Genomic DNA, 72089 nt, shown 5'->3' on the forward strand with positions numbered 1-72089 from the left:
AGCTGACTGCAACTCTGATCCTCCATTTTGAGCTAATTTATCGCTATGCCACGTAGATGTGTTTTTGGCTGGTGCAGCAACATGGCAGAAGGTGGATTTATTCTGCATTCATGGTCCAAGAATGTTCAAACTGCAAAGATTTGGACAAGTTTTTTTTGTCTGTAGTGTAAAAAATGAGGACAATAGAGAGAGTTAAAAACAAGTGACTTTTCTGATTTTGCAGTAAAAGCACTGCGACGTTTATAATGGGAGTCTATGGGGCAGCGTGCCTGTCCTCTCCTCACTTTCAGGCTTCTCATTCAAAAACTGTAAATCCTAATGTGCAGGTAGACACATTGTGTGAATCAGGACAAGTGTGACTTCTACTGTTGAGAAAATTATGGGTGTAGAGTGAAAGTTGTGGCTGAAAACACAGTTTAAATGAGAACGTTAGAGCTGTTTTTTCAAGCTGCCTACAGTGCACTCTAAATTCCAGAGCTCCACTAGTGTGTAACGCAATAGACACCCATTATAAAGTCTGAATTTCTCCAGATTTGATCATGGTGTTTGATCTGTGACTGATCAAAAAGTATAGAACCTAGCAAAAAACTTGAATGCCAGATCCACACAGGAGAAGTTTGTCAACGTTTTAAAGTTTGAATCATGTCTCTAGGTGAAAGCATGCCAGAGCAGCGGAGGTTTGAAAAACATTGAAAATGTGCGTGGTTTTTCAATTAATTCCATAGAAATGAATGGGAAACTTTGGGATCATAGAATGATGAACAAAGTAATAGCACACCGAGTCCGATCGAGCCGCACGTTTTGATATATTGCTTGTCTGTGTGTGATGTACGGTTATTGGGTTATTAAGAATCAAAATTTCTAGGGAGCCTAGGCTCTGCTTCACTAATAATAATAAGAAACACACAGAAGAACAATAGTTATGCATGCCTAGGCACTGCATCACTAATTAAAGAAAAAGAAAACGACAAGAAAAGGAAAGTATTTATTTATTTAATTAATTTTTTTTTAAAGGAAAGTGAGTTCAGCTGCACCAGTTCTCCCAGAGTGAACCGAGGGTTGTTGCTAAAACCCGGGATTGAATGGGACAGGACATATCGCTCGGGCAGAGACCTCCCCGCAGTTGTTGCTAAAACTGGTGACATCCCATTCCGTCCCGGGTTTTAGTAATTGCCTGAGCCCAGCAGTAATGGCGGAATACACAGTATGAAGAAAAGTGAATGAGTGGACCAGCCGTCTAATTTCTAAACTGGATATTGCTACCATCTCACCCTTACGTGGAAGAAGTGAATGAACGGAGAACTGAACGAACAACTGAAAGTCAGATTGTTTCGAAACAATCGGCTTTCAAGAAGTGAGAACACAAGATGGGTAAGCTCCGACTCTCATTTGGGTGAAAAATAAAAACCACATTGTTTACCTGCATTTAGATTAATACGTGTAACTTGTATTGTATGTTTAAGTTAGCTGTATAAGATTATTTAATTTGCTTCAGAATGTGATTGTCTCAGTTCATCTGATTATTTAATAAGCCTTTTACGTTTTATCAGTGAAAATGCATGCATGTACATATATGTTGCATAAGTTATAACACACCTACGGTCAATTTAGAGTCACCAGTTAACCTAACCTGCATGTCTTTGGACTGTGGGGGAAACCGGAGCACCCGGAGGAAACCCACGCGGACACGGGGAGAACATGCAAACTCCACACAGAAAGGCCCTCGCCGGCCACGGGGCTTGAACCCGGACCTTCTTGCTGTGAGGCAACAGCGCTAACCACTACACCACCGTGCCGCCCCAGTCTTAGTTGAGCAAGTCGGTAACGGTATTTCTTACTTTCACCATACATTTTTATTTATATGACTTTGGTCTATAGACCCTTTTCAGTCACGTGACCTTCGTAAATGCGACCACCATTTTGGACATGTAGCGGACTTCGGCTCGAATTGGTTTGAATGCGAGGAAGGCGACAAACAGAGAACATACAAGAAAAAGGAGCGAGATGCAGAAAACACCTTCGCTATCCAGCGACGTAGGGCATTTACAGGGGGAGCAGAGGGAGAAATAACAGTAACAACACATTAGCAACGCCGTCCAGAAATAATGGTTTATGGCACAGACCCTTTCGGTTCTTGCTCATCTAGCTGCTACAATGACTGCTTAGACTGCAACAATAATACCTAACACACATTTAAGTATCCGTCGTAAAGACGTGAAACTCGTCGAGTGACGAGTGTGTTCATTGATAAGCTAACACAATCTAAAAGTAGACATACCATCACACTGCCCTGGCGCTGTGTACAGTTTACCTTCTATGGTTTGTGCACTCACTATTTGCCATTACTTTCTCCAACCGTTGTTACAGATTACAGGGAACGGCCTGGATTTAAGAGACAAATACATGTTCCTCTTGTTTTGAGCACTTATTTGTAGGCAGTGCTTAATTTGTAAAGTGGGAGGTCCTGGAGCGCAGAGGATGAGTGGCTCCGATGCGGAAAAAAAGAGGGGGGTGCGGCGCTGCGCTTCTGGGCATGTTTTGTAATAACACTGCAAATTAAGTTCATCTGCAGATATTTTGTGGATGTCGTTTCATGAGAGAAATCACCAACAAGACATATCAAAATCAGACATTAACACTAAATAAACTTGCATTTTTTTAATTTAATTATTTGTTGTTGTTTTTTTTTTGTTACATAGTCAAAAGAGGTGTCGGATCACCGGATCCAGTGTAAATAGCTGCCGGAGCCAACGCCCGAGGTTCCGGAGCGCGCTCCGGCTTGCTCCCCCTCAAATTAAGCGCTGTTTGTAGGACACTGCCTCTGATCTGTCCTACAGTCTACCAACAGCAAAGGAACACAACGCTAGCTAATGTCGTTAGCTAATAGCTACTACAGAAGAACAAAGAGGTTACAATGGGTTATTTTAGCCTATTTGGTTACACACTTGCCGCCACAGAATGTTAACAACAATGTAATGCCTTTTCTGGCTAATTTTATTCGTCTTACCTCCAACAAAGTGGTCACTGCACAAGCGCTGGTATGCCGAGGGCTGCCAATCTTTCCTGTTTATGGCCGCTATCCATCTTCTCCGTCGGTCAGCATCTACCGGGATCGGATAAAATGATAACCCTTGCCTTGTTTGTTGATGGTTACTACATCCAGGTGCACAACAATATAGTGGCATGATGGAAGTCTTGCTGAAAATAAACACTTTCTTTGCTGCCGTTCCTCACTGCTGGCTGTGGTAAACTACTGGTAGTACATGTCCAAAATGGTGGCCGCGTTTGTCGTGATGTCACGTGAAAAGGGTCCATACCTGTCAAAGGCCTCGGACTTAAAACCGGTTACCGCTGTGACGTCACACACTCAAGGCTGGCTGGCTCAGCGGGGCAGCTCGAATGCCAACTCTGCGGTTGATTTTAACTCTCAAATATATATATTTTTATTCCCATTTATGCAGCATACAAGAGTCAAGGATGGAGAGACTATCCACTCAGAAATTTATTTAAAAATAAAGGCTCTGCATATCTCCTTTAATCACTGTGCCACTACTGTCCAAGTTAAATGCTTTACTATATACCTCTCTGGCTATTTTATTTATTTATTTTTTAATTATGTGATCAATGGAAAGGGCATAGAAACTCAGAAAGAGACCTGTTACAAGATGTAATTGCTTTAATTAGATTTTCAACATGAACAACAACAGACATCATCTTCAGTGTTATGATACAGAAAATGCAGACCACTGCATGAATGTAAACTAGCTCAGGACACAAAGGTTTTCAGACCTTATGCAGATTTTTCTGTAAATCAAATTACACCAAGATAATATGCTAATAAAGAAAAAAATCCAATTCATAGATTGTACATAGTATTGTAAATATCTGGTCATTTTTATTAAACCATCAGTAAGGTGTGCCTTTAAAACTGTCTGTAAATTTTAAGCTAAATTTTAGTGACATTTACAAATGATTTACAAAAAAAATAAATAAATGAGGGCGGCACGGTGGTGTAGTGGTTAGCGCTGTCGCCTCACAGCAAGAAAGTCCGGGTTTGAGCCCCGTGGCCGGCGAGGGCCTTTCTGTGCGGAGTTTGCATGTTCTCCCCATGTCCGCGTGGGTTTCCTCCGGGTGCTCCAGTTTCCCCCACAGTCCAAAGACATACAAGTTAGGTTAACTGGTGACTCTAAATTGACCGTAGGTGTGAATGTGAGTGTGAATGGTTGTCTGTGTCTATGTGTCAGCCCTGTGATGACCTGGCGACTTGTCCAGGGTGTACTCTGCCTTTCGCCCGTAGTCAGCTGGGATAGGCTCCAGCTTGCCTGCGACCCTGTAGAACAGGATAAAGTGGCTGGAGATAATGAGATGAGATAAATAAATGGAAGCGCATAAGCGACTGACGGACTCATAATCAAATAAACGATAATATTTTAAGATTTTTATCAATTTAATTTTTGTGTCATTATCCAAAATAATGTTCCAATATCTCTACTGAGTTAATAGTGGCATTCATAATATCATTGAGCACTATTTGGGTAATTGAACATCCTTTTTTTTAATTTAGGTCTTATAGTTAGCTTGATCATGTATAATTAGTTGCACAGTTGTAAAGAGCTGCACAATTGCATGCCGTCAAGAACCAAGAGAGTCTTGTTGATGTCGGGGGAACCAAACTAAAGAACGTCAGAAGTTTCCGATACCTGGGTTACACAATCACAAACTCAAGCGACAATACACAGAATCTTGGTACTAGAATCGGTTCCGCTTTTGAGAAATGGAACGAGCTCAAACATGTGTTAACAGATCATCGTATACACCTGTCTACTAGAGTAAAGTTCCTCACTGCCTGCGTGAGATCCCGACTCTTATACAGTGTTCAGACATGGGAGCTGACTGCAAAAGAATTAGCGAAGAGCGAGGTGGTCTGGAACGGTTTCTTAAGGAAGATGGTGAAAGGTGGATATAAGCGACAAAGTGATGAGGATGTGGGTAATATGAGCGATGATGGGAGACAGGAGTGGAGGTTCAAATATTCAAACGCGGATTTCCACCATATAACTGGGATTAAATCAATCAAGTCTGTCTGTATTGCTCATCAACTGAAATACCTGGCACACATCTGCAGGATGGACAATGCAGACATCAGAAAACAGATATTGGTTGACGAGCGGTCCTCAAAATGGACAAGGTTCGAAAGACTGTTGGGCATGGATGCCCAGCAGATCAGGTGACAAATGATGGACAGAGAGAACTTTATGCGCCTCATTGACATGGGCGCACCCCAAGGAGCTGAGTCTTCAGAAAGGGGAACATGATGATGATGATGAATTGCAGGCCAATTTTTTTTTTATGACACCACACTAAATATATGCCCTTTTAATAGCACATCAGCATACTTTTTTTTTTTTTACCAACTTTATTGGACTGTTACAAAATAAACATAAAAAAAAGAAATAAACATAATAAAGTAAGTCAGCCCAAAGGGGAGAACGCGAATGGGCAACCCATGCAAGGCGTTTCCCCGAAGGTATAAAAGAGAAAAATCATACAGTTAAAATTAGATCATCTAATTTTACATAATTTTACATTTTAGATCATCTAATTTTACATAATACATCTCCTGTAGTGTGTTACATTTATATAATGAAATATCTGAGACCACCGAAACCACTGGAAATGCTTCTCTGCTGTATTCTTTTCAGTTTTCAGGCAAAATGTTGAATTACTCATTACAAATGACATTATCAGCCACAACATCACTGAAAAGTAGGGTGATAATAGGATGAGTAAGATCTACATCCTGTAATTTCTAAATTTTTGGAACACTCCCATTGGCACACTTCAATGACCGCGTACAGTTGAACTTCATGGACTCCACAAGTTTGTGTAAGACCTGATGATCCCTGTTACATCAAATCCACTGGTATGGAAGGGTGAGACTCAAGGAAAACTGGACCAGTTATAAAAAGGAGTTAACACCACCAACATCACAAATTTCCTTATCATGATTTCAGACTAATTCACAATAGTTATTTTGCCTGTCTTAATTTATTTGCTAAATTGCAGAAAATAAAATACACACATGCTTGTAGTTTCATTAACTGTTATCTAGAAGCGATCTTTCTTTTGAAGAACTTAAATATAGTTTGTCGGATTTCCCTTGTTTTCAATCCATAAATAAGTGGGTTAAGAATTGGAGGAAAAATAATAATTGAAACACCAAAGGCTCTTCTTAAGTGTGGAGATACTGTTTCTAACCTGTGAGAAAGCAGTGCTAAGAATCCATTAACCTCAAAACTCAGAAAAACAACTAAATGTGTCCCACAGGTTTGCATTGCCTTCCTTATAGAATTTTTCTGTTGTGTAGAAAGACAGGTAATTAGGATTTTGATATATGTTAATGACACTATCAGTACGGAAGAGCCTTGGGAAAGAGCGATAGTAAACAAGCCGTAGTAGTTAACTACTCTTGTATCCTCACAGCTTAACCTCATTAATGATGGATTATTGCAGAATGTGTCCACTATATTTGTCCTGCAGATTTCTTTGCTTAATGTGAGCACAAATGAAGTCCCAATCATAGTACAATTTACAGACCAGACCAAGAAGATAAATTTTATCAAAACAGCTTGTGTCATTATATTATGATATCTCAAAGGCTGGCAAATGGCAATATATCTGTCATAAGACATAACAGTGAGAAATAAAAGAGATCCATTCCCATATAGGTGAATAAACAGGCCTTGTAAGGCACAGGCAAGGTAGGAGATTTCTCGAGTCTGAGACAATATGCTACAAACCAGCTGAGGGTAAAAAGCTGTAGATCCCAAAAGGTCACATATGGATAAATTAAATAGCAGTATGTACATAGGTTTATGGAGATCCTTTTTTACAACAATTGCCACAAGTAACATGGAGTGGAGGAACAAAATTAAACAGTATGTGATGATCCCAAAAATGAACACAGACAAAGCACTAGATGGTGGTAGGTCCAACTTTTCCATGGTCAGAATTGCCATGAAACGTGTTAAATTTGAATTAATAAGAGATGTCTCTGCCACCATTTTAACTCCAAGGCCTGGAAAAAATTCTCACAAAATACAGGTCTAACATTGAACATATTCTTACCTAGAACAAGCTTGTAAGAATAAGTTGTTGACAACTACATTGTAAAAGTGCCACAGGATCACAAAACCCATACACTGAACACATCTGAAGTGATGGTCTTCATTTTCACCACTCAGGCTTCCCCCAGAGAACAAAATATTTGGATCCCTACATGTTAACTTTATCCCCCAGATCAAATGTTTGTCAAATCCCTGTTGTTAACTCTAGGTTACGTGGGACTGTGGGTTGGAGAGGAATCATCTGAGATTTGCAACTAACAGTGGCCTATGAAAAAAAGCAAACCAAAACCAATAATACTATGAGGATATGTATTTAGAATTATGGAGATGACAGGCGACCCAGTTCTCTCAGAAGGAAGACTTGGGAGACATGTGACTTTTCACAAAGCTCTGCTTTTTTTTTTTTTTGCATAAACACTTTTCAGTGTTTTCTCTGTCATTGACACACACACAAGCAAAGTCAAAGTGAACTTTACTGTCAATCAGACCATGTAACAGAATTACACAGAGGATTGAAATTGCGTATCCCCAAACTCCAAATGTGCAGTATTAAAAAATTGACACACAACTAAACATAAAAGTGCACACAGACATCAACAGATAAGCAAATTAACACAACATATAGACAGACAGTGGGCATACAGTTCCCAGAATATTCACCATGATCCAGAAATGTAGTCAAGTTTGAGGTAATGTAGTCCAGAATTGTAGTTCCAGAAATGTAGTCAAGTTTGAGGTAATGTAGTCCAGAATTGTAGTTCCAGAAATGTAGTCAAGTTTGAGGTAATGTAGTCCAGAATTGTAGTTCCAGAAATGTAGTCAAGTTTGAGGTAATGTAGTCCAGAATTGTAGTTCTAGAAATGTAGTCCAGAAATGTAGTCAAGTTTGAGGTATGTTACTGGGGTGCAATAGTACAAGGGTAAAATAATACAAGGTGCAGTATGGTAAAGTGCAAAGTGCAGAATAGGAGCATGGAGATAAATAAGTATTGTAAACTTGTATGTTCTTGTGCAAAAAAGAATATTGGCATATGTGCATATAAAGAGCATTGTATAGACATTGAGTATACTGTTTTGACAGTTTCCTGGTCTTTTGTGTGTGGGGGGTTATGTTCTTGGAGTTTTCATGAGTGAGTTGAGCAGTCTGATAGCCTGTGGGAAAAAGCTGTTGCTGAGTCTGGTAGTCCTGCAACGAATGCTGCTGTAGCGCTTGCCAGATGGTAGGAGGGTAAACAGTTTGTGTGCAGGGTGGGTGGAGTCTTTGATGATGTTGATGGCTCTTTTGCGACAGCGGGATAAGTATAGGTCCTGGATGGATGGTTGGGCTGATCTGGTGATCTTCTCTGCTGTCCTCACCACCCTCTGTAGGTCCTTCTGGTCAGCAACAGGGCAGCTGCCGTATCAGACTGAGAGACTGCTGGTGAGGATGCTCTCAATGGCACCCCTGTAGAAGGTGGTGAGTGCAGAAGGGGGGAGGTCGGCTCTCCTCATCCTGCATAGGAAGTGGAGGCGTTGCTGTGCTTTCTTGACAAGGGAGGTGGTGTTAGTTGTCCATGTCAGGTCATCTGTGATGTGCACCCCCAGGAACTTGGTGCTTTTCACTGATTCCACAGCACTGCCATTGATAGTGAGGGGTGTGTGTGACATGTGATTTTTCCTGAAGTCCACAGTTATTTCCTTTGTTTTATTGACATTGAGGTGTAGATTGTTGATGTCACACCAGTTGATGAGTTGGTGTACCTCCTCTCTGTAGGCTGAGTCATCATCGTTGCTGATGAGGCCCACCACTGTTGTGTCATCTGCAAACTTGTTGATGTGGTTAGAGTTGGGTCTGGCACAACAGTCATGGGTCATCAGTGTGAACAGCAGAGGACTCAGCACACATCCCTGGGGACCTCAGTGTTCATGATGGTGGTCTCTGAGGAGTTTTTGCCAACTCTTACTGTCTGTGGTCTGTTGGTGAAAAAGTCCAGTAGCCAGTTGCATAGCGGGGTGCTGATGCCTATAGCACTGGATGTTGTGGGATGACTGTGTTGAAGGCGGAGCTGAAGTCGATGAACAGCATCCACATGTAACTGTTTTTGTTTTCCAGATGAGCCAGGCTGATGTGAAGTGCTGTTGCTATGGCATCATCAGTGGAGTGTTTGGGACGGTATGCAAACTGGAATGGATCAAATGTGGTGGGTAGGCTGGATGTTATATGGGCCTTGACCAGCCTTTCAAAGCACTTCATTATGATGGGAGTGAGTACTATGGGCCGGTAGTCGTTCAATGTTGTGGCTGGGGATTTCGTGGGTAGCGGTATGATGGTGGTGGCTTTGAAGCATGCTGGTAAGATGGCTTGGCTCAGAGAGGTGTTGAAGATATCTGTGAGAACATCTGTAAGTGATTCAGCACAGTCTCTAAGCACATGCCCAGGTATATTGTCAGGACCAGCAGCTTTCCTGGGGTTCACCTTTTGAAGGGTTCTCTGCACGTCAGCAGGGTCCAGGTGAAGTGTTACATTGTCTGAGCAGTGAGGGTTTTTTGTTGGTGTGGTGGTGTCATTTTCTTCAAACCAGCTGAAGAAGGTGTTAAGTGAGTTTAGGAAGTTTGTGCTGTCCTCACATGGTGGGGGATTGGCCTGTAATCGGTTCCTGACTGGATGCCGTGCCATAGGCGCCTGGGGTCTTTTGTGTCAGTGAAGTGTGATTGGATTTTCTGTCCATAGGCACGCTTGGCTGCTCTCACGCCCCGGTTCAAGTTGGCCCTAGCAGTTCTAAGAGCTTTTATCGATTACCTTCATTATGTTTTATATTAGATATGGTTAGTTTTTTCTTTTTTATCAGACATCTATCAGTTCATCCCAAAGACAGAATACATCCGGAAAACAAATGCAACACCATATATGAGATTCCATGCCAATCATGCAATAAAACCTACATCGGGGAGACAGGGAGAAGCTTCACCACAAGAAAAAATGAACATAAGAAAGAGTGTGAAAAGGAGACAGCTACAAGACAAACCCAAACAATAAAAGAAAAGGCACAACAGGAAAATTACAAGTCAGCCATAACAGACCACTGCAAAAGAGAAAATCACATTATGGACTGGGGGAATGCCAGAGTCATCCGCACAGAAGATAACAAACATCAGCGCTGGATCAGGGAGGCCATGGAGATCCGAAAGCGAAGCCCTAGGACCATCAACCGGGATGATGGAGCATACATGCTCTCCCATACCTGGAGTGCCATCTTGCAGGGGACGAACAGACAGCAGAAGACGTGACCAACCTGTCAAACCAGACAGGAAGGTCATGCCTTCGGAAACATCAGCTGATAACATCTGGTGACACTCTGAGGAAGACGACAGTTACGTACATTGAAACATGTCAGGTAAACAAACCTAAAACTAGATGTCTGATAAAAAAGAAAAAACTAACCAGTTCTAAGAGCTACTTTGTTCCCGGACTTGAAAGCAGTATTCCATGCTCTCAGGAGCTCACGTACCTCCCTGGTGAACCAGGGTTTTTCGTTGGCTCTTGTGGTGATGTGTTTGATGATGGTCACATCTTCCATGCATTTGGATATGTATCCCGTCACAGACTCAGTGTATTCCATTATGTTGACATGCTGGTTGGTAGTGGCAGCCTCCCTAAAAACATTCCAGTCTGTGCAGTCAAAACAGTCTTGAAGAGCTGAGGTAGCCCCCTCTGGCCATGTTCTGATCTGTTTCACAGATGGCTTGTTCCTGGTTAGCAGTGGTCTGTAAGCTGGAATTAGCATAACAGAGAGATGGTCTGAGTTTCCCAGGTGGGGGTGGGGAACAGCTCTGAATGCCTGTTTAATGTTTGTGTAGACCTGGTCAAGAGTGTTCTCTCCCCTAGTTGCAAAGTCCACATATTTGTGATAATGTGGGTGTACTGTCTTCAAATTGGCCTGATTGAAATCTCCAGCGATTATATAGACAGAGTCTGGGTTAGAGTCCTGCATTGAGCTCACAGGCTGATACAATGTAGACAGTGCATCCTTTGTATTCGCACTGGGAGGAATGTACACAGCTGTAATGTTGATGGCTGAGAATTCTCTTGGCAAGCAGACTGGACGACATGTAACTGTTAGAAATTCTATGTCCTCAGAACAGTGACTTGAGATAACTTTGACGTTCGTACACCAGTTGTTATTAATGAAAATGCACACACCACCTCCCCGAGATTTACCACTGAAAGCGTGGCTCCTGTCCACCCAGAATGTTATTAGTCCATCCACCTGAATGGAATTGTCTGGAATGGTGTGATTAAGCCACGTCTCAGTGAGGATGATGGCGCTGCAGTCTCTCACCTTTCTTTGTGTAATTAAATCCAGTCTGAGGTAGTCCATTTTGTTTTCCAGTGAATGAACATTGGATAGCAGGATTGAAGGAAGTGCGGGTCTGTACAGTTTAGCTTTTAGCCTGGCGCTGATACCCGCTTGACTGCCCCGCTTGCTGGGTCTAGCACACCGCTGGCGATGCATACTAGGTCTCTCCCACCGCTTGCATCACCTCCAGTGTCGGCTGGTGGCAGGAGGAGAGTCCGCTGCTTTGCAGACCCCTGGGTCTTACCGGTGTAGAATGCCTAGCTCGCTGAGTGCTTTGGGTTCCAAAGCCATCATAGCTCCAGAAAGATTGTTTGAAAAGTCGGAGTTTCATAGTCGGAGTCGTAAGCTTCTGTTGTAGACTATTCTCATACAAGACTGTGACGGTACAGACAACACATTTAACATAAAATGCACATCGCTATCGGGACCTGGAGTAGCCGCTGCCATACAGGGCACCACCGTCTTGAATCCAAGTCATCAGTCCATCCATCCATTATCTGTAGCCGCTTATCCTGTGCAGGATCGCAGGCAAGCTGGAGCCTATCCCAGCTGACTATGGGTGAGAGGCAGGGTACACCCTGGACAAGTCACCAGGTTGGACAAGTCACCACATGACTTGTCCAACCTGGTGACTTGTCACAAGCAAAAACACATGGAGATCAGCCCATTTCTCACTCTCCAGCTGGTTGCTTTGTGAATCCAATGGCTGTTGTATGAGGTGTTGATGGTGGGTAGAGACCCAAATGGTACGCTGCCTGGAGAAATAAAATCATGCACACGAATATGTAGTTGGCCCACCTTTAGATTTGATTACGGCATGCATTCACCATTGCATTGTGTTGATAACCTCTGGTGTCCCTGTAGAATGTCATGAGGATAGGTGAGGGAATGTTTGCATTTTTCAAAAGCCAGAGAAAATGTAGGTGCTGCTGGGCTCTCTTGGCCAGAAAACTGACGCTTGTTGTCCAGGTAAGCCCCTCTACAGTGTGACCATCAAGAAACCTGGTGCTCATCACTTTCTTTTTTGTGGAGCCATTTAAACACAAAGGGGAGTGATCAGCACAGGACTTCAAAAATCATCTCTTTAGTTTTGTCAGCATTCAGAAACAAATTGTTCTTGCACCAGACCATGAACCATTCCACCACACCACTGTTTGTCTTATTGCTGTCACTGCTGAGGCCTATTATTGTGGTGTCTTCAGGAAACTTAGGCTACATCCACACGACAATGGCAACGAGATTTTTTTTTAGCGGGTAAAAAAAATATCGGGTCCACATGGGCAATGGATCAGTAAAATATCAGGTACATATGGCAATGCAACGCTTGCTGAAAACGATGCAATACACATGCCACACCTCTACGTGCACTGTAAGGCGGTCCCATCGGAGACACCAGAACAATAGAAGAAGTAGGATGCATGCGCATAAACCCCTTCTTCTACCCGGCGTGAAGCACTCACAGGAACAAACACACAACAACAAGAAGAAGATGGCTGTGACTACGCGAGGAAATCGTGCCTTCTGTGTGTACAAATTAGTTTTATTAGTGTGCAAAGTTTTATATAACTTAATTTTCTTATTGTGTGTGAACATTTTGAAAAGCATTTTTATATAATTTATATAACTTTTTATATTGTGTGTGAACATTTTGAAAAGCAGTCTTATCCAATAAAAAAAAAGAAATTCAAGAAATGGTTCAGTTACTTGTTTATTTAAAAGAAAAGCTGTATACAAAAGTGAATGTAATGCAGTGGTTCATACAAAACAGTATGTTGAAGGGTCTTCTGACCCTTTTCCCCTCTGCCTCCATTATAGTCAGGCAACTGTTGCTTTGTGTGGAAGGCTGTACTTTCTGTTCATCAAAGCAGGTGTAAATTGTCTGTCTGGCAGGTCAGTCAGGTTAATGTGTAAACAATTTCAAAAGATTCTTATCCAATATAAAGCAGGCAAGAAATGGTTTGAGTCACTTGTCTATGTACAACACCCACACAGTTTACTAAATCCACACTAAAGAATACTATATACAAAAGTGATTGGTACATTAAAAAAGCAGTGAACAGAAATGACAGATGATGCGCGAATGATGCGCGCGAGAGTGCTGCTTGTTCTAGTCATGTGGTTGTGACATCATCGTAAACAAATCCGTTCTACTCATCCAGACGACTTCACAACGGCGCTGTTGCCAGATTTTTCCACTCTGGAACCCGTTCTCAAAAAATATCATTTTGGGGCACCCAAAACGCCGGTGCCATGTGGACGCCAGGCCGAAACGATAAAAAAATTTATCAGATTCACCTGAATCCGTTGCCGTGTGGACAGGGCCTTAATCATATGATTTGAACTGGATCTGACAAAACTGGCTCTAGCCACAGGAATCTATTCTGGTCAAGGGGTGCAGAAAAAAAAGGGGGGGGGGGTTGCATCTTAACTGGACCTGGCAGGAATGTCATTATGTGTGGGCATATGGACACTAATGGAGTGTAAAACTACAGCTCTGCCGCTCCGAATACAGATATTATTGTAAATTGTTATCATTAATGGCTTATTTTGGGTAAATAAAATTTTGGGTGCAGTAGCACCATCGGGGGGGGGGGGGTGGGGGCTGCAGGACCCTCAGTTCCCCTACATTCTGTGGTTATGTCTGACAGAGGGTCAGCAGCATGAACAACTTTGGGATGAGCACAGAGCCATGGGGGCACCAGTTCTCAAAGTGATGGATTTGAAGGTTCTGCTGCCAACTTGAACTGATGGTAGTCTCCCAGTGAAAAAGTCCAGGATCCAGTTATAGATTGAGGTGCCAAAAATGAGCAGGGATGATTCTAAGGGATTGATTGTGTGAACCAAAGTTTATGAACAGCATTCTAACATAAGCAGTCTTCTTGTTGAAGTGAACTAAGGCAAGGTGAAAAGCATCTGAGATTGCTTCTTCTGTGGAACAGTTGGGGCAGTATGCAAATGGTAGTGTGGTGGGGAGTCTAGTCCTGATGTGCCTCATGATCAGTTATTCAAAGCACTTCATGATGATTGGAGTGAGTGCTACAAGGTGGTCATCATGAAGGCATGAGACTGTAGAAATGTTCAGCACCAGGATGATGATTGTAGACTCAAAGCACTGTGGGATGACTGTGTGGCTCAGGGTGATATCCATCAGGACACCCTTCTGATCCATGCAGTCTCTGAGCACTTGATCACATACCTTATTGGGTCCCCTGGTCATTTCCTTGTTGGTACAGTGTTGAGTGCTTCAAACTATGAGTTGAGTGCATTTAGGAAGGAGGCATCAGTAGTGGTGGTATGTGGTGTAATATTTTGCCACATATGCAATGCACCTCTGATGGTGTTGAAGTGGCTGGTGAATATCGTTGAATGCTTCACCAGCCTGATACTAAATGCAGCATCAGAATTTTGTAGACTTTGGCTGCAAACCATGGCTTCTACTTGGTGCATGTCATGATGATGGTTTTTGTGATTTTGACACCTTTGGTAGCTGCCTTTCTGAAGATACTCCAGTCTGTGCCCTTAAAGTAACCCAACAATTAAGAGGTTGCTCCCTCTGGACAAACTCAGCTCTGTTTTGTATCCAATAGTTGAATTCTACTGACATGCCATCATTTTCAGTGTTATGCATCATGTGATATGCAAGTGATCATGGCTCGTAAAAGCAAAACATGAAGCAGGTTTATTGACATCTATGTCGAATGTGACTTCTGGTCCATTTTATCCAATAGAATTGACAGAAAAAAGATGTTCCTGGAGCTAAACTGCCTCACCATAATGTTTCACAAAATTTGGTGTATAATTTAAAATGATGGTTTGAATGTATAGCTTTACCAACATATGGAAACAACACGGAATCGATACATTGGCGAGTGTCTGCTCTGGCTTCTATACTATCATGACCATCACGTGTATTGGGGTTCATTGTGATCCACATATTTGATTTGGCATAGGTTTTACAATGGATGCCCTTCCTAACACAAACCTTCCTCAATCTATCTGGGTTTGGGACCAGCTCTAAGCATGCACTGGCTTGTGCAACCCCAGTGGCTGGGTATTTTCCCTAATCTGCATGTCTTTGGATGGTGGGGGAAACCAGAGCACCCAGAGGAAACCCATGCAGACAGAGGGAGAAAATACAAACTCCACACAGAAAGACCCCAGCCATGAGGTTTGAACCTGGAACCTTCTTGCTGTAAGGTGACAGTGCTAATCACTGCACCACCATGCCGCCCACAGGGTGACACATCTACGCACTGGAAATATGAATACCCTGATCAACCTGGCTTTTTGAGGGGAAAAAAAAAACTGTCACAGAAAACTGTGATTACAAACAGAGTGAAAGTGAGAGAGAGAGAGAGAGAGAGACTAATGCCGCTTTTCCACTACAAACGCGGCTGAGCCGTGCCGTGCTGAGTCGAGCTGAGTCGAGCTGAGCGGGGCTGTTGGAGTTGCATTTCGACTACAACCGTGCTGAACCGTGCTGGCTGGAAGTGGGTGGACACATTGGGTGGAGTTAGCGAAAGTGGGTGGACGTCACGTGATGTCGTTAAGCAGCGCAAACAGTGACATCAGTGACAGTGGCGGAACAAGTCAGAGCCGGGCCGGGGGCGGGGCAAATGACCGGGCCCTTTATTAAAGCTTATCATAACATCATTTTAGGCTACAAAATGTCCGCAACTGCGGTGTTTACCAATTTCAACACTACCGGGTGCAACTATGTTATTTAGTACATCAAGTCCTTCAAACGAACATGTAACTCAGAAACAAAAAACATTAGGATACTGTACATGGCTCATAATAAAACATCAATAGCCTATACTGCGCACATTATTTGAAGGGCATACGAATGAGCGCTCAGAGGTTGCAACGGTGACAGGAAGAGTCAGAAATAAAAGGAGGGCGGTGCAAACCTCACTGAATGCACTGTGTTTACCAATTTCAACACTACGGGGTGCAACCATGTTATTTTGTACATTAAGTCCTTCAAACGAACATGTAACTCAGAAACAAAAAAACATTAGGCGACATACTGTACATGGCTCATAATAAAACATCAATAGCCTACTGCGCGCATTATTTGAAGGGCATACGACGAGCCTTGCGCTCTGCGAACTCGTGCACGATGCTCTGTATGTCACTGATTCAGTGATCTTTTAAGCGGTAGTCTCACGACCCAGATAGTAAACAATAAAATGGAGGACATGGTGTCGTTAGTGTTGCTGGTCTTGGTGCTGTGGCTTGTTGTCACCTACAACGCCAACAGATACTGGCAAGAGCGTATAGATGAGGCGAGGCGCATAAGGCTTCAGAAATTCTCGTAATTCGTAATTCTCCTTCTTCCGGGTTTGCGGTGTTTACAGATCCCAGCGCGCTCGCGGGGCGTGTGTGGGCATGTGAGGACACGCCTCCTCAACAATCAGTGCACAGGGGAGTGTCTGCTCACGCCCCCAGCCTCACTCGGCACGGTTTGGCTCGCTTCAGCCCCACTCCAAAACGGTGCGAGTTTTAGGGGCTAAGCAGGGCTGAAACGAGCTGAGTCGTGCTGGTTTTTGGTAGTCGAAACGCGAGCCGTGTCGGGCTGAAGTGAGCTGAAGCGAGCTGAAGTGAGCTGAAAAAGGGTAGTGGAAAAGGGCCAAAACAGGGAAGAAGGGAGTGGACAGACTCTTGTGTGATCAGAAATACGTTGAGGAGAAAGTGAAGAGCTGTAGGAAGCGATTTGAGGAAGAAACTGTGGACCTGAGACGCTATAGAAGGAGGCGTTTAAATTCACACTGGTATTGGAAATATAAAAAATATCACACCCCTGTCCCACTGTCCCAGCTGTCCCTTTTACACAGATGTCAATTCTGGCTCTGTTACTACCAAAAGTTCCAGCTCAGAGGCTGAACAACACAGACCCTCTGTTCCACATTCAGAAGTTTTATACAGAACACGAGGCAGAATAAAGGCGTAAGATATCTGCCTTGGACAGGCTATGTAAAAGGGACTATAGCCTTTGTTTTAATGATACAGGAAATGGATACCTACCTTTGCACCAAAATAAAAATGCTCATGTTGTAAGAATGTAAGAATGAGTGCAACAATAGCACACTGTACATACACATACAGGTGTTCCTATTAAAATGACAGGTGAGTGTATACAATTTGGTTCACCATTCGAAATAAATGGACTAGACTAAAGAAATCGCTTTCAGACATGTTTATGCTTATTACTGAGGGAAAGCGCATTCCTATTTTAAAATATGCTCCAGGTTGTCCCCCTTTCCTCATCTTCTTCGGCCAGTGGTCCCGTGTGTGATGTAGATGTGATGCACTTCTGAGTTATTATGGGAAGTTGTCGAAAAGAGTATTGAGACCACTGAGCTCTAGCGCCAGGCCTTTTCTGGGAAATAAGAGTTTGGGTCATGGCGACAGCGTGTGTATGTCAGCTTCAGCTCGGAGGTTTCAGTTTCGAAAACTGTAAGAGGTACGGTAGGAGTAGAATACTATAAAGTACAGATATTTGGTATATTTTACTTCTGTGATTTTTAAATTGTTCATTTTTGGATTACGCTTCATTTTTGTGGCTACTGCCTCATAGAGTAAATATATATCCTCCTGGGAACCAAGAAAAAAAAAAGTGTCTCTCAATTTCTCTTTTGTTGTGATTTCCTTACTAGGAATTTCCCAGCAACCCTCCTAGTCACATGATATATCATTGGAAAGCCCAGGATGTACTCTTTACAAGACACCAGACTTCAAGTGAATAGCTTGAAAGAGTAAAAGGGTGTGCACGTAAAACAAATGTCAACTACAGAGGGCACAAGTCTATGGGTTGGTTCTCAGGAGGATATATGCTATATTTACTGTATGGACATGGTATCAGAAAACAATTTTATTTATAAGCAGTAGCCACATGTACCCACAGGGTACCTATTTTACTTATTTACTGTAATTATGATAATTTATAAATCAATTTATTATTACTTTAAATTGAATCAACTTCATTTACTCTTTACTGAAAATCAACATACTTGGCTTTGAATTAAAATATAATCATTATAAACCACATTACTACTTATGTGATTTACATCAAGGTGTGTGTGTGTGTGTGTGTGTGGTTACATAAGAATCAAAATACAATCATCATAAACCAAATTATTGTTTATATGATGACATCAAACTATGTGTGCATGGTTACATTTGTGTGCAGTTACACTGGGATCAAGACACTTCGTCCAATGACAATTTTGTCCAATGACCATTTTGTCCAATGCCATTTCGTCCAAGAGTTGAGACAGTTTATCCAAAGTCTTTTTCATATGCACTATCAATTATTTTATATGTGTGACAAGATCGAGATAAAAACAAACCATAATTAATTTAAGGGAGTGCATTAAGCACCATCAAAAACACACAGGTAAGCGATCCAAAACAGCAGGCAATCTCATAAATGTGAAACCATCAAAAGGTCGGGCGAGGTACAAACAGGCTAAATCAGGCAAAAAAAAAAAACAACAGAAACTAAGAACAAGAAACAGGATCGGAAACCCAGGGAATCTACACAGGAGAATAAGGCTCGGTAATGTGTGCTGACATGGTGTAATACTTCGCACTGAATGTGAGCTTTCTCAGTCTTTATATAGGCACATGGGGGTGGCCCGGTGGTGTAGTGGTAAGCGCTGTCGCCTCACAGCAAGAAGGTCCGGGTTTGAGCCCCATGGCCGGCGAGGGACTTTCTGTGAGTTTGCATGTTCTCCCCGTGTCCATGTGGGTTTCCTCCAGGTGCTCCGGTTTCCCCCACAGTCCAAAGACATGCAGGTAAGGTTAACTGGTGACTCTAAATTGACCGTAGGTGTGAATGTGAGTGTGAATGGTTGTCTGTGTCTATGTGTCAGCCCTGTGATGACCTGGCGACTTGTCCAGGGTGTACCATGCCTTTCACCCGTAGTCAGCTGGGATAGGCTCCAGCTTGCCTGCAACCCTGTAGAACAGGATAAAGCAGCTAGAGATAATGAGATGAGATGAGATTGATAATGTGCAGGAGAGCATCATTAACAGCACGTGCGCGAGAGTCCACTCGGCACACACGCAGTCTGGAGTGCATCTGAGCAGACTCTTGCACGTGCGCTGTTAATGAGGCTTATCTGCGCATGATCACGAGGCATCAGCATGCCTATATAAAGACAGAAAATGCACATTATCTCATATCTGGATATCATGTCTCATATCTCACACTTGCCAAAGATATCTGGCAAGTGGGAATACAGATTTTCTATGTAATTTGGTCTAATAAAAATGATCTCTCCCCACAAGTGGCCCCAGCCGAACATGCCTGAAGTTGACACTTGCTGATTCCCATCATTTCTGGTTTTGTTTTTATTTTGAAAAATGTGTTTTGCTTTGGTCAAATTCCATTGAGAATTCCACCTTTTTTCCAACAAACAAATACCTGAAATATAAAATAATTGATAGTGCATATGAAAAAGTCTTTGAACGAAATGTCTTTACTATTGGACAAAATGGCATTGGACGAAATAGTCGTTGAATGAAATGACCTATATCCGTTACATTATGGGTATAAAATCCAGTAATTAGGCACAAGTGTAACTTGTGACATGTTTTCTGCTGGTTCAATCTGAATCCTTGCTTTTCATAGTCGACAGTTGAGCATACCCTTGCTGCCTCATACCCCCACTGCCTGACTCAGGCCAGGGAGCTGTCTGGCCTGCAGCTGACTCTCCACCCCCCTGGTGGGAGAGGTAATCTGCCACCATTATCTGCACCCCCAGTCTGTGGACCACCTCAAACTTGAAGAGCTCAAGGGCTTGATGTCAATGAATGATCCATGCAACGGAGGGTGTAGCCACTTTTTTCCATTTCTGGCATTCCCCTGAACTAAATTACAAATCATGTTTTTAAACATTTGATTAAATCATTCAACCAGCCCAGACCATGTCTGCAGATGGTAATCACTGGTACGAATTGATTTTTCCCAATAATTCATACAGTTTGCATTGCGTGCATGACATGAAAGTAGTGCCTTGATCAGTCAGGATTTCTTTTGGAATCCTGACTCGGGGAAATAATGTGGAAGAGTGCCTCTGCAACAATACATGCCGAGATACTGTGAAGAGGCACTGCTTCTGGGTATCACGCTAAATAATCCACTATGACTAACAAAAAGTGATACCCACATGCAGATCAATCTCATCTCATCTCATCTCATTATCTCTAGCCGCTTTATCCTTCTACAGGGTCGCAGGCAAGCTGGAGCCTATCCCAGCTGACTACGGGTGAAAGGCGGGGTACACCCTGGACAAGTCGCCAGGTCATCACAGGGCTGACACATAGACACAGACAACCATTCACACTCACATGCAGATCAATCTAATGGCCTGAAAAAATCCATGCCGATTCTTTTGAAAGGGATCTCTATGAATGGTAATGGGTGCAATGGTGCTTTTGTCATGGCTGCTGGGTTTACCAGCTGGCATTGTGAGATAATTTTGTCTTTAGCTTGTGGTTTTCAGCTTCAGAGTGTGTTGGGATTCCTGTTGACTTTCTGTCCCTGGAGACACCAAAGGTGTGAGCATGGTGAAATTGTATTATCATGCATTAATTTATGATTGATATATTTGGGAAGTATTTTAACATCAAGCTCCTTAAGCTGAGCCTACGTACATTGAGTTTAAATGTTTAGAGGCCTTCATGTATATGTGATCATCTTGCATTCTTTACTGCTGATTATCATTGTAAAGGCATTTTGCCTGACAAATACAGACTCATCATTAAGTAGTAAAACTCTTAGAAGGCCATATGGTAAATGATAGATAGATAGTGTGGTATATTGAGCTTATGGGCTTACCATAGTTTCATGTGTGTTCATGTGATATGCGCATGCTTAGACAGATGAGCCAGAGAGCGCGAGCCATTACCAGCATGGCATATTGTACCCGTTATGCAAGTTATCAGGAAAGGTGTTAAATGCGTGCAACCGTCTCATCATAAATACACCACATAATTGGCGAAGAGGTAAAACGAAGTAGCCTAACTGTAGTGAGCAGTGAAGATGGCAAACTTCCCTAAACTGGATGAGTTCAATCCCGGAAATGAACAGTGGACAGCCTATGTCGAGCGAATGGAACTTTTTTCAAAGCGCACGATGTCGATGACGGAAAACAGGTAGCTACTCTGCTAAGCTCTGTTGGTGCTTCTACATACGGACTGCTACAAAATTTAGTTCAGCCTCTGAAACCTAAAGACAAGACTTTTGATGAGATCGTGGAAATTCTCTCAGATTACTATGAACCTAAGCCACTGGTCATAGCTGAGCGGTTCAGGTTCTGCCGATGTGTTCAGAAAGATGGTGCAATGGTAGCTCAATTTGCTGCTGAACTGAAACAGCTAGCTGCGAGATGTGATTTCAGGGATAGACTGGACGAGGCTCTACGAGACGGCTTTGTCAGTGGAATTCTTGATGAAGCATGCCAACGCAAGTTGCTTTCCACGGATGGGCTAATGTTTGCCAGAGCCCAGGAGATCGCTCTCAACATGGAAGCGGCCCACCGAGACAGACGACAGCTAAGGCAAAGCGAGCCACCATCTACATCTTCTGTTCACAAGGTAACTGAAAAACAAAAGCCTTCTCAGTCAGCACAGACAGCGTGCTATAGATGCAAAGGGAAGAATCATAGCGCAAGTGACTGCTACTTTAAAAGCGCTAAATGCCATAAATGTGGCAAAGTTGGCCATATCCGGAAAGCATGCAGAGGGGGGCAGCCTGCCGCGAGGGAGAAGAACGGGAAGCAAAATAAAAATCAGCAAAGAGTGGCAAGTTATGTGCACGCAGAAGAAGAGGAGGAAGTGTTCTGTGTAAATGAAACAGACAAATAGGTATTCAAAGCGAACTTTGCCATAAACCAGAGAAATGTTCGAATGGAAATTGACACTGGAGCCACAGTTAGCATAATATCTGAGGCAATGTACAAAGAGTCGTTCGCGGATGTGCCACTAGGGGGCAGCAACGTCACACTGAAGACCTACACTGGCCAGGCCATTCCAGTCAGAGGGCAGTTTGTGGCAAAAGTTGCTTATGGAGATCAGACTGCTGACTTACCATTAATCGTAGTGAAAGGCAATGGACCTGCACTCTGTGGTAGGAACAGGCTTGAAAGTATTAAGTTGGACTGGAAAACAATTAAAATGGTCAGTGAAAATGCAAAACAGCCCTCAGTGCCCAAGTCAATGCCTGAGGTGCTAGAAAAATACAGTCAAGTCTTCAAAGAGGAGTTGGGAACATTAAAGGAAATTAAAGCAACAATTTCTGTCAAACCCGACGCCACGCCCAAGTTCCACAAAAGCTGGCCCTTGCCGTTTGCAATGAAAGCAAGAGTCGAAGAGGAACTACAGCGACTGGAAAAAGAAAACATCATCAGTCCAGTGAAGCACAGTGGGTGGGCCGCTCTTGTCGTCCCTGTGGTCAAGCGAGATGGCACGATTCGTTTGTGCGGTGACTACAAGGTGACATTGAACCAGGCAACCAACACATACCGCGCATTGAGGAAGTGCTGGCGACTCTGAGTGGTGGAAAGTTGTTTTCAAAAATAGACCTAGCCTCAGCTTACCAACAAGTGCTCCTTGATGAAGAATCAAAAAAATACACAACAATCAACACTCACAAGGGCTTGTTTGTGTATAATCGTCTTTGCTTTGGCATTAACTCTGCCGTCAGCATTTTCCAGAGAGTGATGGAGAGTCTGATGAAGGACCTGAATGTGGTTGTTTACCTCGATGACCTGCTCATAATGGGAAGAGATGAGGCAGAACATCTGAAGAACCTCGACAGAGTCCTGCAACACTTGCAAGAGAGCGGACTCAGAGTGAAAAAGTCAAAGTGCGAGGTCGGAAAGACCCAAATCGAATACCTGGGCCATGTCCTGGATGAAAAGGGGGGGTACCCATCTGTAGACAAGGTGAGAGCAATACACGATGCACCCACACCCACAAAAAAGTCAAAGACCTAAGGGCTTTCCTAGGCCTAGTGAACTACTATGGCCATTTTGTGCCACAGCAAAGCACTGTGTTAGCGCCACTTTACAGACTGTTGAAAGAACAAGTCACATGGAAATGGAAGAAAGCCGAGCAAGACGCGTTCAACAAATGATCAGAGCCTGCCGTTGACCCTTGCCTGTGACGCTTCAGCTTATGGCATTGGAGCTGTAATCCAACACACAACACCAGATGGGGAAGAGCATCCAATAGCTTATGCTTCACGTACACTCTCTCCAGCAGAGAAGAAGTATTCGCAAATTGAGAAAGAGGCCTTAAGCCTTGTGCATGGTGTTAAGAAGTTTCACCAATACCTCTGGGGACGTAAATTCAACCTGGTCACAGACCATAGGCCATTATTGACTTTGTTCGGAGAACGCAAAGGGCTCCCCACAATGGCAGCAGCCCGGATCCAGAGGTGGGCCATCATACTGTCGGCATACAACTACCACATTGTTTACCATCAGTCAGAGAAGCATGGCAATGCTGATGGGTTGTCTCGTGTGCCGCTGTCAGAGACCAAGGATGTGGGAACAGAGACAATCTCCGCCTACGTCAACGCACTGATATGTGAACACCTAGAGGGCATGCCGCTGACTGCAAAGCAGATTGCCAAGGTAACGAGAACTGACACAGAGCTGCCAAGGCTGCACAGATTCATCATGGAAGGGTGGCCAAAGGAAATTCCTGAAGAACTGAAAGCATACCACAAAAAGCGTGATGAACTCTCTGTGGAGCAGGGGTGTGTGCTGTGGGGCATGAGAATGATTGCACCAACTAAGCTCCGAGCCGCCGTGCTTAAAGAAATCCACAATGGGCACCCTGGCATTGTGAAAATGAAGGCAATCACACGGCAATATGTCTGGTGGCCACATATTGATATGGACATTTGAGAAAGTGTGCAAAGGATGTGAAACATGCCAGCTAGAGCAAAGCATGCCATGCCACGTGCCACTACATCCCTGGGAATTTCCAGGAGATGTTTGGAAGAGGCTTCACATTGACTTTGCAAGGCCTTTCATGGGCCACATGTTCATGATTGTAGTTGATGCATTCTCAAAATGGCTGGAGGTTTACAAAATGACACAATAACCTCCACTGCAACCATCACCAGACTAAAGAGACTGTTCACATCATATGGAGTCCCTGAACAGATTGTCACAGACAATGCAACAACCTTTATGTCTGATGAGTTCCAGCAGTTCGCGAGGAGAAATGGAATCCTCCACACGACCGGTGCCTCGAGGCACCCAGCCACAAACGGCCTAGCCGAGGGGTACGTCTCAACGTTCAAGGCTGGCATGAAAAAGCTGGCGAGAGAAGATTTGAGCATTGAAGACAAAGTCTCTCACTTCCTGCTACGGTATCGCACCACTCCCAACAGCACAACAGGTGAGACGCCTGCTGATGTGTTTTGAAAAGACATGTCAGAACCAGACTGGACTTTTTGAAACCAAACATCCAAGAAACAGTGAGGAGAAAGCAGTATCTGCAGAAGGAAGGACATGACAGAAAAGCGTTGGACAGACAGTTCGACGTCAAGGAGCAAGTCTACCTGCGAAACACTGCTGGCGAAACCCCAAGGTGGATCCCAGGAGTCATCACCCAGCAGTCAGGGCCTGTGTCATTCAAGGTCCGCGGTCAAGTGACGGATCAAGAATTCCGACGCCATGGAGACCAGCTGAGACCTCGCCGTTCTGCGGGGCTTCCAGATCAGCAACCTGAGGAAGTAGCTGAGGAGACCGGGCTGATGGAGAGCAGTTTCAGAGCATCCCCAGCACCTGAACTGTCAGAGCCAGCTGAGCCGCCTGATCCTGTAGCGGTGACCCTGAGGCGCTCCCAGCGTACCCCAAAAGTGCCTCAACATTACCAGGACTGAGTGAGGTGATAAGAGACTGAGTGCTGATGTTTAGTAAAAGTTATAGTTAAAGCATTCAGTTTATTCAGTTAAGCATTCAGTTAACTTTATTATGCAGTATGGGTAATGTTGACATTTCTAAATCTTAATGCGCAAAGTAAGGATATATTTTATGTTACAGTGTTTGGTTAGAGTAATACATTAAGCTAACCTTAAAGTAAATGGGGAGATATATTTTATATGATTGGGATGTCTTTTCTAAGTTACCTTTAAAGTAAAGGGGGAAGTGATGTGGTATATTGAGCTTATGGGCTTACCATAGTTTCGTGTGTGTTCATGTGATATGCGCATGCTTAGACAGATGAGCCAGAGAGCGTGAGCCATTACCAGCATGGCATATTGTACCCGTTATGCAAGTTATCAGTAAAGGTGTTAAATGCATGCAACCGTCTCGTCATTAATACAGCGCAGATAGATAGATAGATAGATAGATAGATAGATAGATAGATAGATAGATAGATAGATAGATTTATTAAATACAAGATCTACTCAGCTGATGCTGGTTTCCTTTGGAGATGTGTATACACTTATGCTAATAATCTATATCTGCATTATTAAATTCATAAATTATGTAATATAACATATAAAATAAGTAATATACAATATAGTGAGAAACATATTGTTATGATTAATAATGAATAAAAAAATTATCTAAATACCAGAAAATTGTTTCCAGTAGTTAATTCTACATTTTTTTATAGTCTCAGAGTTTTTAACATAGGCAGATAATTATATAACATGGCAGCTGAAAAAGCGAAAGTCCCATCTCCTGATTTGGAGTTTATTTCCATGATATGAATATTGTTCTTTCCTCTGGTGTTATAATTATGGAAATCAAAATTTCTAATAAAAACTCTATGTTTATTTCCTTTGAAAAATGAAAATAAAGGATTTATTGCAATTAAAATTTTAAAGAAAAACCTGCATAATTTTAGCAAAAGAAAAAACATTATGCATAACGTAAAGTATGCTGTAATATATTATTACATTTATCAGCTTATATTATTATAATTATTTCAAACAAATACAAATGCAAAACACACAAAGTCTCATGCCCATTCTTTGAAATGTACTTCTAGATACCGGGATGATTATCCTCTTCATTTAACTTTTTTTTTCATAACCCACTGTTAGGTACAAAGCTCATAGGATTTATCTCAAATTCACAATCCAATTTAACCTAGAGTCAACAATTGGGATTTGAAAAGTATTTCACCTGTGGTATAAAGTAAACAGTCAGTGATCCAAACATTTTAGGTCTCTAGGTGGATGCCTGAGTGATGATAATGGATACCATTGCCTCCATTGTGTTCAGTTTGTTCATTTTGTGATGCTGTGGCACTTTCCCTGAATTTGTTTTCAACAGTCTTAACAGTCGTTTTCTAAGGAAGATGGTATAGATGTCACAAAACGAAGCAAAAAATTGTCCAGCTTCACCGATATTTTGTTGTATTACTGTTTTCCAGACCTTGTCGTGACAATGGAAGGAGACACATCTCTTAATAATTCAAATTTAATACGCTTTATGACAATTCTGACCATGGAATCACTGGACATACCACCATCCAGTGCTTTTTCTATATTCATTTTTAGCACCGTTACCTACTTTTTAATTTTGTTCTTCCACTCTGTGTTACTTGTGACTATTATTGCAAAAAGAGAGCTGCATAAACCTATGTACATACTGCTGTTTAATTTGTCCATATGTGACCTTATGGGAGCTACAGGTTTTTACCCTCAGCTGGTTGGTAGTATACTGTCTGAGACGAGAAAAATCTCCTACCCTGCCTGTGCCTTACAAGGCATAGTTATTCACCTCTATGGGTGTGGATCTCTTTTATTTCTCACCGTTATGTCTTATGACAGATATATTGCTATTTGCAAACCTTTAAGGTACCACAATCTTATGACACAAGGGACAGTGATAAAAATAATTTTCATGGTCTGGTCTGTTAATTGTGCGATTATTGGGATTTTATTCATACTCACGCTAAGTAAAGAAATTTGCAAGACACATATAGTGGACATGTACTGCAATAATCCTTCTTTATTGAAGCTAAGCTGTGAGGATACAAGAGCAATTAACTACTATGGTTTGTTTACTATAGCTCTTGTTCAAGGCTCCTCCATACTGATTGTATCATTAACATATCTCAAAATCCTAATTACCTGTCTTTCTACAAAACAGAAAAATTCTATAAGTAAGGCAATGCAAACCTGTGGGACACATTTAGTTGTTTTTCTGAGTTTTGAGATTAACACATTCTTACTACTGATTTCTCACAGGTTAGAAGCAGTATCTCCACACTTAAGAAGAGCTTTTGGTGTTTCAATTGTAATATTTCCTCCATTTCTCAATCCTCTAATTTATGGGTTGAAAACAAGGGAAATTCAGCAAACAATTTTTAAGTTTTTCCAAAGAAAGATTTCTTCTGTCTAATAGGAAACGAAACTAAAAGCATGTGTATTCTTCTTTGAATATTTTTATTTTCATAAAATAATAACTATGCTAAAAGTATCTGAAATTATGCACTAATTTAATGATGTAATATCTATTTGGTTTATTAAATTCAATCTACTCCTGTTGCTGAGTAAATTTATGTAACCCTTATATCATGAGTAAATTTGATACTGTTCCTTATTCAATCATTGAAATAATGCTCTGTGCTGTTATGAATATCAATATTATCACAGTATACTATAGTCATTTAAACATTATTTCTCACAGGCCAGGAAATTATATTGTTTCAGTTATTTGATGATGGATATATCATTTGCCTATCCTATTTCTTCAACATTTGTAAATGTCACTTATGTACATTTGTAACTGTTACTAGCTGGTTCATAAGATTTTAGAGGCAATTCTAAAGGTGCTTTCTGCCCAAGAAGTTTCATAAAAATTATTATATATTTAGGGCAGGAAATTATGTACAGGCTATCCCATAATTTTTCAATGTTGTTTTATCAAACACCCAAAATCTTTCTTTTATAATTTAATAATTTCTTCCAGAATGATTTTCATAAGTCATCCTTCACCAAATTTACCAAATTCAAATTGTTGTTGTGTTACATGAAGATTAAGTGACCATAAAATATGACACAATTAAAGTAATTTAACATTTTATATACTGATGAAAGATACTGTTTAACATTATTGCTTTTTGTTAAAACTGAACTGTACATGTGATTTAGTCATTTGGAAGAAGCTTTGATCCAGAGAAACTTGGCTTTTTTGTCAAAATGTTTTTCTACTGAAAATCACAGTTGATGTGTTTTGAATCTATAGTCCCCTCTGAATGTACTGGAACAAAAGGTGAATATGAGATGATAGATCAGAATTTCAGTTTTAATTTCCTAATATTTACATCTAGCTGTGTTAAAAACAAAACAACAACAACAACAAAAAAAAACTCTTCGTGAGAATACAGCACCTTCTGTTTGAACCCACTGGTGTTCCAAGTGATCAAAAATACTGGAACATCTGACTGACACATGTTTCTTGCCCAGATATGCCATGTAATATTGATTGTATTAACAATTAATTGCTCCAAATGTCAACTCTTGGTTTGAGCTCTTGGTTTCACATGTGAAGACTGCATTATTTGTTGAAAAGGATAACTGAACAAAGACCAGAGATGTGTTTATGGGTGAAAGCAAGTCATTCTGAAGCTGAGAAAAGAAGGAAAAATCTTCAAACAGAGCCAGTGCACAAACACTGGGCATAGGCCATAGATTTGGAATGCCCTGAAAAAGAAATTCAATTCAATTCAATTCGTCTAGCACTGTTAACAACAGATATTGTTACAAAGCATCTTTACAGAACATTTCATCTCATTATCTCTAGCTGCTTTATCCTGTTCTACAGGGTCGCAGGCAAGCTGGAGCCTATGCCAGCTGACTACGGGCGAAAGGCAGGGTACACCCTGGACAAGTCACCAGGTCATCACAGGGCTGACACACAGACACAGACAACCATTCACACTCACACCTACGGTCAATTTAGAGTCACCAGTTAACCTAACTTGCATGTCTTTGGACTGTGGGGAAACCGGAGCACCTGGAGGGGACCCACACGGACAACATGCATACTCCGCACAGAAATGCCCTCGCCAGCCACGGGGCTCAAACCCGGACCTTCTTGCTGTGAGGCGACAGCGCTAACCACTACACCACCATGCCGCCCTGCTTTACAGAACATTCTAGATATAAATATTAAATGTATCCGTTATGAGTAAAAACAAACAAAAAATGCAATTGTGCAACCAAAACTTATAAGCAACTTATGAATATGAGCATCAGAGTTATTTCTGAATTTAATTTTAGTTTGAACTTGAAATCTATTTTGTTGAAGTTATCATCTATTCAATGATGGAAACTTGATTGCAAAACTTTTTGTAGCAAAAGCAGTCCTAAGGCATCTTTATGGTTTCTCAGTAGTACCATCCACAGTAATCTTACTGATATTTAGGATGTCTATGCGAAGCCATCCTCAGCAGCAGTGAGTGGTTTGCAGGTGATGAAAACCATCATCAAGATGGATCGGTTAGGTCAGGATCACTTGTATCTCAGGAGGAGCTTGTGATGAGAGAGAGAGTGAGAGAGAGAGACCGACCGACCTACCGTCTGTCCGACTGACCAATGTATTAACAACCAGACACTTGTTGATAACATTATTGTTATTGTTGTCATTATTATTAATAGTAATAGTAAGGTAAAGTTCATATAAAAGTATAGAAAGAATATTTTATCCAGTGTAACCTACAGAACATGTCAAAAATAATGTTTTTTGTACTGAAAACCATTGCTTCTATGCTGAAATTCAGTGGCTAAAGGGAGTTCTGTGTTGTGAACCTATGTTCTGATTTGGTTTGTTTTGTGATTTTTTTAACAAAAAATACAGGGATTTGCAGAATATTACTTTGACAGGACATGTTTTAACCATATTTTTTGCACAATATTTAGATTCTTTCCTTACACATGCGTGGCAGCAAGGGTGTGGTCAAGCATTGGCTGTGAACGATGAGGAGTCAGGTTGAACCAGCAGGTAACATGTTATGAGTTACACCTGTGTCTAATTACTGGCTGTCTATCAATGTGTGTCTCTGTGTGTCATTCAGATAACCAGTTATGAGAAAGAAAGCTGAGCCACCCAACACTGTGCTTGTGCTTATGAATTTAGCAGTCAGTGAAAAGTGAAAAGTACAACAGAATAGAATAGAATAGAAAGCCTTTATTGTCACTGCACAAATGTACAATGAAATTTAGTTCATCATCAGAGAGCAAAGCCACTGCATACATGCGTGCTGCCATTCAAGGGCACTTCAGCCCAAGGCCAAGGCATGTTAACCTAACTGCATGTCTTTGGACTTCACCCATAAACACACCCATTCTTCAAGCCTGCCTCCCAGTTCCTCATTATCCCACCTTAGATAAATGTTACACTGGTGCCAAAACCCAGGACTGAGGAACATAATGCCCTCATGGAGTCCTTGCCACTCAATTAATTTGTCCATGCCCTCACCACCACCCAACACAACCAGCACCAGTTGCCTACTGCCACCCCTCATGGGCGAAGTGCAGCTCACAGCTCAGCAACTGCCCACTGACAGCAGGCTGGAGTACAGTGACCTGAAGCATGCAATCCTGTAGCATCCCGGATGCACCCCCGAGCAACACCAGCAGCGCTTCTGCATGCTGCCCATGGAGGAAGCTGGTTGGCAATCTGCCTACAGCCAGCAGTTCCAGGACGCCTGCTAGCAGTGGCTCAGGAAGATGATTTTGATGTTGAGGGAGTCAGGCATCGACGCAGTCACACTGGAGCAGTTTATCGCTTGGCTGCCTATAGGAACAGCAGAGTGAGTCCAGTGCCACCACCCTGCATTGCTGGACAGAGCGATCGAGTTGGCTGAGGACCATCTGGTGGCGTTTCCGGGAGCAGGCACTCCCATAGCTTCTCTCTCTTTCTCTCCCCCTTTTTCTCCTCAACCCTCCCCTAACCCAGCTCCACAGAAATGGGGGCCAACTCTCCTGAAACCCACTCCCCACACTCATGTCTTACTTCATGCCTCTTCACCCCTTTCTCCTTCTGTGTCAGTGTTGCCACTAAACCCTCTCTTTCTCACCAGGTGGACCCACCTGTGCCCACAGAAATCAGGAGCAAGTCTGGCCAGACTTTTGATGCAGCAAGAAGGCTGGAATTTCCCAGAATTAGTATTTCTGCAGGCGGCATGGTGGTGTAGTGGTTAGTACTGTCACTTCACAGCAAGACAGTTCTGGGTTTGAACTCAGTGGCCAACAGGGGCCTTTCTGTGTGGGGTTTGCATGTTCTCCACATGTCTGTGTGGGTTTCCTCCGGGTGCTCCGATTTCCCCCACAGTCCAAAGACATGCAAGTTAGGTTAATTGGTGGCTCTAATTTGACCATAGGTGTGAATGGTTGTTTGTCTCTATGTGTCAGCCCTGCAATGAACTTGTCCAGGGTCTGGCCTCTCGCACATAGTCAGCTGGGATTGGTTCTAGCTTGGCCACGACCCTGCACAAGATAAGCGGTTATGGATAATGGATGGATGGATGGATGGAGTATTTCTGCAAAGGTGCAGGATGTCTTATTCATATTCCTGATGTGCTGCAGGCTTCCCCCAATTGAGCAGGAACATACTGCATCTCTGTGAGTATTCAAAGGGGTACACGCCAGGCTTTGGTGGATTCTGGTTGTCATCAGATCTCCATGTGCCAAAGCCTGATTCAATGCAGGGCACTGGGAAATACACGATTGGTGAAGGTGAGGTGTGTATACGGGGATGTTCACAAATATCTGCTAATACCCATCACAATTCATTTCCAGAGAGAAAACCATAGTGTGGAGGTGGCAGTTTGTCTGAGCCTTACCCATTCACTTATCCTGGGAACAGATTGGCCGGGGTTGAGAACATTAATAAAACAGTTAGTAGTGGATGGGTCCTGCATTAGTATGTACGGTATATTAGTATGTCACAGGGGAATCCTGCTGCAACATTGGCTGGGGAGGCGGTCCCAGGGCTGTCCATGTCAGCGCCACATCATGATGACACAGGGAGGGGGGAGGGCACCGCACCTCCTCACTCCTTGGGGAATCCCTCAGGGGATTTCCCACTGGGTCAGATGTGAGATGAGACTCTGAGGCACATTTTTGACCATGTGAAACATGCATGTCTGATGGAGGAAAGATGAGTTGAGTCTCAAGTCAAGTCAAGATTATTTGTATAGTGCTTTTAACAATAAACATTATCGCAAAGCAGCTTTACAGAATTTGAACGACTTAAAACATGAGCTAATTTTATCCCTAATCTTTCCCCAATGAGCAAGCCTGTGGCGATGGTGGCAAGGAAAAACTCCCTCAGCCTACATGAGGAAGAAACCTCGAAAGGAACCAGACTCAAGAGGGAACCCATCCTCATTTGGGCAACAACAGACAAGATGACTATAACATTAACAGTTTTAACATGAAGTCAGTTTCATTGATGTTATAACTCTTCATTGATGAAAACTTGAGTGCAAACCTGTTCATGACTACTCCAGTCCTAAAGTTAGTAAGTCAACTGTAGTCCTCAGCCATAAAAGCATTACTGTAAGTGTCCAGAGCATCCTCCAAATGTGACTTTCAACTGTCCACATGGGGCCATCCTCCACAGGAGCGATGTGATGAGACTCCAACCAGACACAGGGCACCAGGATGGATCAGACAGGTCTGAGGAGCAGAAGAGGTCAGCATCTCGATCCCAGGACCAACATGTAACTCAGAGGGACAGATGGGGGGGAGAGAGAAAAAAAAGGTTGTTAGGTATGCCCAATGTCACCTGAATACTGTAAGTAGGAACAGTATACATATTGCACTGAGTACAAGCAGGGACCCCGGCAAAACTAACTATGACAGCATAACTAAAAGGGGAGAGCCAGAAGGTAGCACAGGCATGAGGGAGCCCCAGGACATAAAGCAGCCAGCTACTACACCGTCAAAAAACTCAAGTGAGCAAGCAAGTGGGGACTGACAGCATCCAGACATCCCAGTTTACCAAAACACTCTATGTCTGAGGACCCTCCAGATCTACTCCTTTACCTCATAAACACCATTAATAAAAGGCTTGACTAAACAGATATGTTTTCAGCCTAGACTTAAATGCTGAGACTGTGTCTGATTCCCGAACATTGCTTGGAAGGCTGTTCCATAACTGTGGGGCTTTGTAAGAAAAGGCTCTGCCCCCTGATGTAGCCTTCACTATACGAGGTACCAGCAGATAGCCTGCACCTTTTGATCCAAGTAGGCGTGGCGGGTTATAGAGGACCAGAAGTTCACTCAGGTACTGTGGAGCGAGACCATTCAGTGCTTTAAAGGTCAATAGTAGTATTTTATAATCAATACTCAGTCAGCATAGCAGTGTTATGAAAAACCATATGATGATGATATGACCACATTGAGTAAACAAAGAATCAGCAGAGAGATGCAGATGATGAGCCCCTCCATGTCACCTCATTTGACTTTACCTCTTGGTAAGAAGCACACCACCACCATGCTATACAAGTAATTCCAGAAGTCATAAGAAAGGACAGGAGATTCTTGTGATTGACAATATTCTCAAGTATAAAGAGGACAAATATCCATTTCTCTGATCTAGTTCCATGAAGATTATCAAGTACAGCCACAAAGATTCTCTGGAGTATGCCACATTGAAGGCAGACTGGTCAGGATCTTAAAGGTTGTTCTGGGTGAGCTATAGCGTTAGCTGATTGTATGCAACATTAAGTTTAAAAATTTCAATAATTGTTGAAATAAAAGTAAATAAAGATACTTCTTGGGAGTTGCTGATATCTGAGGTGCCTAGTGTTGGCTTTTTCACAATAGGTCTAACCCCTCTTTAGAAGGGGTATAAGTCAGTCAGTAAGTAGATAAGCAGATGTTATGGAGCCATTTGCAGTGAACTGGATGAAGGGCATGAGGTCTTCCAAGATGGGCTTGATCATTGTGTAAGGGATGAGATCCCTTGAGCATGTGGTTGGATTGCTAGACAACATGATCTGCAGGATCTCTTCTCATTTCATCTCATTATCTCTAGCCACTTTATCCTGTTCTACAGGGTCACAGGCAAGCTGGAGCCTATCCCAGCTGACTATAGGCGAAAGGCGGGGTACACTCTGGACAAGTCACCAGGTCATCACAGGGCTGACACACAGACAACCATTCACACTCACACCTATGGTGAATTTAGAGTCACCAGTTAACCTAACCTGCATGTCTGTGGACCGTGGGGGAAACCGGAGCACCCGGAAGAAACTCACACGGACACGGGGAGAACATGCAAACTCTGCACAGAAAGGCCCTCGTTGGCCACGGGGCTTGAACCCAGACCTTCTTGCTGTGAGGCGACAGCACTAACCACTACACCACCGTGCCGCCCGCAGGATCTCTTATGTAGAAAAATATAGAAAAAATGTTTGAAAGAAATAGGACAGAACAACTCATAGAATAGCTCATGGGAATACAAGGCTGGTATACTTGGGGCTCTTTCAAGTATCTGCATGTCTCTGGCATGTCTCTACCTGTGATATTTTAGGTCCAGCCTAAAAATAATAAATAATAAGTTACATTTATATCATGCCTTTCTCAAACATGTCATTTAATTATTGCAGATGTACTATATCTGCCACATGGTGGTGTAACATGCTGGCTAGCATTCTCAAATTATGAAGCTTGTATCACTCCAATATTTTCATCAGGATTCACTTCCCTTATACAGGCACTGGCAAATGTTTTCCACCGTAAATTGTGAGAGATGGTACCTTTCTCATATTTTATATTGTAAATTGCTTAGGTAGTAATTTTTTGATAAAATATTAAAAGTACTTTGAAATGTGAGAAATAGATGTGTACATATTTGTTCATACGGAGTTTGAGATGGTAGCTAGGTACCAAGCCCTTTAGCCTTTATTTATTTAATAGAACTATAGTAGAAATTCTTATGCAAATTCAACTGTATACTAGGGGTGTAACTGAATAAAAATCTCATCTCATCATCTCTAGCCGCTTTATCCTGTTCTACAGGGTCGCAGGCAAGCTGGAGCCTATCCCAGCTGACTACGGGCGAAAGGCGGGGTACACCCTGGACAAGTCGCCAGGTCATCACAGGGCTGACACATAGACACAGACAACCATTCACACTCACATTCACACCTACGGTCAATTTAGAGTCACCAGTTAACCTAACCTGCATGTCTTTGGACTGTGGGGGAAACCGGAGCACCCGGAGGAAACCCACGCGGACACGGGGAGAACATGCAAACTCCACACAGAAAGGCCCTCGCCGGACCCGGGGTTCGAACCCAGGACCTTCTTGCTGTGAGGCGACAGCGCTAACCACTACACCACCGTGCCGCCCCCTGAATAAAAATGCATTATTCAAATATAACAGATAATGTGTCCTAAAATATATGAAGAGAGATATGAAAAATATTCATATTAGTATTTCTTCTTCTTCTTCTTCTTTTGGCCGCTCCCGATTAGGGGTTGCCACAGAGGATCTTTCATCTCCATTGCTCCCTGTCTTCCACATCCTTCTCTACCACATCTGCCACTTTCATGTCCTCTCTCACCACATCCATGTATCTCCTCTTTGGCCTTCCTCATTTTTGTGTGCCTGGCAGCTCCATCCTCAGCATTCTCCTTCCAACATGCTCTGCATCTCTTCTCAGGTGCCCATACCATCTCAGTCTCATCTCTCTTAGCTTAATTCCTAAGCTCTCCACATGTGCTATCCCTCTGATGTGCTTGTTCCTTATCCTGTCCAACCTTGTCACTCCCATTGCAAACCTTAACATCCTCAACTCCGCCACCTCCAACTTTGCCTCCTGTCTCTTTGTTAAGGGTACTGTCTCCAATCCATACATCACAGTTGGTCTCACTACTGTCTTATAATTCTTTTCACTTTTGCTGGGACTTTCCTATCACAAATGACTCCCAAAATCCTTCTCCAACTGCTCCACCCTGCCTGCACTCTCTTTCTCACCTCACTCTCGCAGCCCCCATTTTACTGCACAGTTGACCCCAGGTACTTGAATTCACCAACTTTCTTAACATCTACTCCTTGCATCTTCACTACACTCTCATCCCCATTCTCATTGATGCACATGTATTCTGTTTTGCTATGGCTCACCTTCATTCCTCTTCATTCCAATGCATACCTCCATCTCTCCAAACCCAACTCAACCTCCTTTCTACTTTCACCACAGATCACAACATCATCCGCAAACATCATGTTCCATGGTGACTCTTGCCTCACTTCGTCCGTCAAGCTATCCATCACTATGACAAACAAGAAAAGACTCAAAGCAGATCTTTGATGGAGTCCCACCTTCACCTTGAACCATTCATTTGTTCCAACTGCACACCTCACTGCTGTTTCACTGTTCTCATACATGTCTTGCACCGCTCTGATATACTTCTCATTCACTCCACACTTTCTCATACAATACCATAACTCATCTCTCGGCAATCTATTGTATGCCTTCTCCAGGTCTACAAACACACAATGTGGCTTTCTCTGGCCTTCCCTGTACTTCTCCATTAACATTCTTAAAGCAAAAATTGCATCCGACGTGCTGCTCTTTGGCATAAACCCATACTGCTGTTCACAGATTGCTACCTCTCTTCTCAATCTCGCCTCCAATACCCTTTCCCATAACTTCATGGTGTGGCTCATCAATTTTATCCCTCTGTAGTTACTGCAGCTCTGTACATCTCCCTTATTCTTGTATATTGGGACTAGCACACTCTTTCTCCATTCATTTGGCATTTTCTCATGCTCTAGGATCTTATTAAACAATCTCGTTAGGAACTCCACAGCCGTCTCACCCAAACATCTCCAAACCTCAACTGGGATACCATCTGGTCCGACTGCTTTCCCAGTCTTCATTCTTTTAATGGCTACCCTCACCTCATCCTTAGTAACCAACTCTGCTTCCTGATTTGCTGTCTCCAATGACTCTGACCTTTTCTCTCTTGGATTCTCCTCATTTAATAAATCCTCAAAGTACTCTTTCCACCTTCTTAATACACTCTCTTTGTTTGTCAGCACATTTCCATTTACATCTTTCATCACTCTTACCTGCTGTGCATCCCTCACTTCCCTGTTTCTCTGCCTAGCTAGTCTGTACAGGTCTTTCTCTCCTTCTTTGGTCTCCAGTCTTGCGTACAGCTCCTGGTATGCATCTGCTTTCGCCTTCGCTACTGCTCTTTTTGCCTTCTGTCTCATCTCTCTGTATAACTGCCTGCTTTCCTCATCTCTCTGATTGCCCCAATTCTTCTTAACTAGCCTCTTCTCTTTTATAAATCCCTGCACTTCTTTGTTCCACCACCATGTCTCCTTGTCTTCCTTCCTCCTTCCCGATGACCACCCTAGCACCTTCCTTGCTGCCTCTCTTACTACTATAGCAGTAGTATCCCAATCTTCTGGCAGAATTCCATTACCACTCAATGCTCATCTAATTTCTTCCCTAAACTCCTTCTGATGATCAATCTCTTTTAGTTTCCACCACTTAATCTTTGGCTCCACTATTTCATGCTTCCTCTTTTTCACTTTCAAGCTCATCCTGCACACGACCACTTGATGTTGTCTAGCTACACTCTCCCCTGCCATCACTTTACAGTGTCCAATTTCCTTCAGGTTACCCCTTCTGTAGAGTATGTAGTCCACCTGTGTAGATCTTCCTCCACTCTTAAATGCCACCCTGTGCTGCTCTTTCTTCTCGAAGTATGTATTGACTCTTGCCAAATTCATCCCCTTTGAAAAATCAACCACCATTTGCACATCCACATTTCTCTCTCTCACACCATATCTGCCCATCACGCCCTCATCTCCTCTGTTTCCCTCGCCAACATGTCCATTGAAATCTGCTCCTATCAGCACATGCTCCTCCCTCTGTATACTTTCTACCACTTCATCCATCTTTTCCCAGAAAGACTCTTTCTCTTCATTCTCACATCCAACCTGTGGGGCATACACACACACATACATGTCAACCTTTGGTCAATCAAACCTGTATAACCAACCTCCAAAATCTGTATTTCCCTTATAAAATCCGTATAAGATGCAAATTAAAATAATTTACCTAAAATTTGAATGATAATTAACAATGATATATCCAAGTTACTTTTTATTCAATATTAATAACAATAAACCTTCAGAATGAATACAAAGCTCCAATGTTTGACAAAAACACAAAATGTCACTCTAATGTTCTGAATTGTACTCCATGACAGCTTTTTTTAGCACTCTGCACCAATACCTCACTAGGCTGCATGTCACAGCAAGTGTCTGTGTTGATCTTGCCGGAGTGCCCATTCAGAATCTTTTCAGTCGCTATTGAAAGTCGCTCAGGTAGAAATATGCTTTCAAACAAAATGTTACTTCCCGGTTGGTGGGATTCTCGCAATGCAGTGTGCACATGATCAGAAGTGGAATGAAGTCTCGCTGCCACAAGATAACGCGCAATTTCATAAGACTCTTTACTGGCTGTTTGTGCTTTCTGTGGTGTACAGTACATTTGTAAATGTTATGCGCTCTTTTATCATCATGGGAATTGATTATAGCTCTAAATAAATATTGAAGTTTTTTTAAAGAATCCGTATAACTTTATTTGTACGCCCGTATACTACGTTTATTGAATCAAATCCGTATAAAATACAGACATTCCCTATAGGTTGACATGTATGCACACACAACATTGATTACCACGCCTTTAATCTCCAACTTCATGCCTTTCACTCTATCTGACACCCTCTTCACATCAATCACACTGTTGACCAACTCTCCCCTCAAAACAATACCAACACCCTTTCTCTTTCCATTGACTCCATAATAAAACAACTTGCATCCACCTCGAATGTTCTTTGCCTTGCTTCCCTTCCACCTCGTCTCCTGCACACACAAAATGTCCAACTTCCTTCATACTTGCTAACTCTCTCACTCTGCCAATGTTCCCACATTCAGTGTTCCTACCCTCAACTCTAAGCTCCTTCCCGTCCATCTTTCATGCTTTTTTTGTAAGAAATAGAGGCCATGTGCTCTGGACCAAAGACAAAAAGGACCATCCATGCTATTACCAGCAACAAGTCCAAAAGCCAGGGTCTGTCATGGTATGGGGTTGTGTTAGTGCCCTTGGCAAAGATAACTTACATTTCTGTGATGGCAGCATTAATGCAGAAAAGTACAATGAGATTTTGGAGCAACATATGATGTCTTCAAGACAATCTTTTCCAGGGAGATTTCAACAAGACATTGCAAAACTACATTCTGCACATATTACAAAGGAATGACTGCAGAAGAAGCGGGTGCATGTCACCTCTGTTTGCAATAGAGAATGTGTGGAAAATTTTGAAACAAAAAATATAACAATGACGATCACGTACTGTTACACACCTTAAGACCTGTTTGCAGGAAGAACGGGACAAAAGAACACCTGAAACATTTCATCACTTGGTGTCTTCAGTCCCTAAACATCTTTTAAGTGTTGTGAGAAGGAACAGGAACATTATAAAGTGGTCAATGCTTTACTGTCCCAATTTTTTTGGAATGTGTTGCAAGAATCAAAACTGAAATTTTTATTTAAAAATAAATAAATAATGTCACGACCCTGTCTCATTTAGGAGTCCTTAGCTCCGCCCTGTTCCCTGTCTCCTTATGTGTTTAATCAGCAGGTGATTGGGGTGCAGGTGCGGAGAGTCGGTTTAACAAGGGGCCTGGCCTTTTAAGGAGATCAGTTGGCCAGGAGGAGAGGGGCTTCCTCCTTCCAGGCATTTTTGGGGTTTTGGTTTGTCATTTGGACATAGTCCTTCGTACATTATATTTTTATTTTTCATACTACTGATTTTTATCTATTACTTGAATAAAGTTCTATATCAAATTTTATTACTACGTGTGGTCTCCCTTTATGTTGCACTTGTTTGAGCCAGCAGGTGTAACATATGGGGGCTCGTCCGGTTTTGGAACCGATTTTGGGTAAACTAGCGCATCAAATTGGTGGGTGACTCGTGTAGTATTTTTGTATATTTTGATACATTTCCGTTTGGTTTGTTGGTTTAATTGTTTTTGCTTGTTTGGGGGAGGAGGAAGTCTCATCATTCTAGTACCAAGTATTTTGGTTGAGGCAATTGCCCCTTGATTGCTGAGGTAACGCAGGTGGATTAGATTCACCGGAGTAACGTGCAAACCCTGCGGTAGGAGTAGAGCGCCTAACGCTGTTTGTGTTTTTAGTTTGTTATTTTAGTTTTTTGTGTTTGGGAGTCGAACGCGGGGGGGTTCTTCGGAACTCAATCGTATGGGGGCTCCTGAAGACTAGTTTAGTCTTAATTAGGGATTTCTTTTGAGTTAGGTGCGGGGCTACTCCTGTGCGTTTTAACTTTCAGCAATTGTGGGACGTGCGCCTCAAGGAATGGTTGATATGCATGAAAAGGGCATTTGGTAAATAGTATTGGGCAGCTACTTTTGGCCTAGTAATTTGGGCAGCTATTTTTGGTTTTGGCATAAGTAGGCTAGTAACTTGGTTAGGTGCGTGGTAAGTAGGTTGGCATTTGGTAAATTTGGTCAGGACAGTTTGGCAACTTTTGGATCGGTTGTGAGTGTTATTTGGTCATTTTTGTATTGACATTTGGTAAGTTGTCATGGATAGTGTGAGCGCATTTGTGGATTCTCCGTCGGAGGAGGCATTAAATGGTTTGACGAAGGCTCAACTTTGGGAGGTAGCTGCACATTTTGAGTTTGTGACAGATTTACCCAAGACTTTAAGAAAGGATGAATTGAGACTGGCCGTAAAAGACAAATTGGTAAAATTGGAGATGTTAGATTTTTCCAAAATGATACCTTTTAGTGTACCAGTATTGGGTGCACCTGTAGTTCCATCTACAACACATTTAACTTTTGAGCAGCAGAAGGAACTAATTAAGTTTCAATTAGAGAGAGACCGACTGGCTGCTGATGTCCATGATAAAGACCGGCAGCTGGAATATGAAAAGTTACGTAGAGGTGTGGACACGAATAGCGCTGGAAATACCGGCGATTCTAAGGAATGTAATGTAGCAAATATGGTTAAACTTCTGCCTAAATTCAACGATAGAGATCTTGAAACTTTTTTCGCATTGTTTGAAAATCTGGCTGTTGATCGAAGGTGGAGTGACTCGGAGCGCACTTTGTTGTTGCAAAGTGTGCTCACGGGAAAAGCCCAGGATGCTTTCGTTGCGTTGAGCGCTGATGAGAGAAAGAAGTATGCATCGGTTAAAGGGGCTGTATTGAAAGCTTACGAGCTGGTCCCCGAGGCCTATCGTCAGAAGTTTAGACATTGGAGAAAAGGTGACAGGCAGCTGTATACAGATTTCGTTAGGGAGCTCACTACTTTTTTCAATCGTTGGTGTACAGCTGAAGGTGTCCATATATTCGAGACTCTATGTGATTTAGTTTTGCTTGAGCAATTTAAAAACACCATTCCTGATCGTATTGTAACTTATATTACGGAGCGGAAAGTTAAAACTGCCGCTGAAGCTGCGGTGTTGGCAGACGAGTTTGTTTTGATCCACAAGGGTAAGTTTGTTAATGATAATGGTGTGTCTTTTGGTAGTCGTGGCCCTCGTTATCATCGTTTTTCTGTTTCTAGGCAGTCTGCATATCCCAGTGTTACTGGGGATGACCAGTGTCGTTATTGTAACGAGCGCGGTCATTGGAAGAAAGAATGTCCTCTTTTGCAGGGAAAGGGTAGGGGTAGAATTGCTCCAGCTAAACCTGTGGGTGCTGCATCCTCTAAACCTGTGCGCGCTGCTTCCTCCAGGGGCGTGGGGACGCCACTGGAGGATGCGAGCGTTAGGAAGCAAGAGGTGTTGACTAGTTCTGTGTGCAGTGTGTCAGCTGATGTGAGTGTTGACATGTTGGTGAAGGAGACAGAGTATAATGGTGGCTATGGGCCATTTATTACAACTGGGTTTGTGTCTGTAGTGGGCAGCCAGCAGAAAGTGCCAGTAAAAATATTGCGTGACACTGGGGCTTCTGAGTCCTTTATAAAACAGTATGTGTTGCCAGTTAATGAACAGTCTGATACACACCGTTGCGTTCTGATTCGGGGGATAGGAATGCACACATTTTCTGTACCCTTACACAAATTTAATTTGGAATCCAATTTAATAAATGGGGAGGTTACGATGGCTGTTCGGCCCGAGTTACCGGTAGAAGGGGTGGATATTATACTGGGAAACAACCTGGCCGGTGGGCGGGTGTGGGCTGAGTCAGCGCCGTCACCTGTTGTAAGTGTAGTGCCATTGCCTGTGGTATCGGACGAATGTGGAGATCAGTTCCCTGATGTGTTCTGTGCCTGTGCTGTGACCCGTGCGCAGAGTCGCAGAAAAGATGTTAAGTTTAGTGCCATTTCTGTTCCAGTTTTGCCATCATCTTTGCCCCGGGAGGATCTTGTTGCAGCGCAGCAAGGGGATGAAGAGTTGGCAGGGGTGTTGAGTGGGGCGTTGCCTGTAGAAGATGTGAATTCTTATACGAGTGGTTATTTTGTTATTGATGGGGTATTAGTGCGTAAATGGTCTGCTTATGGGGATGCTGACCCAATATTGCAATTGGTGGTACCGGTGAAATTTCGGGAGTTGGTGTTACAGTCAGCTCATGGTGATGTCGCGGGACACTTTGGTGTGCGTAAGACATACCAGAGATTGTTACAGCATTTTTATTGGCCGAAGATTAAAAAGAGTGTGGCTGAGTATGTTCGGACATGCCATGTTTGTCAATTGACAGGGAAGCCAAATCAGACAATAAAGTCTGTGCCATTACATCCTATCCCTGTGGTGGGGCAACCATTTGAACATCTAATTGTTGATTGCGTAGGTCCATTGCCGCCATCGAAGTCTGGGTGCGCCTACTTGTTAACTGTTATGTGTCAGGCCACACGGTACCCAGTGGCCTATCCGTTACGCACCATTACCACTCGTTCTGTGGTTAAAGCGCTGTCTCAATTCATGTCCATATTTGGTATACCAAAGATTGTGCAAAGTGACCGTGGTAGTAATTTTACCTCGGGTTTGTTCAAGGAAGTTTTGAATCAGCTCCACGTTAAACATAGGGTAAGTAGCGCATATCATGCGCAGAGTCAGGGCGCTTTAGAGCGTTTCCACTGTACGTTAAAATCTTTATTGCGCGCTTACTGTGTGGAGTTGAATAAAGATTGGGAGGAGGGTCTTCCTTGGCTCCTATTAGCTGCTCGTGATGTTACTCAGGAGAGCATGGGATTAAGCCCAAATGATTTGGTGTTTGCACACAAAGTTAGTGGACCTCTTTCTGTGTTAAAAGAGGGAGTGGAGCAGGTGGAGCCCCCTGTAAACCTAATTGATTATGTGCACGGTTTTAGAAGAAAGTTATTGCTTGCGTGGAAACTGTCTAAGGAAAATTTGTCCAAAGCACAGAAAAAAATGAAGCGCCTGTATGACCGACGCGCTGTAGAGCGTGTATTTAACGTTGGGGATCCGGTTCTGGCTTTGCTTCCGGTGTCGGGCTCGCCTTTCTGTGCTAAGTTTTCGGGTCCTTATGTAGTTGTGCGTCAGGTGACTGATTTAGATTATTTAGTGTCCACTCCAGATCGTAGAAGGGCTACTCAGTTGTGCCATGTTAATCTTTTAAAGCCCTACTATGCTCCCGCTTTGAAGACAGACTTTGGTGGTGGGAGTACCAAGGCTGTCGGTTTGGCTGTGGTGAGCGAAGTGGAGGCGGAGTCTCAGGACGTGGCGATTCCTGAGGATGCAAGTTCCTCGGGTACAGTGTGGCAACCGCGATTGAGAAATTCTGGAATGTTGTCAAATTTGGATTGTTTGTTTGGTCACTTGTCTTCTGAACAGCAAGGCCAATTGAGATCTGTGATTTGTGAATTCGATGCTTTGTTTTCTGATGTGCCTACCTGTACTGATGTTATTCAACATGACATTGTGGTTGCGAATAGTCAGCCCATTCGTCAACGTTTTTACCGGGTGCCGCCTGAGAAAGAGAGATACTTGGAAGCCGAGGTGCAATATTTGTTAGATCATGGCTTGGCTAAGCCTTCCTATTCCAGCTGGTCGTCACCATGTTTGTTAGTTGCTAAACCGGATAACACATTTCGGTTTTGCACTGATTATCGTAAGGTGAATAAGGTTACTAAGCCCGATTCCTTTCCGCTTCCAAGGATGGAAGACTGTATTGATAGGGTGGGCTCAGCTCACTTTGTCAGTAAGTTTGATCTCTTAAAGGGGTATTATCAGGTTCCATTGACGCCGCGAGCCCAAGAAATTTCTGCGTTTATAACGCCATCAGGTTTGTATTCGTATAATGTCATGAGCTTCGGATTACGCAACGCACCTTCCACCTTTCAGCGACTCATGAATCGAGTTGTTGCCGGGTTGGAGGGTTGTGCTGTTTATCTTGATGATGTTGTGACATATAGTGATACTTGGGAAGAACACCTGTCTTGTATTAGATCATTTTTTGAGCGCTTGCGTGCTGCAAAGCTTACTGTTAACCTCGCTAAGTGTGAGTTTGCTCGTGCTACTGTGGTGTACCTTGGTAAGGTTGTGGGCCAGGGTCAAGTCTGCCCAGTCAGAGCCAAGGTACAGGCTATTGATGCGTTTCCCCCACCTACATCGAAAAAAGAATTGATGAGATTTTTAGGTATGGTGGGTTACTATCGTAGTTTTTGTGCCAATTTTTCCACTGTTGTCGCTCCATTGACTGCTCTTTTGAAAAAAAAATGTTAAGTTTCTTTGGTCTTTAGATTGTCAGACTGCGTTTGAAAATGCGAAGTTGCTATTGAGCACCGCTCCTGTTCTGGCTGCTCCTAGGTTGAATGTGCCTTTTCAGTTACAGGTGGATGCAAGCCAAGTGGGTGCTGGAGCGGTTTTGTTGCAGTTAGATAAAGCCGATATTGCGCGTCCAGTAGGGTATTTTTCTAAAAAGTTCAATAGACATCAATTGAATTATTCTGTTATTGAAAAGGAGGCGCTGGCGTTGGTTTGGGCTCTGCAACACTTTGATGTTTATGTGGGTGGAGGGGTTCGACCAGTGGTGGTCTATTCTGACCACAACCCGCTCACATTTCTCCATTTGTTGCAGAGCCCTAGCCAGCGTCTTATGCGCTGGGCATTGGTTCTCCAACCATATAATTTAGAAATTCGTCATATTAGGGGGGTGGAAAATGTCATGGCTGATGCTTTGTCACGATCTCCTATGGATGACTAATTTTTTAATTGCATATCTGATCATGTCAGAAGCGAATGTGTTTTTCTCGTTTCTGCCTGCCTTAAATAGCTGCCTGGCGCCGAGGTTTTGCTGGTGGGTGGAGAGAGTGTGACGCAGGAGGGTGCTGACTTTGTGACTGGATGTTGTGTATCATCTTGTTATGGCTGGAATGTGTGAGATTTTGAATTTGTTGTTTAATATTTGCTGTGCCCTTATTAGTGTTTGATTTGCATGTAGTTATGATGTATTGTGGTATTTAGGTATTTGGAATAATGTGTATTATTGCTGTATTGTTACATTTACAGAGACCCACAGGGGTGTGTCTCTGTTTTAAGGAGGGGGGTGTCACGACCCTGTCTCATTTAGGAGCCCTTAGCTCCGCCCTGTTCCCTGTCTCCTTATGTGTTTAATCAGCAGGTGATTGGGGTGCAGGTGCGGAGAGTCGGTTTAACAAGGGGCCTGGCCTTTTAAGGAGATCAGTTGGCCAGGAGGAGAGGGGCTTCCTCCTTCCAGGCATTTTTGGGGTTTTGGTTTGTCGTTTGGACATAGTCCTTCGTACATTATATTTTTATTTTTCATACTACTGATTTTTATCTATTACTTGAATAAAGTTCTATATCAAATTTTATTACTACGTGTGGTCTCCCTTTATGTTGCACTTGTTTGAGCCAGCAGGTGTAACAATAAATAAATAAATAAATAAATAAATAGAATTCATGAGTTAAAACATCACATAATGTGTTCTTGTATTGTTTTGAGTTCAAGTGGTGAAAGATTATTTACAAATCATTGTTTTCACTTATAATTTCAACATACTGTCCCAAATTTTTCTGATCATTCATTCAAACACTCAGAATAAATTTTAACTTTTGTTTTTCAGGCTTTGATTGTTCGTTTTGTGCTCTCAGCTGTCTGTGCTCTGAAAATTTTATGGAGTTTTATTGGTGTGACAACATCCAAATGAGTTGTGTCAGGAACCCGGTTTTCACCTTGCAGTTGATCAACATATGTACTTGAGTAAGAAGAATATCAGTGTCACAGACTGAGCTGTGACGCTCACGCAGGCAATAGCGTACAGGCAGCCATTAGCCGGCATTAACCAACATGCTGCCTTGACGCCACTTGTCTGTCTCCCTTTCCATTCATTTTCTGTATGTATTGTTTTTGGTTCATTGTTCATTGTCATTAACCACAGTTTGCCAAAACTTTTGCTTAATTGTTACAAAGAGTGCAGGGAAAGGTCTACCGGCATTTCTGAGTAACATTTTTTTTTTCCCCATTTCCACTTGCGTTTTCAAATGCGCATTTCAGATCACCATTATCAATTCTCATCTGTTTTAGCGATTTTTTTTTTTTGAGGGTAAATAATCACTACTTACACACTGGCTATTTCAAATCATGGATGTTTATTTTGTAAAACATTTTTGTAAAACTGTAGAATTCATACTCATGAAAGTTGTCAGCACACTTCTACTTCCTCGTTGGAGCAAACCGAGGGAATGTTCCATGGACATTAAAGGCCAATTTATGCTGACAACCCAGTCCTTGCAGATAGCGTCACAGACAGTGTCTGCGTCGCCCCCCCACCTTCACAGACGCTCTGCGCGCACCTCCCAAAAATTGTGACCACCACAGAAGCCTCGCAGACAGCGTCACAGACAAGAGGGCTCTGATTGGTCCACTCTACATCCACTGTACACGCACTTCCACTTCCCTACTTTCCCGGTTTGGTTTGTTTTTACGACCGGCATTTTTAAAAACACGAGCGAAGATGGAGCAGCATGAAGAGCGGTTGATTGAGGAAGTACGTACATCTATACGACTCCAGTTCTAGTCATTATAAAAAAAAAAGTTCTAGTCATTATAAGTAACCGGAGGATAAACACTCCACTAACTACACCCACCAACTACTCCTAGCGACTTCGCGCCCCCTTGCATTGTGCCAGTGAATAACATCGCGCATGCCTATTACTCCCCGCTCAACGATAAATTACAACTGTCTGCGAAAAGCTGTCTGCGAAAGCCTTGTCGCAAGAGCATGCAGAGGCCTTAAGTAGGGGGTTTCCTGCTGGTTTGAGGAGCAAACCATTTTTAACAGGGGTGTTTTGTAGTGGGTGAGGTGAATGTATTTTTATTAGCCATAGAAGGGGTTTTGGTGAATGAAAATATTTTGGGGTGATTATGTATTTTGTTTGTGTTTCTTTGAATTGTTATTTTGTCTTTATTTTCTTGTTATTTAGTTAATTGATTTATTTTTGTGAATGGGGCTTACCTGAGGGAGGGGCTATCTCTGTAAAAGGCCCAGTGCCTCAGTTGTGTGGAGAGCTCTGTGGAGAAAGGTTGTGTCTGTGCTCAGAGTCTTAGGACATAGTCTGGTGCTCCTGCTGCTATTTTTCTCATTTTGCTTATTTTTTTTGTTTTGCATGTTTTGGGATTTGCATTGTAAATACTTGCACTTTAGAAAAGAAGGAAAAAATAAAAGAAAAAGATTTTAGTTTGGGAAAAAAACATCTCTCGTCTGCTCCATCGCCGGTCATCCTGTGACATGTGGTGTGAGAAGTTTGGGTAAAGGAGTTAGATGGAGAGAAGAACCACAGTGGACAAGATGACCACCAGGAGGAAGAAGGCTGGTGAGGGCGAGGAAGATGGAGCAATAGGGGGCACCACTGAGGCTGAAGTGCCCACTCCACAGCCGGCCACTGCAGATACCGCCATTGACCGCCTAGCCATGATGTTTCAGTCGTTTATGGAGCTGCAACGTGCCAGAGATGAGCAGCTGGAGAGAGATGCCTTCAAGCAGGCCCAGCAGATCAAGGTCCTGTCCCATCAGGTGACACAGCTCCAGCTGGATGTGGAATCAGGCAGAACCACACCCCCACCACCATCCCAGGAGAATGCAACGCCTGAATCACCCTCAGTGACCATCGGAGGGCGTCCACCAAAGATGGCCAAGCTGGAAGATACTGGCAACATTGAGCACTACTTGACCACCTTCGAGAGGCTAGCCACAGTTTTCGACTGGCAAAGGGAGACCTGGGCTGTGCACCTCATCCCATTGCTGACTGGGAAGGCCCACAGTGCATTTTTGGCCATGAACCCTGAAGACACAATGAACTACGACAGCCTGAAGGAGGCAGTGGTGAAAAAATACGCAATCAACGTGGAAACTTATCGACAACAATTCAGAGTAATGGAGACCAGTCCAACAGAGACACCGCAAGAGCTGTACATCAGACTGAAAGACCTATTCTGCAAGTGGGTGAAGTTTGACAAGTGCAGCAAAAAAGAGTTGATGGAGACCCTGGTGCTGGAACAGTATCTCCGTGTTCTTTATCCAGATGTGAGGACCTGGGTCAGGGAGCACAACCCAGGTCCTCAGGGAGAGCAGAGATCCTGTTATCACCATTCAGCTAAATGGGAAACCAGTTAAAGCATTGGTAGACACAGGTTGTTCACAAACACTAGTGCAGGCTGACCTAGTCCCTCTAGAGTTTAAAAACTGCAATGATAAGCTTACTATCTTTTGTGTGCACGGAGATAAAAGTGACCTTGACACAGCAGATGTATATGTCGGAGTTAATGGACAGACATATCTATTGAGAGTAGGACTAGTGTCTAAGCTGCCATATCCAGTGCTATAAGGCCAGGATTTTCCAGTGTTGTTAGAGCTGGTGAACAAGACTGCTTGGTGTGGTGTGGTAACAAGAGCTCAGGCTAGGGAGCAGCAAGCAGACCTCACTGAATTGCCTTATTTTGATGAAGATGTCCCTGTTGAGCCCACACTGACTAGACAGCAGAGGTGTGATAGGTGCAGACAGACAGTTGAAGACACAATGAAGCAAAATTCAGTGGAAGCAGAGTTTATTGACCCCCCTGAACTGAGTGACATTGATTTTAATGGTAATTTGGCAGAGGAACAGCATGTAGACCCCACACTGAGACAGAGTTTTAAGGAAGCTGAGGAAGGTGTTGGCTATGTTCCTGTGTTAGGTAAGGAGGGCTACATTGTGCAAAACAACCTGCTTTATAGACACAGTGAGGATGGACTGCAACTTTTGATTCCCCAGAAATATCGTAGGCAGGTGCTGGAACTGGGTCACACAATACCCTGGGCTGGACACTTGGCCTACATGAAGACTTTACAAAGAATAAGCAAACACTTTTACTGGCCAGGTTTGTTTAGTCATGTGAAGGAATTTTGTAAGTCTTGTCCTCAGTGTCAGTTGTCAGGAGGAAAGAACCTTGCCTGTGCCCCATTGATTCCCCTACCTGTAATTGACACACCTTTTGAGAGAATTGCAGTGGATGTAGTAGGACCCCTGGAAAAGAGCAAGACAGGAAATAGATTTATTTTGGTTATATGTGATTATGCCACAAGATACCCCGAAGCCTTTCCCCTGAGAGATGTAACAGCCAAGCGAGTTGCAACAGCTATGCTGCAGCTCTTCTCTAGAGTAGGGATCCCCAGAGAAGTGCTCACTGATCAGGGCCCCAACTTTATGAGCAAAACCCTTAGGCAGGTCTATGACCTTTTGGGCATTAGGTGTATCAGAACCACTCCTTACCACCCACAGACCGATGGACTTGTTCAACCAGACCCTCCTGAGCATGCTCTGATAGTTGTTAAGTGGCTGATTCTGGCAAGGACTGGGACCAGTGACTACCATACTTGCTCTTTGCCTACAGAGAAGTTCCCCAGGCGTCAACAGGATTTTCCCCCTTCGAGCTTCTGTTCGCACACCAGGTTCGAGGCCCTCTTGATGTGCTTAAGGAGACTTGGGAGGGTGAGACATCTGGTGGCACCAACATCATCTCCTATGTGCTAAAGATGAGGGAGAAGCTTGCTGCTGCATCGGCTTTGGCGCATGAGAACCTGCAGAGGGCGCAAGAGAGGCAAAAGGCGTGGTATGACCGTTCTGCCAGAACACGCTGCTTCCAGGTTGGTGACAAGGTCCTGCTGTTGCTGCCCAGCTCCGACAACAAACTGCTGGCAAAATGGCAGGGGCCCTACACCATTACTAGGCAGACGGGACAAGTGATGTATGAAGTTCAGATGCCAGACCATCGTAAGAAGCATCAAGTGTACCACATCAACATGCTGAAGAAATGGAATGAGAGTCAGGAACAACAGCCAGAGGTATCTGCCCTGTTCATCTGTGCCATTGAGGAGGAAGAGGAGTACAGTGAGCAGTACCTGCCATGCTGTGAGGAGGGAAGTACACTGGACCTGAGCCACCTGTCCAAGGACCGTCAGGAGGAGCTGACCGCCATCCTGCCCGTGGGTCTCTTTGTGGAGCAGCCGGGACGGACGGAGATGGTGGAGCACCGCATCATCCTGAAGGACCAGCAGCCGGTGAGACAGCCCTGCTACCGGGTTCCAGAGAGTTTACTTCCTGTGTTGAAGGAGGAGCTGGACAAGATGTTGGAGCTGGGGGTGATCGAGCCATCCTCCAGTGAGTGGAGCAGCCCCATCATCCCCGTTCCTAAGAAGGACGGCAACCTGAGGTTCTGTCTGGACTTCAGGAAAGTCAATGCCCAGGCCAAGTTCGACCCTTACCCAGTGCCGAGGGTTGATGACCTGGTCGAGCGCCTTGGCAAAGCAAAGTTCTTGACCACCCTTGATCTCTGTAAAGGCTATTGGCAAGTGCCATTGGCTGAGGATAGCAAGGAGATATCAGCCTTCAGGACACCTTTTGGGCATTATCAGTTTACGGTCCTGCCCTTTGGATTACATGGAGCACCAGCTACGTTCCAGAGATTGATGGACAGGGTCCTCAGGGGGACTGAGGGCTTTGCCGCCGCCTACCTGGATGACATTTGCATATACAGCTCCACATGGGAGGAGCATTTACAACACTTGCAGCATGTCCTCTCCTTGGTGAAGGAGGCAGGCCTGACCGTCAACCCTGAGAAGTGCACATTGGCCAGGGAGGAGACGGCATACCTTGGCTATGTGTTGGGCTGGGGTGTCATTCAGCCTCAGGTTGGGAAGGTTGAGGCTATCAAGGCCGCTGAGCGCCCCACCACCAAGAAACAGGTGTGCTCTTTCCTGGGCTTGGTTGGGTGGTATAGACGCTTTATTCCTAACTTTTCAGAGAGAGCAGTTCCGTTGACTGAGCTCACACGCAAAAGTCAGCCAAACAAGGTTGAATGGACTGAGGAGTATGAGGCAGCGTTTCAGGGCTTGAAGGACTCCTTGTGTAGAGAGCCTGTGCTCCTCAGCCCTGATGTCGACAGGACTTTCACCATCCAAACTGATGCCTCTGAGCGGGGCCTTGGTGCGGTGTTGTTGCAGGATGCTGATGGACATTTGCAATCTGTAGCGTACATCAGTCATAAACTGCTGCCAAGGGAGTGCAGTTACTCCACAGTTGAGAAGGAATGCCTTGCGATTAAGTGGGCTTTGGACTCTTTTAAATATTACTTATTGGGGCAAAAGTTTGTTTTAGAGACTGACCATAGGGCATTGTGTTGGCTGGGCAGAATGAAAGACACTAAGAGAAAGAATCACTAGGTGGTTCTTTGCTGTGCAACCTTTTGATTTTGATGTTTTGTACAGGTCTGGGAAACTGAATACCACTGCTGACTTTCTTTCTAGAGTGCCACAAGGGGCATCTTCAGAAGGGGGGGGGGAAATGTCACAGACTGAGCTGTGACGCTCACACAGGCAATAGCGTACAGGCAGCCATTAGCCGGCATTAACCAACATGCTGCCTTGACGCCACTTGTCTGTCTCCCTTTCCATTCATTTTCTGTATGTATTGTTTTTGGTTCATTGTTCATTGTCATTAACCACAGTTTGCCAAAACTTTTGCTTAATTGTTACAAAGAGTGCAGGGAAAGGCCTACCGGCATTTCTGAGTAACATTTTTTTTCCCCCATTTCCACTTGCGTTTTCAAAAGCGCATTTCAGATCACCATTATCAATTCTCATCTGTTTTAGCGATTTTTTTTTTTAGGGTAAATAATCACTACTTACACACTGGCTATTTCAAATCATGGATGTTTATTTTGTAAAACATTTTGTAAAACTGTAGAATTCATACTCATGAAAGTTGTCAGCACACTTCTACTTCCTCGTTGGAGCAAACCGAGGGAATGTTCCATGGACATTAAGTAGGGGGTTTCCCACTGGTTTGAGGAGCAAACCATTTTTAACAGGGGTGTTTTGTAGTGGGTGAGGTGAATGTATTTTTATTAGCCATAGAAGGGGTTTTGGTGAATGAAAATATTTTGGGGTGTGTGGCAGCGGGGGCGTGGTCAAGCGCCGGTCTGTGACAGGAGGGGGGAGCCAGGGAAGGTGAGTGGCAGAATCGCTTCACCTGATGGTAATTAACCTGTGTTTTGTGTGTGTTTTCCCAGTAAACCGCTCCCTATTTAAGGAGGCTGAGAGAGAGCAGAGGGAGCGCGACCCGGGATTGGAGGCTGCGTGTGTGTGTCTGTGTGCGTGTGTGCTTACGCCGTTAAAACTGAAAAGTTATTTAATAAATACGCTTCCTCTACCTCCAAACATTGTCCTGCCGTCCTCTGTGCTCCACCCACACATTATCCACGCTACAGTGGTGCCGAAACCCGGGAAAAGGTGGAGCATCAGTCCTGCAGCTCCATGGAATCCTCCCCGTTCGCGGACTTGGTCCATGCCCTCACCACGGCTCAGCAGAGCCAGCACCAGGCACTCATCACGCTCCGAAAGGAGCAGGAGCGCTGCTTTGAAGCCCTGGTGCTGGCCCAGCAGGAAGATCGAGAGGCGTTCCGGCGGCTCCTCGCGTCGGCGGGGTCCACCAGTGCCCCAGCCGTGGGCCCGTCTCCCCTCACCGTGACCAAGATGGGCCCGCAGGACGACCCCGAGGCTTTCATCACTTTGTTCGAGCAGGTCGCCGAAGCCTCGGGGTGGCCGATGGAGCAGCGCGCGGCGCGCCTCCTCCCCCTCCTGACGGGAGAGGCGCAGCTGGCCGCACTACAGCTCCCCGCCGACTGCCGGCTGGCCTACGCCGACCTTCGCCGGGCCGTCCTCCAGTGCGTGGGGCGCACGCCGGAGCAGCAGCGCCAGCGTGTAACGACCCTACGTGTGGGTGGAGCACAGAGGACGGCAGGACAGAGATCAGGTTTTATCAACTGGCTTTATTGCCACACTTTTCAGTCTAGCAATACTTTTTACAGAGACACACACACAACTGGCGTCTGGTTCAGGGTTGCGCCCCTCTGCTCTCGCTCTCCCTCCTGATATAGGGCGCAGTCACTGGGAAGACACACAAACAGGTTAATTGCTCTCAGGTGACGTGATTCTGCCACTTACCTTCCCTGACTCCGCCCTCCTGTCACAGACCGGCGCTTGACCACGCCCCCGCTGCCACATACCCCCACCGCCCGACTCAGGCCGGGCGGCCGTCCGGCCTGCAGCCGACTCCCCCCCCCCTTGACGGGAGAGGAAGTCCGCCACGACCATCTGCGCCCCCGGCCTGTGGACCACCTTGAAATTAAAGGGTTGGAGCGCCAGATACCAACGGGTGATCCGCGCGTTGGCATCCTTCATGCGGTGGAGCCACTGGAGGGGCGCGTGGTCCGAACAGAGGGTGAAAGGGCGCCCCAGCAGGTAGTACCGGAGGGCGAGAACCGCCCACTTGATGGCCAGACACTCTTTCTCTATGGTGCTGTAGCGCCCCTCACGCACCGACAGCTTCCTGCTGATATACAGGACAGGGCGGTCCTCCCCCTCCACCTCCTGGGACAAAACCGCCCCCAGCCCTCTGTCCGACGCATCGGTCTGCAACATAAAAGGGAGAGAAAAGTCAGGGGAGTGTAGAAGTGGCCCCCCACACAGTGCAGCCTTTACCTCTGAGAAAGCCCGCTGGCACTGCTCCGTCCACTGGACCGGATCTGGTGCCCCCTTTTTAGTGAGATCAGTCAGCGGGCTGGTGACGTCCGAATAATTAGGTATAAACCTGCGATAATAGCCAGCCAGCCCCAGGAACTGTCTCACCCCCTTTTTGGTCTTGGGCCTCGGGCAGGCCGCAATTGCTGCCGTCTTATTAATTTGGGGACGCACCTGCCCGTTGCCCAAGTGGAAGCCCAGATACCGTACTTCCACCCGCCCAATCGCACACTTCTTTGGGTTGGCTGTGAGCCCCGCTCGCCTCAGTGACCTAAGGACAGCCCTCAGATGTTCGAGGTGCCGCTGCCAGTCATTACTATAGATGATTATGTCATCTAAATATGCTGCTGCATACGTGGCGTGAGGGCGGAGGACTCTGTCCATCAGCCGCTGAAACGTCGCGGGCGCCCCAAACAGCCCAAACGGAAGGGTGACGAATTGGTGTAAACCAAACGGTGTGGAAAAGGCCGTTTTTTCTCGGGATAGTGGAGTCAAGGGGATCTGCCAATATCCCTTCGTCAAATCCAGTGTCGAATAAAAGCGAGCAGTGCCGAGTCGATCGAGCAACTCATCAATACGAGGCATTGGGTATGCGTCGAATTTAGACACCGCGTTGACTTTCCTATAGTCCACACAGAACCGGACCGACCCGTCGGCCTTGGGTACCAAGACCACCGGGCTGCTCCAGTCACTGTAGGACTCCTCGACGATGCCCATTTCGAGCATGGTCTGAAGTTCTTCCCGAACCACCTTTTTTTTGTGTTCGGGTAGCCTGTAAGGGCGGCTACGCACTACCACCCCCGGGGGCGTCTCTATGTGGTGCTCTATGAGGTTAGTGCGACCGGGCAGGGGCGAGAACACATCCGAAAACTCGGTCTGCAACTGGGCGACCTCCGTGAGTTGGGTCGGGGAGAGGTGGTCTCCACAGGGGACCGGAGAGGTACGCGATGCCAATGTCCCTTTTTGAACCTCCGGCCCCAGCTCCGCCTTCTCTGGAACTACCGACACCAACGCCACGGGGACCTCCTCGTTCCAGAGTTTAAGCAGGTTGAGGTGGTAAATCTGTAGCGCCCCACCCCTGTCCGTTCGCCTCACCTCATAGTCGACGTCCCCGACTCGCCGTGTGACCTCAAAGGGTCCTTGCCACTTGGCGATCAATTTGGAGCTCGACGTGGGCAACAGTACGAGTACCTTATCTCCCGGAGTGAACTCTCTAAGGCGCGTACCCTTGTTGTACAGGCGGGCTTGCCGTTCCTGGGCCTGCCGCAAATTCTCCTGAGTTAGGTGCGTGAGTGTGTGGAGTTTTGCGCGCAGGTCCATAACGTACTGAATTTCGTTCTTACTTTGTGAAGGTCCCTCCTCCCAATTTTCCCGCAGCACGTCCAGGATGCCGCGCGGCTTACGCCCATATAATAATTCAAACGGGGAGAACCCCGTGGAGGCTTGGGGGACCTCTCGCACTGAGAACAGCAAGGGTTCGAGCCACTTATCCCAGTTACGTCCGTCCTCACTTACGAATTTTTTAATAATATTTTTGAGGGTGCGGTTGAATCGTTCCACTAAACCGTCCGTTTGTGGGTGATACACGCTGGTGCGGATCGGCTTAATCCCCAATAACCCATACAGTTCGCGCAGTGTTCGTGACATAAACGTAGTGCCTTGATCAGTCAGAATCTCTTTCGGGATTCCAACTCGGGAGATGACGCGGAAGAGTGCCTCGGCAATACTGCGTGCTGAGATATTGCGCAGAGGCACTGCTTCCGGGTATCGCGTTGCATAGTCCACCAGAACTAATATAAAGCGGTACCCTCGTGCTGACCGATCTAATGGCCCGACGAGATCCATCCCAATTCTCTCGAACGGGGTCTCGATTAACGGTAGAGGGCGCAAAGGCGCTTTTGGAATGGCCGCTGGGTTTACTAACTGGCATTCGCGGCATGCCGTACACCACCTACGGACATCGCCGCGAATCCCCGGCCAATAGAAACGGGCCATTATTCGGGCTAGTGTTTTATCCTGCCCCAAGTGTCCGGCCATGGGATTAAAGTGAGCCGCCTGGAATACCAATTCCCGGCGGCTCTTCGGAATTAAAAGCTGCGTGACTCGCTCTTTAGTTTGAGTGTCCTGCGTCACTCGGTATAATCTATCCTTCATAATCGCGAAGTAGGGGAAGGACGGGGTGGCGTTCGGCGGGAGCGTTTGACCATCGATTACTCTCACTTGGTCAAACGCATGCCGCAGAGTCTCATCTCGCGACTGCTCTAATGGGAAATCCGCGAGGGATTCCCCAAGAGAGAGAGGAGGAGCCGGCGGCTCCTCACTCTGACGCGGAGATGACGTAGACGGCTCTGTGACAGCTGCTCCCGCCAAAGCGACACCGGGACCTCCCCCTGTCAAATGGCAGGACCCACTCTCGACTAGGTGTGTCATTAAACCCCGAAATCCCGGCCAATCAGTCCCCAAAATTAGAGAGTGGGTAAGGCGAGGATTAACCGCCGCCTTTACTATGAATTTTTCCCCTCTGAAAATAATGTGGACCGACACCAAAGGGTAGCTGTGAACATCCCCGTGCACACATAACACCTTCACCCCTTGTGCTCCCCCCAATGCCTCGTTTTGAACCAGGCTTTGGCGAATTGAGGTCTGATTACAACCAGAATCCACCAACGCCTGATATGTAGCCCCTTGGATACTCACCGGTATGCGATACGCTCCGGCCCGATCAAGGGCGGCCTCTGGCGCGTCGGGGATCCGAACCACCGCGCCCACTTCCGTTGCCGTGCACTGCTGTTGAAGGTGGCCCGGCTCCCCGCAGCGCCAGCAAACCGGCCCGGGCTTTCCCTCTGCACCGGTGATCTGGGGCTCACTCACCTGAGGTGGGGGAGAGACAGACACAGAAGGGAGAAACGGGAGGGCACCGCGGGTGCGGCGGGCCGGCTGGGGGGGTGCCGGCCCCCGCCTCCGCGGAGGGGGAATGGGGCGAGGACAGGACACAGGAGGAGGGGGAGAGAGAGAGAGAGAAGAGGAGAGAAGAGAAGATGCCATCTGCTGTCCTGCCGCCGGGACAGCCGCCAGATGATCCTCCGCCAGCTCGACTGCCTGATCCAGCGACGCCGGGCGGTGGCACTGGACCCACTCCGCGGTTCCGGCTGGTAAGCGGGCGATGAACTGTTCCAGTACCACCTGGTCGACGATTCCCTCGGCGTCGCGATCGTTGGCCCTCAGCCACCGCCAGCAGGCGTCCCGGAGCTGCTGGCCGAACGCGAACGGCCGGCCGACTTCCTCCAGTCGCAGCGCGCGGAAGCGCTGGCGCTGTTGCTCCGGTGTGCGCCCCACGCGCTGGAGGACGGCCCGGCGAAGGTCCGCGTAGGCCAGCCGGCGGTCGGCGGGGAGCTGTAGCGCGGCCAGCTGTGCCTCTCCCGTGAGCAGGGGGAGGAGGCGCGCCGCGCGCTGCTCCATCGGCCACCCCGAGGCTTCGGCGACCTGTTCAAACAACGTGATGAAAGCCTCGGGGTCGTCCTGCGGGCCCATCTTGGTGACAATGAGGGGAGACGGGCCCGCGGCCGGAGCGCTGGTGGACCCCGCCGACGCGAGGAGATGCCGGAACGCCTCGCGATCTTCCTGCTGGGCCAGCACCAGGGCTTTGAAGCGCTGCTCCTGCTCCTTTCGGAGCGTGACGAGTGCCTGGTGCTGGCTTTGCTGAGCCGTGGCGAGGGCGTGGATCAGATCGGCGAACGGGGAGGATTCCATGGGGCTGCGGGTTTGGTGCTCCACTGTCCCGGGTTTCGGCACCACTGTAACGACCCTACGTGTGGGTGGAGCACAGAGGACGGCAGGACAGAGATCAGGTTTTATCAACTGGCTTTATTGCCACACTTTTCAGTCTAGCAATACTTTTTACAGAGACACACACACAACTGGCGTCTGGTTCAGGGTTGCGCCCCTCTGCTCTCGCTCTCCCTCCTGATATAGGGCGCAGTCACTGGGAAGACACACAAACAGGTTAATTGCTCTCAGGTGACGTGATTCTGCCACTTACCTTCCCTGACTCCGCCCTCCTGTCACAGACCGGCGCTTGACCACGCCCCCGCTGCCACACAGCGCTTCCGCGCGCTGCGGATGGAGGAAGTCGGCAGCCTGTTCGCGTTCGGCCAGCAGCTCCGGGACGCCTGCTGGCGGTGGCTGAGGGCCGAAGATCGCAACGCCGAAGGAATCATCGACCAGGTGGCGCTGGAACAGTTCGTTGCTCGCTTACCAGCCGGAACCGCGGAGTGAGTCCAGTGCCACCGCCCGGCGTCGCTGGATCAGGCCATCGGACTGGCGGAGGATCATCTGGCGGCTGTTCCGGCGGCAGGACAATGGACGACGTCGTCTTCTCTCTCCTCTTCTCTCTCTCTTTCTCCCCCCTCCTCCCGTGTCCCGTCCTCGCCCCATTCCCCCACCACGGAGGCGGGGGCCGGCTCCAGCCCAGCCGGCCCGCCGCACCCGTGGTGCCCTCCCGTTTCTCCCTTCTGTGTCTGTCTCTCCCCCCCCTCAGGTGAGTGAGCCCCAGAACACAGCTGCAGAGGGAAGGCCCGGGCCGGTTTGCTGGCGCTGCGGAGAACCGGGCCACCTGCAGCAACAGTGTGCAGCGATGGAGGTGGGGGCGGTGGTGCGGATCCCTGACGCGCCAGAGGCTGCCCTCGATCGGGCCGGAGCGTATCGCATACCGGTAAGTGTACAAGGGGCTACATATCAGGCGTTGGTGGATTCAGGTTGCAATCAGACCTCGATCCGCCAAAGACTGGTGCAAGACGAGGCATTGGGGGGAGCACAAGGGGTGAAGGTGTTGTGTGTGCACGGGGATATTCACAGCTACCCGTTGGTGTCGGTCCACATACATTTCAGAGGGGAAAAATCGATAGTGAAGGCGGCGGTTAATCCTCGCCTTACCCACTCTTTGATCTTGGGGACTGATTGGCCGGGATTTCAGGGTTTAATGGCACGCCTAGTAAAGAGTGGGTCCTGCCGGTTGACAGGGGAAGGTCCCAGTGTCACTTTGGCTGGAGCTGCGGTCGCAGAGCCGTCTACGTCATCTCCGCAACAGAGTGAGGAGCTGCCGGCCCCTCCTCTTTCTATTGGGGAATCCCTCGCGGATTTCCCACTGGAACAATCGCGAGACGAGACTCTGCGACACGCGTTTGACCAAGTGAGAGTAATCGATGGTCAAACGCTCCAGCCGAACGCCACCCCGTCCTTCCCCTATTTCTCCATTTTGAAGGATAGGTTATACCGAGTGACGCAGGACACTCAGACAAAAGAGTGAGTCACCCAATTGTTAATTCCAAAGAGCCGCCGGGAATTGGTATTCCAGGCGGCTCACTTTAATCCCATGGCTGGACACCTCGGGCAGGATAAGACAATCGCCCGGATAATGGCCCAATTCTATTGGCCGGGGATTCGCGGCGACGTCCGTAAGTGGTGTACGGCGTGCCACGAATGCCAGTTAGTAAATCCAGCGGCCATTCCAAAAGCGCCCTTGCGCCCCCTACCATTAATTGAGACCCCGTTCGAAAGAATTGGGATGGATCTCGTCGGGCCATTAGATCGGTCAACACGAGGGTACCGCTTTATATTGGTTCTGGTGGACTATGCAACGCGATACCCGGAAGCAGTGCCTCTTCGCAATATCTCAGCACGCAGTATTGCAGAGGCCCTCTTCCACGTAATTTCCCGGGTTGGAATCCCGAAAGAGATTCTGACTGACCAAGGCACCTCGTTTATGTCACGAACACTGAGCGAACTGTATGGGCTACTGGGTATTAAGCCGATCCGCACCAGCGTTTATCACCCACAGACGGACGGTTTAGTTGAACGGTTCAATTGCACCCTCAAGAATATTATCAAGAAATTCGTAAGTGAGGACGCACGTAACTGGGATAAGTGGCTCGAACCCTTGTTGTTTGCAGTGCGAGAGGTCCCCCAAGCCTCCACGGGGTTCTCCCCGTTTGAATTATTATATGGGCGTAAGCCGCGCGGCATCTTAGATGTACTGCAGGAAAATTGGGAGGAGGGACCTTCACAAAGTAAAAACAAAATTCAGTACGTTATGGACCTGCGCGCAAAACTCCACATGCTCACCCACCTAACTCAGGAGAATTTGCGGCAGGCCCAGGAACGACAAGCCCGCCTGTACAACAAGGGCACGCACCTTAGAGAGTTCACTCCGGGAGATAAGGTACTCATCCTGTTGCCCACATCGAGCTCCAAATTAATCGCCAAGTGGCAAGGACCCTTTGAGGTCACACGGCGAGTCGGGGACGTCGACTATGAGGTTAGGCGAATGGACAGGGAGGGGGCGCTACAGATCTACCACCTCAATCTGCTGAAACTCTGGAGCGAGGAGGTCCCCGTGGAGTTGGTGTCAGTAGTTCTGGAGAAGGCAGAGCTGGGGCCGGAGGTCCAAAAAGGCACATTGGCATCACGTACCTCTCCGGTCCCCTGTGGAGACCACCTCTCCCCGACCCAACTCATGGAGGTCGCCCAGTTGCAGGCTGAGTTTTCGGATGTGTTCTCGCCCCTGCCCGGTCGCTGCAACCTCATAGAACACCACATAGAGACGCCCCCGGGGGTGGTAGTGCGTAGCCGTCCTTATAGATTACCTGAACACAAAAAAAAGGTGGTTCGGGAAGAACTTCAGGCCATGCTCGAAATGGGCATCGTTGAGGAGTCCCACAGTGACTGGAGCAGCCCGGTGGTCTTGGTTCCCAAGGCCGACGGCTCGGTCCGGTTCTGTGTGGACTATAGAAAAGTCAACGCGGTGTCTAAATTCGACGCGTACCCAATGCCTAGTATTGATGAGCTGCTCGATCGACTAGGCACGGCTCATTTTTACTCGACACTGGATTTGACGAAGGGATATTGGCAGATCCCCTTGACCCCATTATCCTGGGAAAAAACGGCCTTTTCCACACCGTTCGGCTTACACCAGTTCGTCACACTTCCGTTTGGGCTGTTTGGGGCGCCCGCTACGTTTCAGTGGCTGATGGACCGGGTCCTCCGGCCCCACGCCACCTATGCGGCCGCTTACCTAGACGACATCATCATTTATAGTAATGACTGGCAGCGGCACCTGCAACACCTGAGGGCCGTCCTTAGGTCGCTGAGGCGGGCGGGGCTCACTGCCAACCCGAAGAAGTGTGCGATTGGGTGGGTGGAAGTACGGTATCTGGGCTTCCACTTGGGTAACGGGCAGGTGCGTCCCCAAATTAATAAGACAGCAGCGATTGCGGCCTGCCCGAGGCCCAAGACCAAAAAGGGGGTGAGACAGTTCCTGGGGCTGGCTGGCTACTATCGTAGGTTTATACCTAATTATTCGGACGTCACCAGCCCGCTGACTGACCTCACTAAAAAGGGGGCACCAGATCCGGTCCAGTGGACGGAGCAGTGCCAGCGGGCTTTCTCTGAGGTAAAGGCTACACTGTGTGGGGGGCCACTTTTACACTCCCCTGACTTCTCTCTCCCTTTTTTGTTACAGACGGATGCGTCGGATAGAGGGCTGGGGGCTGTTTTGTCCCAGCGGGTGGAGGGGGAGGATCGCCCAGTCCTATACATCAGCCGGAAGCTGTCAGTGCGTGAGGGGCGCTACTGCACAATTGAGAAAGAGTGCCTGGCGATCAAGTGGGCGGTCCTCGCCCTCCGTTACTACCTGCTGGGGCGCTCTTTCACCCTCTGTTCGGACCACGCGCCCCTCCAGTGGCTCCACCGCATGAAGGATGCCAACGCGCGGATCACCCGTTGGTATCTGGCACTCCAACCCTTCAACTTCAAGGTGGTCCACAGGCCAGGGGCGCAGATGGTCGTGGCGGACTTCCTCTCCTGTCAAGGGGGGGGGAGTCGGCTGCGGGCCGGATGGGCGCCCGGCCTGAGTCGGGCGGTGGGGGTATGTGGCAGCGGGGGCGTGGTCAAGCGCCGGTCTGTGACAGGAGGGGGGAGCCAGGGAAGGTGAGTGGCAGAATCGCTTCACCTGATGGTAATTAACCTGTGTTTTGTGTGTGTTTTCCCAGTAAACTGCTCCCTATTTAAGGAGGCTGAGAGAGAGCAGAGGGAGCGCGACCCGGGATTGGAGGCTGCGTGTGTGTGTCTGTGTGCGTGTGTGCTTACGCCGTTAAAACTGAAAAGTTATTTAATAAATACGCTTCCTCTACCTCCAAACGTTGTCCTGCCATCCTCTGTGCTCCACCCACACATTATCCGCGCTACAGGGTGATTATGTATTTTGTTTGTGTTTCTTTGAATTGTTATTTTGTCTTTATTTTCTTGTTATTTAGTTAATTGATTTATTTTTGTGAATGGGGCCTACCTGAGGGAGGGGCTATCTCTGTAAAAGGCCCAGTGCCTCAGTTGTATGGAGAGCTCTGTGGAGAAAGGTTGTGTCTGTGCTCAGAGTCTTAGGACATAGTCTGGCACTCCTGCCGCTGTTTTTCTCATTTTGCTTTTTTTTTTTTTTGCATGTTTTGGGATTTGCATTGTAAATACTTGCACTTTTAGAAAAGAAGGAAAAAATAAAAGAAAAAGATTTTAGTTTGGAAAAAAAACATCTCTCGTCTGCTCCATCGCCGGTCATCCTGCGACAATCAGCTCTTCTGAAACCTTTGTAAATCTGGGAGATTTTACTTCAGTATGGCTGATGCAAACATTTACACAATTTGACTAATATTGATAAATGAGGTCCATTATGTGTAAATTTGAAGTGGACACATGCAAAGGAAATATATTAAAGAACAAAAACCACTGGAGGGAGTGCACTGTGCATAGAAAGCTCCAAGTTCACTCAATTCAGTTTAAATTGCCATACATGTACATGTCTGTGCCTGTGGAGTGTGTGTGCATTAGAACAAGGTACAGTGTTGCTGGTTTTGTTGATTCTGAAACCTGCACTTTTCTTTCTAGAGACTGTCAGCAATAGGTCCAAAGAGGATCCCTGGCACATTGGGCAGGATTCATAGGGTTGATTTACATGTCTGGTAAGGCAGAATGTGCTAATCACACTTTGTGTCATGCAAAAATCAGGCTAGAGAAGAGCCAACCCCATATCTTCGTGCAGGGTTGGCTATGATACAACACCCTGGAGAAGCTCAGTGTTACGGCAAGTGACAGATCAGGGGTGGGTTTCCCAAAAGCCTCTTAACACTAAGAGCATCTTAACTAGGAGAGAGTGTTCATTGTGATGCTCGCTCTACCATTTAACAATGATCTTTGTGCTACCATGCTTTTGGGAAACCCACCCCAATACTGATCAGAGCTCAGAAGCATATACGCAGAGCCATGGACTCACTTTCGTTTTATAAATGCCTTGAGACCTCAAGAATGGCACAGGAATAGTTTTAAGCATTAACAAAACATCTATGGGGCCCGGCCGGGCTCAGCCCGAAGAGGTGATGTGGGCCCGACCTCCTGTGGGTTCACCACCCACAGAGGTAGCAGTAGGGGACTGGTGCAATGTGGATTGGGTGGCAGTCGAAGGCAGGGGCCTCGACGACCTGATCCCCGGACACAGCGGCTGGCTGTTGGGACATGGAATGTCACTTCGCTGGGGGGGAAAGAGCCTGAGCTTGTGCGGGAGGTTGAGAGGTACCGGCTAGAGATAGTCGGGCTCACCTCCACGCACAGCTTGGGCTCTGGAACCCAGCTCCTCGAGAGGGGCTGGACTCTCCACTTCTCTGGAGTCGCCCGTGGTGAGCGGCGGCGGGCTGGTGTGTGCTTGCTTATAGCTCCCCAGCTCAGCCGCCATGTGTTGGAGTTTACCCCAGTGAACGAGAGGGTCGCCTCTCTGCACCTTCGGATTGGGGAGAGGGCTCTTGCTGTTGTTTGTGCCTACGGCCCAAATAGCAGTATAGAGTATCCGGCCTTCTTGGAGTCCCTGGGAGAGGTACTGAGGAGTGCTCAGACTGGGGACTCCATTGTGTTACTGGGGGACTTCAATGCTCACGTGGGAGATGACAGTGACACCTGGAGGGGCGTGGTTGGGAGGAACGGCCTCCCCGATCTGAACCCGAGTGGTGTTTTGTTATTGGACTTCTGTGTTAGTCACGGTTTGTCCATAACGAACACCATGTTCGAGCATAGGGGTGTCCATAAGTGCACGTGGCACCAGGACACCTTAGGTCGGAGGTCAATGATAGACTTTGTAGTCATTTCATCTGATCTCCGGCCCTATGTCTTGGACACTCGGTTGAAGAGAGGGGCTGAGCTGTCAACTGATCACCACCTGGTGGTGAGTTGGATCTGCTGGTGGAGGAGGAAGCTGGACAGACCTGGCAGGCCCAAACGTATGGTGAGGGTCTGCTGGGAACGTCTGGCCGAGCACTCTGTTGGGGAGGTCTTTAACTCCCACCTCCGGGAGAGCTTTTCCCAGCTTCCGAGGGAGGCGGGGGACATTGAGTCTGAGTGGACCATGTTCTCTACCTCCATTGTGGACGCAGCTGTTCGGAGCTGTGGCCGCAAGGTCTCCGGTGCCTGTCGTGGCGGCAATCCCTGAACCCGGTGGTGGACACCAGAAGTAAGGGATGCCGTCAAGCTGAAGAAGGAGTCCTATCGGGCCATGTTAACCTCCAGGACTCCCGAGGCAGCTGACGGGTATCGGCAGGCCAGGCGTGCTGGAGCTCGGGCAGTTGTGGAGGCAAAAACTCGGAACTGGGAGGAGTTCGGGGAGGCCATGGAGAAGGACTATCGGTCGGCCTCGAAGAAATTCTGGCAAACCGTCTGGCGCCTCAGGAGGGGGAAGCAGTACTTTGCCAACACTGTTTACAGTGCGGGTGGGGAGCTGTTGACCTCGACTGGGGACATTGTCGGGCAGTGGAAGGAATACTTTGAGGATCTCCTCAATCCCACTGTCATGTCTTCCACTGAGGAGACTGAGGCTGATGACTCAGAGGTGGACTCGTCCATTACCCAAGCCGAAGTCACTGAGGTGGTTTGCAAGCTCCTCGGTGGCAAGGCACTGGGGGTGGATGAGATCCGCCCTGAGTATCTCAAGTCTCTGGATGTTGTAGGGCTGTCTTGGTTGACACGCCTCTGCAACATCGCGTGGCGGTCAGGGACAGTGCCTCTGGAGTGGCAGACTGGGGTGGTGGTCCCTCTTTTTAAGAAAGGGGACCGGAGAGTGTGCCCCAATTATAGGGGAATCACACTTCTCAGCCTCCCAGGGAAGGTTTACTCCAGGGTACTGGAGAGGAGAATTCGACCAATAGTCGAACCTCGGATCCAGGAGGAACAATGCGGTTTTCGTCCTGGTCGCGGAACACTGGACCAGCTCTATACCCTTCATAGGGTGCTCGAGGGTTCATGGGAGTTTGCCCAACCAGTCCACATGTGCTTTGTGGATCTGGAAAAGGCATTCGACCGTGTCCCCCGTAGTATTCTGTGGGGGGTGCTTCGGGAGTATGGGGTTCGGGGCTCTTTGCTAAGGGCTGTCCGGTCCCTGTACGAACGGAGCAGGAGTCTGGTTCACATTGCCGGCAGTAAGTCAGACCTGTTCCCAGTGCATGTTGGACTCCAGCAGGGCTGCCCTTTGTCACCGGTTCTGTTCATAATTTTTATGGACAGAATTTCTAGGCGCAGCCAGGGGCCAGAAGGAATCCTGTTTGGGAACCACAGGATTTCATCTCTGCTTTTTGCGGATGATGTTGTCCTGTTGGCTTCTTCAAACCAGGTCCTTCAGCATGCACTGGGGCGGTTTGCAGCCGAGTGTGAAGCGGCTGGGATGAGAATCAGCACCTCCAAGTCCGAGGCCATGGTTCTCGACCGGAAAAGGGTGGCTTGCCCTCTCCAGGTTGGTGGAGAAGTTCTGCCTCAAGTGGAGGAGTTTAAGTATCTCGGGATCTTGTTCACGAGTGAGGGAAGGATGGAGCGTGAGATCGACAGGCGGATCGGTGCAGCCTCCGCAGTGATGCGGTCGCTTTACCGGTCTGTCGTGGTGAAGAAGGAGCTGAGCCAAAAGGCGAAGCTCTCAATTTACCGGTCGATCTACGTTCCGACTCTCACCTATGGTCATGAGCTTTGGGTAATGACCGAAAGGACAAGATCGCGGATACAAGCGGCTGAAATGAGTTTCCTTCACAGGGTGGCTGGGCGCTCCCTTAGAGATAGGGTGAGAAGCACAGTCACTCGGGAGGAGCTCGGAGTAGAGCCGCTGCTGCTCCACATCGAGAGGAATCAGCTGAGGTGGCTCGGGCATCTTTTTCGGATGCCTCCTGGACGCCTCCCTGGGGAGGTGTTCCAGGCATGTCCCCCCGGGAGGAGGCCCCGGGGAAGACCCAGGACACGCTGGAGGGACTATGTCTTTCGGCTGGCCTGGGAACGCCTCGGTGTTCTTCCCGAGGAGCTGGCCGAGGTGTCTGGGGAAAGGGAAGTTTGGGCTTCCCTGCTTAGACTGCTGCCTCCGCGACCCGGTCCCGGATAAAGCGGAAGAAGACGAGACGAGACAAGACGAGACAAAACATCTAATATAGTAATGTTTACAATTAAAGTGATTTATATAGGTAGCAGTCTGAGTGAATGACCTTGACATCCGTGACGGCACAGCAGGAAGTCTATCGGTCTCATCACCATTTCCACTAAACTAAAACACAGAGCTGACTGCAACTCTGATCCTCCATTTTGAGCTAATTTATTGCTGTGCCACGTAGATGTGTTTTGGGCTGGTGCAGCAACATGGCAGAAGGTGGATTTATTCTGCATTCATGGTCCAAGAATGTTCAAACTGCAAAGATTTGGACAAGTTTTTTTGTCTGTAGTGTAAAAAATGAGGACAATAGAGAGAGTTAAAAACAAGTGACGTTTATAATGGGAGTCTATGGGGCAGCGTGCCTGTCCTCTCCTCACTTTCAGGCTTCTCATTCAAAAACTGTAAATCCTAATGTGCAGGTAGACACATTGTGTGAATCAGGACAAGTGTGAATTCTACTGTTGAGAAAATTATGGGTGTAGAGTGAAAGTTGTGGCTGAAAACACAGTTTAAATGAGAACGTTAGAGCTGTTTTTTCAAGCTGCCTACAGTGCACTCTAAATTCCAGAGCTCCACTGGTGTGTAACGCAATAGACACCCATTATAAAGTCTGAATTTCTCCAGATTTGATCATGGTGTTTGATCTGTGACTGATCAAAAAGTATAGAACCTAGCAAAAAAGTTGAATGCCAGATCCACACAGGAGAAGTTTGTCAACGTTTTAAAGTTTGAATCATGTCTCTAGGTGAAAGCATGCCAGAGCAGCGGAGGTTTGAAAAACGTTGAAAATGTGCGTGGTTTTTCAATTAATTCCATAGAAATGAATGGGAAACTTTGGGATCATAGAATGATGAACAAAGTAATAGCACACCGAGTCCGATCGAGCCGCACGTTTTGATATATTGCTTGTCTGTGTGCGATGTACGGTTATTGGGTTATTAAGAATCAAAATTTCTAGGGAGCCTAGGCTCTGCTTCACTAATAATAAGAAGAAACACACAGAAGAACAATAGTTATGCATGCCTAGGCACTGCATCACTAATTAAAGAAAAAGAAAACGACAAGAAAAGGAAAGTATTTATTTATTTAATTAATTTTTTTTAAAGGAAAGTGAGTTCAGCTGCACCAGTTCTCCCGGAGTGAGCCGAGGGTTGTTGCTAAAACCCGGGATTGAATGGGACGGGACATATCGCTCGGGCAGAGACCTCCCCGCAGTTGTTGCTAAAACTGGTGACATCCCATTCCGTCCCGGGTTTTAGTAATTGCCTGAGCCCAGCAGTAATGGCGGAATACACAGTATGAAGAAAAGTGAATGAGTGGACCAGCCGTCTTATTTCTAAACTGGATATTGCTACCATCTCACCCTTACGTGGAAGAAGTGAATGAACGGAGAACTGAATGAACAACTGAAAGTCAGATCGTTTCGAAACAATCGGCCTTCAAGAAGTGAGAACACAGACGGGTAAGCTCCGACTCTCATTTGGATGAAAAATAAAAACCACATTGTTTACCTGCATTTAGATTAATACGTGTAACTTGTATTGTGTGTTAAGTTAGCGGTATAAGATTATTTAATTTGCTTCAGAATGTGATTGTCTCAGTTCATCTGATTATTTAATCAGCCTTTTACGTTTTATCAGTGAAAATGCATGCATGTACGTATATGTTACATAAGTTATAACACCTATCCTGTTTTAATGAGAGTCAACCCACAATCAATGAAGTCAAATCAGTCTTAGTTGAGCAAGTCGGTAATGGTATTTCTTACTTTCACCATACATTTTTATTTATATGACTTTGGTCTATAGCTGTCAAAGGCCTCGGACTTAAAACCGGTTACCGCTGTGACGTCACACACTCAAGGCCGGCTGGCTCAGCGGGGCAGCTCGAATGGCAACTCTGCGGTTGATTTTAACTCTCAAAAATATATATTTTTTTATTCCCATTTATGCAGCATACAAGAGTCAAGCATGGAGAGACTATCCACTCAGAAATTTATTTAAAAATAAAGGCTTTGCGTATCTCCTTTAATCACTGTGCCACTACTGTCCAAGTTAAATGCTTTACTATATACCTCTCTGGCTATTTTATTTATTTTTTAATTATGTGATCAATGGAAAGGGCATAGAAACTTAGAAAGAGACCTGTTACAAGATGTCATTGCTTTAATTAGATTTTCAACATGAACAACAACAGACATCATCTTCAGTGTTATGATACAGAAAATGCAGACCACTGCATGAATGTAAACTAGCTCAGGACACAAAGGTTTTCAGACCTTATGCAGATTTTTCTGTAAATCAAATTACACCAAGATAATATGCTAATAAAGAAAAAAATCCAATTCATAGATTGTACATAGTATTGTAAATATCTGGTCATTTTTATTAAACCATCAGTAAGGTGTGCCTTTAAAACTGTCTGTAAATTTTAAGCTAAATTTTAGTGACATTTACAAATGATTTACAAAAAAAATAAATAAATGAGGGCGGCACGGTGGTGTAGTGGTTAGCGCTGTCGCCTCACAGCAAGAAAGTACGGGTTTGAGCCCCGTGGCCGACGAGGGCCTTTCTGTGCGGAGTTTTCGTGTTCTCCCCGTGTCCGCGTGGGTTTCCTCCGGGTGCTCCGGTTTCCCCCACAGTCCAAAGACATACAGGTTAGGTTAACTGGCGACTCTAAATTGACCGTAGGTGTGAATGTGAGTGTGAATGGTTGTCTGTGTCTATGTGTCAGCCCTGTGATGACCTGGCGACTTGTCCAGGGTGTACCCCGCCTTTTGCCCGTAGTCAGCTGGGATAGGCTCCAGCTTGCCTGCGACCCTGTAGAACAGGATAAAGTGGCTGGAGATAATGAGATGAGATAAATAAATGAAAGCGCATAAGCGACTGACGGACTCATAATCAAATAAACGATAATATTTTAAGATTTTTATCAATTTAATTTTTGTGTCATTATCCAAAATAATGTTCCAATATCTCTACTGAGTTAATAGTGGCATTCATAATATCATTGAGCACTATTTGGGTAATTGAACATCCTTTTTTTTAATTTAGGTCTTATAGTTAGCTTGATCATGTATAATTAGTTGCACAGTTGTAAAGAGCTGCACAATTGCATGCCGTCAAGAACCAAGAGAGTCTTGTTGATGTCGGGGGAACCAAACTAAAGAACGTCAGAAGTTTCCGATACCTGGGTTACACAATCACAAACTCAAGCGACAATACACAGAATCTTGGCACTAGAATCGGTTCCGCTTTTGAGAAATGGAACGAGCTCAAACATGTGTTAACAGATCATCGTATACACCTGTCTACTAGAGTAAAGTTCCTCACTGCCTGCGTGAGATCCCGACTCTTATACAGTGTTCAGACATGGGAGCTGACTGCAAAAGAATTAGCGAAGAGCGAGGTGGTCTGGAACGGTTTCTTAAGGAAGATGGTGAAAGGTGGATATAAGCGACAAAGTGATGAGGATGTGGGTAATATGAGCGATGATGGGAGACAGGAGTGGAGGTTCAAATATTCAAACGCGGATTTGCACCATATAACTGGGACTAAATCAATCAAGTCTGTCTGTATTGCTCATCAACTGAAATACCTGGCACACATCTGCAGGATGGACAATGCAGACATCAGAAAACAGATATTGTTTGACGAGCGGTCCTCAAAATGGACAAGGTTTGAAAGACTGTTGGGCATGGATGCCCAGCAGATCAGGTGACAAATGATGGACAGAGAGAACTGTATGCGCCTCATTGACATGGGCGCACCTCAAGGAGCTAAGTCTTCAGAAAGGGGAACATGATGATGATGATGATGAATTGCAGGCCAACTTTTTTTTTATGACACCACACTAAATATATGCCCTTTTAATAGCACATCAGCATACTTTTTTTTTACCAACTTTATTGGACTGTTACAAAATAAACATAAAAAAAAGAAATAAACATAAAAAAATAAACATAATAAAGTAAGTCAGCCCAAAGGGAAGAACGCGAATGGACAACCCATGCAAGGCATTTCCCCGAAGGTATAAAAGAGAAAAATCATACAATTACAATTAGATAATCTAATTTTACATAATTTTACATTTTAGATCATCTAATTTTACATAATACATCTCCTGTAGTGTGTTACATTTATATAATGAAATATCTGAGACCACCGAAACCACTGGAAATGCTTCTCTGCTGTATTCTTTTCAGTTTTCAGGCAAAATGTTGAATTACTCATTACAAATGACATTATCAGCCACAACATCACTGAAAAGTAGGGTGATAATAGGATGAGTAAGATCTACATCCTGTAATTTCTAAATTTTTGGAACACTCCCATTGGCACACTTCAATGACCGCGTACAGTTGAACTTCATGGACTCCACAAGTTTGTGTAAGACCTGATGATCCCTGTTACATCAAATCCACTGGTATGGAAGGGTGAGACTCAAGGAAAACTGGACCAGTTATAAAAAGGAGTTAACACCACCAACATCACAAATTTCCTTATCATGATTTCAGACTAATTCACAATAGTTATTTTGCCTGTCTTAATTTATTTGCTAAATTGCAGAAAATAAAATACGCACATGCTTGTAGTTTCATTAACTGTTATCTAGAAGCAATCTTTCTTTTGAAGAACTTAAATATAGTTTGTCGGATTTCCCTTGTTTTCAATCCATAAATAAGTGGGTTAAGAATTGGAGGAAAAATAATAATTGAAACACCAAAGGCTCTTCTTAAGTGTGGAGATACTGTTTCTAACCTGTGAGAAAGCAGTGCTAAGAATACATTAACCTCAAAACTCAGAAAAACAACTAAATGTGTCCCACAGGTTTGCATTGCCTTCCTTATAGAATTTTTCTGTTGTGTAGAAAGACAGGAAATTAGGATTTTGATATATGTTAATGACACTATCAGTACGGAAGAGCCTTGGGAAAGAGCGATACCAAACAAGCCGTAGTAGTTAACTACTCTTGTATCCTCACAGCTTAACCTCATTAATGATGGATTATTGCAGAATGTGTCCACTATATTTGTCCTGCAGAT

The 72089-nt window shown here is 45.6% G+C and overlaps 2 protein-coding genes and 1 pseudogene across 2 annotated transcripts; 1 reads left to right on the plus strand and 2 right to left on the minus strand.

The window, feature by feature from the left end:
* Window positions 1-6104: 6104 nt before the first annotated feature.
* On the minus strand, window positions 6105-8980 carry LOC132901236 (olfactory receptor 51I2-like). The gene is made up of 3 exons (XM_060943564.1): window positions 8847-8980; window positions 8542-8741; window positions 6105-7078 (listed from the first exon to the last, which is right to left on the minus strand). Exons 1-3 carry the CDS (start codon window positions 8978-8980, stop codon window positions 6105-6107), a joined length of 1308 nt encoding a protein of 435 aa, XP_060799547.1.
* A 17911-nt stretch (window positions 8981-26891) lies between these two features.
* Window positions 26892-27851, plus strand: LOC132901237 (olfactory receptor 52A1-like). The gene has a single exon (XM_060943565.1). It carries the CDS (start codon window positions 26892-26894, stop codon window positions 27849-27851), a length of 960 nt encoding a protein of 319 aa, XP_060799548.1.
* Window positions 27852-71651: 43800 nt separating this feature from the next.
* Window positions 71652-72089, minus strand: part of LOC132901238 (olfactory receptor 51I2-like) — a 3536-nt pseudogene continuing 3098 nt past the window's right edge.

This window comes from Neoarius graeffei, chromosome 17 (assembly GCF_027579695.1).
Source record: "Neoarius graeffei isolate fNeoGra1 chromosome 17, fNeoGra1.pri, whole genome shotgun sequence".
NCBI classification, from domain to species: Eukaryota; Metazoa; Chordata; class Actinopteri; order Siluriformes; family Ariidae; genus Neoarius; species Neoarius graeffei.

What these genes read in the sequence shown, in the direction of transcription:
- LOC132901236 (XM_060943564.1), bottom strand. Translation starts at nt 8,980, where the DNA reads ATGACCCATGACTGTTGTGCCAGACCCAACTCTAACCACATCAACAAG. An exon ending in GTACACCAACTCATCAACTG is followed by an intron (nt 8,742 to 8,846) that starts GTGTGACATCAA and finishes TATCAATGGCAG; the next exon opens with TGCTGTGGAATCAGTGAAAA. An exon ending in TGAGAGCATCCTCACCAGCA is followed by an intron (nt 7,079 to 8,541) that starts GTCTCTCAGTCT and finishes AATTTTTTCCAG; the next exon opens with GCCTTGGAGTTAAAATGGTG.
- LOC132901237 (XM_060943565.1), top strand. Translation starts at nt 26,892, where the DNA reads ATGGAAGGAGACACATCTCTTAATAATTCAAATTTAATACGCTTTATG.